This window comes from Pongo abelii, chromosome 13 (genome assembly GCF_028885655.2).
Source record: "Pongo abelii isolate AG06213 chromosome 13, NHGRI_mPonAbe1-v2.0_pri, whole genome shotgun sequence".
NCBI lineage: Eukaryota > Metazoa > Chordata > Mammalia > Primates > Hominidae > Pongo > Pongo abelii.
The window spans coordinates 68,675,612-68,747,700 of NC_071998.2; the positions used below are offsets into that span (position 1 = coordinate 68,675,612).

At 38.9% G+C, this 72,089-nt stretch overlaps 1 protein-coding gene and 1 pseudogene across 8 annotated transcripts; both read left to right on the top strand.

Annotated features, from left to right (window-relative positions):
- Positions 1–3,593: 3,593 nt before the first annotated feature.
- LOC100936694 (cyclin-dependent kinases regulatory subunit 2-like) lies at positions 3,594–7,310 on the top strand (annotated as a pseudogene).
- Positions 7,311–23,080: 15,770 nt separating this feature from the next.
- On the top strand, positions 23,081–59,180 carry CEP78 (centrosomal protein 78). 8 transcript variants are annotated; one of them, XM_024252672.3, is made up of 18 exons: positions 23,081–24,253; positions 27,676–27,848; positions 27,944–28,016; positions 29,364–29,467; positions 31,127–31,301; positions 34,340–34,453; positions 35,962–36,026; positions 36,428–36,539; positions 37,921–37,938; positions 39,531–39,666; positions 40,851–40,896; positions 42,450–42,578; positions 50,383–50,460; positions 51,660–51,826; positions 52,868–53,036; positions 53,349–53,396; positions 53,935–54,196; positions 58,329–59,180. In XM_024252672.3, the coding sequence occupies exons 1-18, from the start codon at positions 24,001–24,003 to the stop codon at positions 58,337–58,339; spliced, it is 2,133 nt and encodes a 710-aa protein (XP_024108440.1). In that variant the 5' UTR covers positions 23,081–24,000; the 3' UTR covers positions 58,340–59,180. The 8 variants fall into 8 exon arrangements, with proteins under 8 accessions (XP_024108440.1, XP_024108443.1, XP_024108439.1 ...); XM_024252675.3 differs by lacking the exon at positions 37,921–37,938; XM_024252671.3 differs by lacking the exon at positions 58,329–59,180 and having other exon boundaries at positions 53,935–54,542.
- Positions 59,181–72,089: the final 12,909 nt, after the last annotated feature.

The window sequence follows — 72,089 nt, forward strand, 5'->3', positions numbered from 1 at the left end:
GGTATCATGGGTGCCTTATCTCTGAACACAACCTATGCCTTCTAATACACTTTCTCAGCACCACAGCTGCTCCGTGAGTGTGGGACTTCACTGCAACTTCTACACCTCCCACCCAAAGCTAGTGTGTAGTGGGCAACGGCCCTGCTGCAGGGTCAGCACACCAAGGCCTTCAGAGTCTCACGCTGGGACTCCTTCTTCTCAAGGCATCTGCAAGACTGGTTCTCACAGAGATAAGGTGACAACCTCTGCTTAATAACCATCTTTAAGTGTATGAGCCTGCTATTTTATTTTAACTTCAGTATTACTTCCCTGCCTTACACAGGTGTAAAATTTCAATCTCCTGGCTACCCTTTTATGGCTTGATGGGCATTTAAGATGACCTCTCTGTGGTTCAGCTTGGCCCACAATTGTTTACCTGCATCATTGATGAAGATGAATTTTGTTTACAGCCTCTAGGCTTCATTCAGGCAGACCCTATTTCCAAACAATCCTTTTACAGAGCTAACTGGGAGGCACTAAAGAAAAAGCATGTCACTTAAGTAGGGAACTCATACTGTTGCAGGGGATCATTTCTTTTGGAAAGTAAAAAAAAAAAAAAAAAAAAGTGCTCTCCTTGTGCTGAGAAGTGTTGGGAAGGACAAAGAGTAGGCCAAGTGGGAGGGCTCAAAATGAGCCTGTTCTCCTCTCACTTCTGTGGAAGAGCCAAGCTTTTCAGTAAACCACATGGGATTACTAAGGCTAGTGCTTAACTTGGGGTTCATGAGGTTTGTAGGCTCTAGCCAATTCTGAATTTCAGTTCTTTCACTGAAGTTGTGTGAAAGTATTGAGTTTATATGAGTATTTTCTGGGAAAAGACTTGATTCTCAAGGAGATTCATGATCCCACAGCTTCAGACTCTTGCTATTTGAAAGTGTGATCTGAGAATTATCTGTACGGAAAACACCGTATTTGTTAAAATGTAGGTACCAGGCCCACTCATTCAGAACTTTTTTTGATAAATAACAAATACTTTTTTTAGTATCAGTAGTTGCAAATTATTGCAAGGATCATACTTATACTAAAAAGTGTATTCATTGTTTATCTGCAATTCAAATTTAACTAGCTGTCCTGTATTTTGATTTACTAAATCTGGTAACCCTAACTGATAATCGGATGGAAGAAACTCCTTTTTTTAAAAAGAACCTCAATGAAAGGGCTGTTTTTTCATAAATAAAATTAATACTATACCACTGATCATTGGACAAGTGAGATTATATCACTTGTTCACTAAGACCTGGAATACACTTCTAGTCCCAGCCCAGAGAGGATTTTTACAGTCATTGGAAGCAACCATGTGCTTTAGAGTTTTGCAGTGTACAGTGACCAGGGGAATAAGTTTTCGTTTGTGCACTCCAATCTTGGAATTTCTGACATTACTGATGTCTCTTTGTGGTATTAAACCAAGAAGTCTGGTTAAAAAGTTGCTAAGGATGGGTCAAGAAGGCAGCGTTTTCCTTTCTGTTTTAGAGCGGACGCTAATAACCACCCTTTTGGTAAAGGAACATTGCCACCTAGCAACAGAATCGAGTATTTTCCTCTGGGCTCCAGACAAAGGATTGACTCCAACTGCACATTTTCAAGTGCACACATTTGTGAATTTGGGTTTTGGTTGCCTTCCACTTAGCCTTCAGCATTTGTAAGCTTTCCACAGAATGCAGGGAGAAAAATCCATTTGTCAGTAGAGCCTCAGTTTGTAAGAGGCAAGTGGGAAGGATCTTTTAAAAAGGCCAGCAATATCAATAAGAATGGATTCTCCTTAGTATATACTGGCAAATAGGAGAATAAAACAAGCAAAACTGAGTGGACTTTGTGGAAAGAAACTTCTTTCTGCCAAAAACTGTGTGGATGGAATTGCTATTTATGTTGCAATTTGTAAAATGACTGAGTTTTCCATGCATGCACAAAGCTGAAAAAAATTACTAGTAAATAGTAAATAGAATCTCATATATAAAAATAACATTACTCAGAAGCATTAAATTTGGCCCCCACTTGAGATCCGAGGATCAACTAAGTGCTCCCTAAGTCCAGCTAATTCTGCAGTCTTAAAACCCATACCATGGATTCATGGTCTCACGGTCTCACGTGTGTTTCTATTATAAGGGATAAATCTTGCCATCACAAAAAAGAAACTATTTAGTTAGAAATTCCCAAGTGTTAGATGTAGGGCTTTTTTTTTTTTTTTTTTTTGTCTTCTTTTGCTTAGTAAGGGGGCTATCGCTATTCAAAAAAATTCAACTTACAAATTTAATAGTCACTCTTGGCTTAGTGCCACCTGTTTTAATAAATAGGCCCTTGTGAGCTGTGGCAACAAGGATTATGTTGCTGTTATAAATATTTACTGTCCCTTACTTGATGCTGAAAAATCCAGATTGCAGAGTAGCGTAGTCTTACAGTTGGTTACTAAGTATGGAAGTGTTTTGCAAGTTTACACAACCTCCATCAATGAGGTTATTTTACATATTAAGAGAAAAAAAATTTTGAACATTTTAACTTTCAATTAAAACAGTCACCTATTACTTCTTGAACACTTAAAATAAGCCAGACCTTGAGCTACAAGCTTAGATAAATGAGATGGGTATCATTATGCCCATTTTACGGATGGAAAATAAAGTTTGGAGAATTTGAGGAATTTGGCTCAGATCACACAACTAGTAAGTGTCAGAGTTACACTTCTGTGCCACTGGTTGGTCCTCTAGAGGCCCGGAGAGCTACCTTACCAGCAAAAGAAGTAGTTAAATTCTTTCAGTACTTAGCTACATCTTTTCTTAAGCCAGGCTGAAGCTGGTAACATCTATGTATCTAGCCAAACTGCTTCATACTATGTCCAGAGAGAAGGAAGGTTGAACTCAAAAGAAATCCATAGCAAGATCACCAGGTCGTGATCGCATGACAAAAGGTGACCCTACCACAGGAGATTCCAAATGTCTCAGGTAGGCCTGTGGACGTTGGGTAATGTTCCGGTAATTGAATGTTACATAACAAACCACTCTAAAATTTAGTGGATTAAAAAAGCAACTACATATATTTTGCTCACAAATCTGCATTTTTGGGCAGGGGTGAGTGGGGGTGGTTCCTCCCTGCTCTACTGAGCTTCAGCTGGCACAGCTCAAAGGCTGGGGTTGGAATCATCTGAAGGCCCGTTCCCTTAAATGTCTAGCTGTGGGCTGGGGCCTTTGCTGGGGCTGTCAGTTGGATCTTTTATATGTGGCCTCTTTATGTGTTCTAGGCTTCCCCACAAAATAGTAGCTGGGTTCCAATGGTGATCATCTATTGGGAGAGAGATTCAGGCAGAAGAGGGATTTTCTTTTATGACCTAACCTTAGAAATCTCACCCCTGGAACCTGTGTAGGTGACCTTATTTGGAAATCACATTTTTGCAGATATAATCAAGTTAAAATGAGGTCATACTGCATTAGAATGGGCCTTAATCCAATGACTGGTTTCCTTATAAGAAGAGGAAAATTGAGACACAGGATATACATGGGGGATAATGTCATGTGGCAGTAGAGGCAGAGATTGGAATGATGATCTACAAGCCAAGGAATGCCAAGGATTACTGGCAACCAGCAGAAGCGAGGAAAGAGGCATGGAAAAGATTCTCCTTTGGAGCCTCCAGGGAAAGCTGGGAACCAGCTCTGTGGACACCTTGATTTCTGACTACTGGCCTCTTGAACTCTGAGAAAATAAATTTCCGTTGTTCTAAGCAGCTTCAGAAGGAACCAACCCTGCTGACACCTTGATTTCAGATGTCTAACCTCAGAAACTGTAAGAGAATCCATTTCTGTTTTTTTTTTTTTAAGCTACCGAATCTATGGCACTTTGTTGCAGGAGCTCTAGGAAATGAAGGCACTCATGTCTGCTGCATTCTATTCACCGAGACAGCAATGGATTCCACCTGACTCTAAAGGAAAGGTAATATGTCTTCAACATTTGGTGGAGGGTAGCAAAGTTCTGGAAGACAATGAGGGACTGGAAACAGTGCTATGGTTATTTTTAGAAAATACAAGCTATATCCTGGGACTTAAAACATGATTGTGTGCATGTATACATGCTTAACAATGGGGATCGGATCTAAGAAATGCATCATTAAGTGAGTTCATCATTGTTTGAACATCACAGAGTGCACTTACACCAACCTAGATGGTAAAACCTACTATACACCTAGGCTATCTGGTACAGCAGATTGCTCCTAGGCCACAAACCTATACAGCATGTGACAGTACTGAATCCTATAGGCAGTTGTAACACAATGGTATTTGTGTATCTAACATAGAAGAGTGACAGTAAAAATATGGCATAAAAGATTAAAAATGGTACACCTGTATAGGGCACTGACTGTGAATGGAGCTTGCAGGACTACAAGTTGCTCTGGGTGAGTCAGTGAGTGAGTGGTGAGTGAATGAGAAGGCCTAGGACATTATTGTACACTATTGTCGACTTTAGAAACACCGTACACATAGGCTACACTAAATTTGTTAATTTTTAAAATGCCTTCAATAATAAATTAACCTTAGCTTACTTTAACTTTTTTACTTTATAAACTTTTAATTTTTTTTTAACTTTTTGTATTTTTTGCTTAAAACACAAAGGACTGGCTGGGTGCGGTGGCTCACGCCTGTAATCCCAGCACTTTGGGAGGCCGAGGTGGGCGGATCATGAGGTCAGGAGATCGAGACCATCCTGGCTAACACGGTGAAACCCCGTCTCTACTAAAAATACAAAAAAAAAAAAAAAAATTGGCCGGGCATGGTGGTGGGCGCCTGTAGTCCCAGCTACTCCGGAGGCTGAGGCAGGAGAATGGCGTGAACCCGGAAGGCAGAGCTTGCAGTGAGCTGAGATCACACCACTGCACTCCAGTGTGGGCAACAGAGCAAGACTGTCTCAAAAAAAAAAAACCACACAAAAGGCTGGGCACGGTGGCTCACACCTGTATTCCCAGCATTTTGGGAGGCCAAGGCAGGCAGGCCACCCGAGGTTAGGAGTTCGAGACCAGCCTGGCCAACATGGCAAAACCCCATCTCTACTAAAAATACAAAAATTAGCGGGGCGTGGTGGCACACACCTGTAATCCCAGCTACTTGGGAGGCTGAGGCAGGGAGAATTGCTTGAACCCGGGAGATGGAAGTTGCAGTGAGCCGAGATTAAGCCACTGTTCTCCAGCCTGGGTGACAGTATGAGACTGTCTCAAAAACAAAAAAACAAACACCACAAATACTTTGAATATTTTCTTTCTTTATATCTTTATTCTACAAACTTCTTCTATTACTTTTTTTTAAATTTTTTAAAAAATTTTTGTTAAAAACAAATACATGAAAACACACATTAGCCCAGGTCTACACAGGGTCAGGATCATCAATATTACTGTCTTCTACCCCCACATCTTGTCCTAATGGAAGGTCTTCAGGGTCAATAACATGCATGGAGCTGTCATCTCCTATGATAACAATGTCTTCTTCTGGATACTCTCTGAAGGACCTGCCTGAGGCTGTTTTACAGTTAACTTAAAAGAATAGGAGTATACTATAAAATAACAATAAAAAGCATATAGTATAGTTAATACATGAACTAGTAACATGTCATTTACTATCATTGTCAAGTATTATATACTATATGTAATTGTATGTGTTATACATTCATAGCTAGAACAGTAGGGTTTTTTTTTATATCAGCATTACCACAGACATGTGAGGTGTATGTATAGTGTTTATAAAGTCTATAGTAGTATACAGTAATGTCATGGACACAATCATAAAACATGATTGTGTACTTTTTCAGTTCCATTATAATCATCATATTTGCCATCCATTTTTGGCTGAAAAGTCATAATGCAGCATATGACTGTCTAAGTTTTAGTATATTCTTAACTGCATGTTGAAAGGTATTGGAGTTAGAATTCCTTTCTGCCCAGGCTAAGTGCTAAGGTTAGTTTCATAGGAAGGGGTTTATTCTGGGAATGCATATATCCAAAGGCAACAAGAGCTGCAAATGTTTTTCATGTGTGTTTGCTGCTACAAAGAGAGCTTTGAATGGACTTCAGTGATATGGTTTGACATAAAACTAGTGACAGTCTAGAACAATCATCCACTTGCCTATGCTATGTTAAATAAATCTGTGGTCCATGAAGCTGGGCTGTGAGGAAGCTGGGCTATGAGGATGCTGAGGGCTCTTTCCTCCCAAGGTGCCTGCCAACTCACGCACTGGTTGCCCTGACATTAGTGTGAAATGTGAGGTTTGGTGGTATAGAACTCCAGGGAGTCCCATTCCTGTGTGTTCAATGTCAGTGACACCTGCTGAGGTGCAACTTTTGCGCTTTCTGTACAACCCTGGCAAACTGAATGATAGCGCCTGGGTTAATACCTCTGTGAGCCCTGGGTTTGTGCACAAAGCACTAACAAGTTTCCCTAGTAAAAAGATCGTCCCCCACCATTATTCAGCTGGTTAGCTTTTCTGCCTTTACATTTTCCCATGTGGACAGGCATTGGGGAAGGGGAGGGAGCACAGCGCTGAAACACCTCTCCTGGACACGTGCCCATCTCCACTGGGGACAGGTCTCATATTAGCTCCCTGAGCATAAAAAATCCTGTCTGATTGCTTCATCTGCTATGTGTCTGTGGGGATCTGCAAAGATACGGTATCCAGTTAGTCTCTGGCGAGTCGTTGCCTTGGCCGGATGGGGACATGTTGCCTGCTGTGCCCCCTCTTAGCGCTCTCTCATTTCATTTCCTGCAGTGTGCCAGCAGGATGGCCCAGAAGCAGATCTATTACTCGGACAAGTACTTTGATGAGCACTACAAGTACCAGCATGTTATGTTACCCAGAGAACTTTCCAAACAAGTACCTAAAACTCATCTGATGTCTGAAGAGGAGTGGAGGAGACTTGCGTCCAACGGCGTCTAGGCCGGGTTCATTACATGATTCATGAGCCAGAACCACATATTCTTCTCTTCAGAGGACCTCTTCCAAAAGATCAACAAAAATGAAGTTTATCTGGGGATCGTCAAATCTTTTTCAAATTTAATGTATATGTGTATATAAGGTAGTATTCAGTGAATACTTGAGAAACGTACAAATCTTTCATCCATACCTGTGCATGAGCTGTATTTTTCACAGCAACAGAGCTCAGTTAAATGCAACTGCAAGTAGGTTACTGTAAAATGTTTAAGATAAAAGCTCTTCCCGTCAGTTTTTCTCTTAAGTGCCTGTTTGACTTTACCTGTTACTTTGGTTCAATAAAATTTGTATGTTGCATTAAAGAAAAAAAAAGATATGGGATACAGAAATGACTGTCTATGTCACCAAAGGGCATTCCCTGAGCTCTTTCAAGCCACAAACTCTCCTTTGGTGAGAAGTCCTTGAGCCTCAGGTACATGAAAAAAAACCACAGTCTGGGAGTCTCATCTCTTGAGGTCTCTAGTCCTGGCTTTTCTTCTAATGGGTGACTGAGTACTTTAAATTTCAATTTGGAAAAATCAAATTCAATGATGGGTATTCAGTTTTATTAAATAGGTCATTAAGCCAGAAATTAATCTCCCTACACTCTAGTCTTTGTTTGCTCTCCAAGCCTGCCCCACTCAGTGGAAGCTAAAGGTGCCTTTTCTACGACTATCATGCAGTAGTGAGGTCAGGTAGACAGGCTGGGGGCAGACAGGAGGGGCCACACTGCCCTAACTCTTTCACCCCTCTAGGAGGAAAGGGCAGCATTAGAACAAAAGGTGGCTCCTGTGGCTTCTTTCATTGCACATTTATGGAGGCCCCCACACCACCTTTGCTTTGTTCTTTGGTAGCCTCACCCTCTTTGAAATCTTTGAGAGATATTGCTCCACTCAGCCCTTTAAACCTTTGTCCCAGACAACGCAGCTGTGAATGAGGATGAGGAAGCACTGGGATGCGTTTGGACACTCTGGCATCTGCTGAGTAGGGTTCCCAGGCTAGTCCAGGACCACCAAGCCCTCAGCATGGTTCATATCGGCTACAGGAGTCCTGGGGGCTATTTATTGTGACTCCTCCAAGTTCACGAAGACCACACGATGGTGACTCAACCCAGATGAGTGAACAGTTTGCATCCAGGACAAGATCTGACATACTGTCATTTAGCATGGCTAGAAAAAGCCACAAAGATACCTTGTCCAAACAGGTCAGTGCTTGGTCTGACAATATCCGTGCATTCAGATGTTATGGTTGCATTCACATATAAAGCCATTCACACCCCTGTCGGGATAGCACCCAAGTGATGTACACTGATTTGGTCAGGCACAAAGTCGTGTGGTCTGGATCAAGTTTGGTGGGCAGGGGAAGACACAATGGGAGACATGTTAAATGTGATGGGAACATTCTAATACCTTCTCTCTCTTGCCTCATTCTTTCTCTTTTTCACCCCTTTTCCTTTCCCACTCAATCCATCAATCTTTCCCTTACTCTCTCATTTTCCTGCAGGTTCCGTGTGGCTGCTCTGAGAATTCTCCCACCATAGAGAGATGGGTGATCCCTTTGTTCTGCATGAAGTCACCAATCCAGGCACCATGGAAGGACTCTGTGAGGAGGACCTCCCCTCTGAGAAGATGCCTAGCCAGCAGGGACCTCATGCTTCAGTTCAGATGGGTTGCCAGACAGATGAACACTCCGGACATGACAGCTCCTCCTCTGAGGCTTTGCCTGGGCTCTTCCAGCCACACCAGAACAGCACCCCACCCGCAACACACACCCTCACCCAAGGCCCACCAGATCACTGCACATCGGCTATGTTTGCCAGAATACAAAAATAGAGACAGTTTTCAGAAAGATATTCTTTATTGTCGTAGTTGCCATGGGTGGATGGTCAAGTGAGCTGGCAGAGGCTAGGAGGAAATTTTTGTGTCCCTGGCTGGAGAGTGATCTGGGTGTCACTGTAAAGACTTCTTGCCCAAGAATGAAAATGGAGCGTCCTATTTCCCTTCCAGCTCTGCCAAGACTTTCATCTGCCTCCCACATCCTCTGCTGCTGTTTTATTGACTACATACTATTCCATAAAATGGAGATGGCATAATTTGTTTAACCTTTTCCCTATTGATTAAACACTGATTTCTAAAAGAAAATACTGGAGGAGAAAATGAAGCAAAAAACTTCCTTAGGTATTAGTGTGAGTATATTCTCTGAGGCAAATCAAAAGAAGGTTATTTTAGGATGAAGATGTGTGGAGATAAGTAGAGCAGTCTGCCCAATGTTAAACCTAAGAGAATGTTTCAGGAACATTCTGTCTGGGTGTGGATGAACAAAGGTCTGGGAGTCAGGCGAAAATGAGCATGAAGGTTGAACAGATGTTGCAATTACAAATCAGTACAAATCTTTGGGGGAACTTCAGGTTATTTTACAATACGTGTATATTGTATGGTTTCCAGCTGTTAGTTTGCAATGCTGTCCTCTGATCACACCAAGAATACGGATGAAGAAAATGAAAACTAAGGCCACACAATCAGTAGGTGGTAAAACCAGGATTTGAACCGGGGTCTGACTCCTTGTATTTGTCTGTTTTCACACTGCTGATAAGGACATACCTGAGACTGGGCAATTTACAAAAGAAAGAGGTTTAATGGACTTACAGTTTCCAGTGGCTGGGGAAGCCTCACCATCATGGTGGAAGGCAAAGAGAAGCAAGTCACGTCTTACATGGATGGCAGCAGGCAAAGAGAGAGCTTGAGCAGGGAAACTCTGCCTTATAAAGCCATCAGATCTCATGAGACTTATTCACTATCACAAGAACAGCATGGAAAAGACCTGCCCCCATGATTCAATTACCTCTCGCAGGGTTCCTCTCACAACATGTGGAAATTCAAGATGAGATTTGGGTGGGGCACAGCCAAAACATATCACTCCTCAGCCCATATTTTTTCCAAACATAAACAGTGCTGCCTGCACTTTTGCTAAATTTATTAGATTTTTAAGAGGCAGAGTACAAATTGGGATTGGATTTTACTGCCTGGCCCAGAAGAGGGGAAGTGACTAGTGAACAGGAGCAATGAAAGTTGCTTATCAGCAGGATGGGCCTCTGCAAGAGAACATTAACTGTTTTTTAAATTTAAAAATACAAAACTTAGCCAAAGCCTCCTGAGTAGCTGGGATTACAGGCGTGTGCCACCATGCCTGGCTAATTTTTGTATTTTTAGTAGAGACGGGGTTTTGCCGTGTTGGCCAGGCTGGTCTCGAACTCCTGGTCTCAAGTGATCTACCTGCCTCAACCTCCCAAAGTGAACTCTTTATTTTTTAAGTAAATTTTTGTTTTTATTTATTTTATTTTATTTTTTGAGACAGGGTCTTGCTCTGTCACCCAGGCTTGAGAAGAGTGGCACAATCTTACCTTACTGTAGCCTTAAACTCCTGGGCTTAAGTGATCCTTCCACCTTAGCCTCTCCAGTAGTTAGGACTACAGGTGTGTACTACCATGCCCAGCTAATTCTTTACTTTTTTGTTGTTTTGTTTTTTCTTGTAGAGAAGCGGTCTCATTATATTGTCCAGGCTGGTCTTGAACTCCTGGCCTTAAGCAGTCCTCCCACCTCAGTTTCCCAAAGTGCTGCAATTATAGGCATGAGCCACCATAACAGCCTATGTTTAAGTAAGCTTTTAAATAGAAATTTAGCATTCCTACAGAAAAATACAAAAATTAGAAGTAATTTAAATCAGTGAATTTTTATAAAGTATACTAGTGTGACTGGACCTTAGCACTCCAAACTCAGAACATTACCAGCAACCCTGAGCCCCACCAAGATTCACTATAATCCCAACTTCTATCAGTATAGATTTATTTTACCTATTTCTGGACTTCAAAAATAAAATCATGTCATGTAGTAGGCAGGTTCTAAATGAGTCCCGATGATGGCTACCTCCTAGTACTAATGTCCTTGTATAATCCTCTCCTCTTGGTATGGGCTGGAACTAGTGATTTACTTCTACAAAAGAGAATGTGGCAAAAGTGACAAGGTGTCACTTCCAAGATTGGGTTATAAAAACCCCTTTCTTGTTCTCTTGCTTGCTGCTCTAATGGAAGACAGCTGCCATGTCATCAGCTGTCCTATAGGGAAACCCATGGGGCAAGGAACTGAGGGAGGTCACCAGCCAACAGCCAGTGAGGAAATGAAGCCCTCAGTCCAACAGCCTGGGAGAAACTGAATCCTGCCAGCAACCACAGGAGTGCACTTACAAGCAGATCCTCCCTCGTTTGAGTCTTTAAATGAGACCTCAGCTCTGGCCACCATTTTGATTACAGCCTTGAGAGAAATCTTGAGGCTGAAACACTCAGCTACCCTACACCTGCATTTCTGACCCACAGAAACTGAGTTAATCAAAGTTTATTGTTTTAAGATGGTAAGTTATGTGGTAATTTGTTGTGGAGCAATAGATAGCTAATTTATAATATGCACTCACTTGTGTCTGGCTTCTTTTATTCAACATTAAATTTGAGATTCAGTCATATTTTTGCATATAGAAAGAGTTCATTCACTTTCATTATATTCCATTTTATGAATTTGTCACAATTTATTTATTTATTCTCTTCTTGACAGACATTTGAATTTTTTCTAGTTTGAGGTTGCACAGCTAGTGCTACTTTACACATTTTTCCTTGCACCTTTTGGAATGCATATGTTCACACATATCCTGATCATATACTAGAAGTATGATTGCCAGATCGTAGGCTATGCACACTGCTGGAAGTTTCTAAAGTGCTGACACCAATTTACTCTCCTAGCAGAAGTTCATGAGAGTTCCAGTTGCTCCACATCCTCATTAGCTCTGGCATTTGCATTTTAACCATTTTGGTGGGGATGTAGTGGTGTGACATTATGGTTTTAATCTTCATTTCCCTGATTAATAAATTAATTTTCATTTAAAACTTTGATTAATTACATTAATTAATTTGCATTTCCTTCATTAGGGAAATACAAATTAGCACCTTTTCATGTCTTTTATTTTGGATATTCTCTTTTACAAAGTGCTTGTTCAAGCTTTGCCCATGTTTGCTGTTGAGTTGACTGTCTTTTTTTCCCTAATGGATTCTTACATAAGCTGGAATCAATTTCTTGTCACAAATAGGTTTTGAAAAGACTTCCTGTCATTCTTTGGCTTGCCTTTTGACTCTTTAGTGGTGCTTAATATTTCTTCTTCTTTTTTGTTTTTTGAGACAGAATCTTGCTCTCTCTCCCAGGCTGGAGTGCATTGGCATGATCTTGGCTCACTGCAGCCTTGACCTTCTGGGCTCAAACAATCCTCCCACCTTATCCTCCCAAGTAGCTGGGACTACAGATGCATGCCACCATGCCTGGCTAATTTTTTTTTTTTTTTGTATTTTTTGTAGAGATGGGTTTTCACCATGTTGTCCAGGCTGGTCTGGAACCCCTGGACTCAGGTGATCTGCCTACCTAAGCATTCCAAAGTGCTGGGACTATTACAGGCATGAGCCATTGTGCCTGGCCAGTATTTCTTCTTTTAAATGCACTGCAATGTATGTAGATTTTCCATTATAGTTAAGATTTATTTTCTGCTTGAGAAATATTTGCCTACCCCTAGATTATTAAAATGTCTCATAAGTGTGCTTCTAGAAGCTTTATTATTTTACCTTTCATGTTTAGATCAACAACCTATCTGGAATTGATTTTTGTGTACAGGGTAATAGAAGAATCAGAATTAATTTTTTCCATGAGAACATCGACATCACGTTTATTGAAAAAGCTATCCTTTCTCCACGGTAGTGTCAGCTTTTTCATAAATGAAGTGGCTATATATGTGTGGGTCAGTGTCTGAACCTATTCTGTCTCATTGCTCTGTTTCTATTCTTGTGCCAATATCACATTGTTTAAATTATTATAGCTTTGATGAATTTTGCCGTTTGATGGACTTCCTCCATATTTGTTCTACTTTTTCACAATGTCTTAATATTCTCTCAAAATTTTAGTATGCATTTTAGATTTAGCTTGTCAATTCACACACACACACACACACACACACACACGAGCTAAAGAAATTTTGATTGCTCTTTCATTGAATTAATAGAAGTTTGGAGATTATTGACTTACAATATTGAATTATTCAATCAATGACCATGATGTATCTGTCCATTTAATTAAGTCTGATTTGATTTCTCTCAAAAAACTTTTTTAGTTTTATGTGTAAAATTTTTGTAAACAATTTTTTTGTTTTCATTGTTATATTTATTCCTAGATGTGTTTTTCTTTCTTTCTTCCTTCCTTCCTTTTTTTTTTTTTTTTTTTGAGATGGGGTTTCACTCTGTCACTCAGGCTGGAGTGCAGTGGCATGATCATAGCTCACTGGACCCTCGAACTCCTGGGCTCAAGTAATCCTCCTGCCTCAGCCTCCCAAGTAGTTAGGACTACAGGTGCTTGCCAGCATGCCCAGCTAATTTTTTTGTAGGAACAGAGTCTTGTTATATTGCCCAGGTTGGTCTTAAACTTCTAACCTCAAGCAATCCTCCTGCTTTGGCCTCCTAAATCACTGGGATTACAGGTGTGAGCCACCATGCTGGGCCACATTTAAAAAAACATCTTATTGTAAAATAAGACACAGATTCAGAAAACACAAAAGACAAATTTGTAGCTTAACAGTATTGTAAGACAAACACCCTTGTCATTTCCACAAAAGTTAAGAAATAAAACTTTGCCTGAAGTCCCTCCATGTGTCCCGAACCAATCATAACCCAATCTCTCCTCCAAGAGGCATGACTCTTCCTGACTTTTGTAATTAACTGTTCCTTAAATTTCTATATAAATGCACCACCTGAGTTTGACTCCCTAGACAGTATGTTTTAGTTTTGCCCAGTTTTAATAATGACGTGCAAGTTCCTTTTAATCTATAGCTCAGCCTTCATCCCTTTATTACCCTTAAATTTGTCAGGTCATTTGGCCTGTAGTTTTCCAAATCCAGGCCATTTGACCTGTAGAGTTTCCCACCACAGGGATTTTGCTGAATACATATGCATGATGCAGTTCAGCATGTTCCTCTGTCCTCTGTATTTCCTGTAAAGTCACAACTGGATCCAGAGGCTTGATTAATCCTTAAGAAAGACTATAGACACTGGCATATTATTTCATCAGGAAGCATTTAGGATGGGTACTGTGGCTCATCCCTGTAATCCTAGCACTTTGGAAGGTGGAGGCGGGAGGATTGCTTGAGCCCAGGAGTTTGAGACCAGCCAGAGGAACATAGTAAGATTGTCTTTACAAAAACGAAACAAAACAAACAAGCAAACAAATTAACCTAGTGGCACGCACTGTAGTCCCAGCTACTCACGAGATTGAGGAGGGATAGTTGCTTGATCCCAGAAGATCAAGGCTTCAGTGAGCTGTGATCAGCCAGTGCACTTCAACCTGGGCAACAGAGTGAGACCCTATCTGAAAAAAAAAATCCGCACACACACACACGAACAGTTTTTTGAACAGACACAGGATTGTTAGATACTCTTTTTTTTCCTTGGGTCAGTTTTGTTATGCTGCTTTTTTTTTTGAGCCAGGGTCTCACTCAGATGCCCAGGCTGGAGTGCAGTGATGTGATCATGGCTCACAGCAGCCTTGGCCTCCTGGCCTCAGGTGATTCTCCCACCTCAGCCTCCCAAGTTGCTGGGACTACAGGTGCCCACCACCACTCCTAGCTAGGTTGCATTCTTTTAAGAATTTGTAATTTTGGATGAATTTTCCAATTGAAAAGCATAAAATTTGTAATTTTAACAGTTTTATTGAATTATAATTCACATACCTTAATTTTATTTATTTCATATATACAATTCAATGGTTTTTACTATACCCACAAAGCTGTGCAACCATTACCATAATCCAATTTTAGAAGATTTTTATCCTCCTCCCAAAGAAAAACATTACACTCATTCCCCATTCTCTGCAACCTTCTCAGCCCTGGACAACCACTCATCTACTTTTTGTCTCTAGAAATTTGCTTATTCTGGGCATTTCATATACACGGAATCATATAGCATGTTCTTCAGTGAGTGGCTTCTTTTACTTTGCATAATGCTTTCATGAGTCATCCATGCTGTCACTTATATCAATAGTTTATTTTCTTTTTATGGCTGAATAATATTTCATTGACAGATTTTGTTTATTCATCAGTAGATTGACATTTGGGTTATTTCCACTTTTTGGTATTATAAATACACTTCCATGAACATCTTTGTACATGTTTTTGTGTGGACACAGGTTTTTATTTTTCTTGAGTATAAATCTAGCTGTTGAAATGATGGGTCAGGGTAAGTCTATGTTTAACATTTTGAGGGACCCTCAAACTGTCCTGCAAAATGGCTGCACCATTTTACATTTCCACCAGCAATGTATGAGGGTTTCAATATCTCTTTTTAAGACCTAGCATATGATCTATTCTGGAGAAAGTTTTATATGCACTTGAGAAGAATATTTTGCTATTGTTGGGTTGAGCATTCTATAAATGTTTGCTAGGTCTAGTTAATTTATTATGTTGTTCGAGTCTTTTATAACCTTGTTAATCTTCTGCCTACTTGATCTATCATCTATTTACAGCAGGGTATTTTTAATTTTTATTTTATTTATTTATTTAGAGACAGGGTCACATTCTGTCACTCCGGCTGGTGTGTAGTGGCAGCCTTGAACTCCTGGGCTCAAGTGATCTTCCTGCCTCAGCCTTCCTAGTAGCTAGGACTACAGGTACACACCACCACACCTGGCTTTTTTTGTTTGTTTGTTTTTAGAGATGAGATCACACTATATTGCCCAGGTTGGTCTCCAAATCCTGACCTCAAGCAACCCTCCCATCTCGGCCTTTCACATCTCTGGGATTACAGGTGTGAGCTACCATGCCTAGCCCTAACGGTAGTGTATTGATATCCTCAACTAATATTGAATTATCTATTTCATCCTTCTATTCTGTTAGTGGCCTTCATGTATTTTGGTACTATCTTATTATGTGTATATATGTTTACAATTTTTGTGTCTTCCTGATGGAGTGATCTTCTTTAATTATAAAATGTTCCTCTTTATAGCTAATAATATTTTTCATTTTAAAATCTATGTTTTTCTGGTATTAGTATAGCAATTCCAGCATTCTTATTTTGGCCATTTGCCTGATATATATTTTTTCACTCTTTTACTTAGAATATATTTGCATCTTTGAATGTAATGTGTGTCTTCTACAGATAACATATATTTTGATCTTTTAAAAAATCCAGTTTTACAATATCTGCCTTTTGATTCAATTGTTTATGCATTCACATTTAATTTTGCTATTGATATGGTAGGATTTATGTCTGTCATTTACCTTTTGTTTTCTACAGGTTTCTTTGTTGTTGTTCCTGTATTCTTCCTTTCCTGTTTCCTTTTATATTGAGTGGATATTTTCTAGTGTAACATGTAATTGTGTTAATAATCTCTAATTGTATTTCTTTAGTTAATAGTTGCCCGAAAGCTTATGGTATTCATCTTATCAGAATCTACTTTAGATTTATACTAACTTCATTCCAGTGAAATATAGAAACTGTATTCTATATGGCTCCATTCCCTCCCACCATTTTTTTTTTAAAGACAAGATCTCACTCTGTCACCCAGGTTGGAGTGCAGTGGCACAATCATGGCTCACTGCAGCCTCAACCTCCTGGGCTCAAGCAATCCTCCCACCTCCCAAGTAGCTGAGACTATAGGTGTATGCCACCATGTTGGGCTAATTTTTGTATTTTTGGAAAGACAGGGTCTCCCCATGTTGCTTAGGCTGGTCTTGAACTCCTGGGCTCAAGTGTTCTGCCTGCCTCTGCCTCCCAAAGTTCTGAGATTACAGGCATGGGCCATGATGCCTGATGCCCTCCCACCATTTTTGCCATTATTACATTTATATATCTTACATATCCAACAGTACATTGTTATTATTATTACTTTATATCATCTTACATCTTTTAAAGAAGCTGAGAAAAGAAAGGGGAAAAAATAAATATTTATGGAGTTCATTGGGTTAATCCATTTATTGTCATTTCTGGCTCCTTCATTTCTTCCTGTAGATTCAAGTTACAAACTGGTGTCAGTGAATTTCCCAACACTGTGATAGCAATAGTTGAATTCCCTAGTATATTTCTCTCTTTCCCCATAGAAATTCTTCCACAAGTTCAAAAAGTTTTCAAAAGTGAAAAAGCTTATACCAAGTTTGTCAAGTTTGCAAATATGTTTGAAAAGGTTATGGTAACATTGTCCAAGACACAATATTCTTCTGTGAGTTCACGCCACTTGAAATATCCATGCATACTGTAAATACAAATTATATCTGTGACAGGTTTTGGCCCATGGAGTGTGAGCAGATGTAATGCCAGCAAAGGCTTTAAATGGGCTTGCATGTTTGGGCTCACCTCTTGTGTTTAATGAGTATGGTTCAGCCACTGCATGCCCTGGGAGTTGTTGCCCCATAGTTAGACCCTGGAGTGAGATGTGTGAACAGAACTAAGACAGACCCAAAGCATGGAGCAAAACCCAGCTATCTGGGGGTCTCAAGCAGAGTCACTACAGCTAACCCACAGATTCAAGAAAAACAAATTCTTACTGTTTATATGTCATTGCATTTTGGAGTGGTTTGTTCCACAGCATTATTGCAACAAGGACTAACTAATACATCTTCCAAATCATTATTACATAGGTTGTCACCACCATGCCTATATGTGAAGCAACTGTGTATTTAGAAATTTTGAGAATTCTTAAACTTTTGAGAATTCTTAAACTCTTGGCACCTCCTCAACATTTCATATGCTAAAGGTTTCTCCAAATAAATTTGGTAATGTGCCATAAAAACATCTTCATAAATTCTTGTTAAATATAATAATAACTTATTTCTATTCAGTTTCTCCTTGTATAAAATGTTTTTTTAAAAAATAAATCTAAAAGGATAAAAAATTTTATAGGAATATCTTTGTAGATAGAAGTTATACATGGGGAAAATTATAATTATAATTATAAATTAAAATTATAATTAAAATGGGCATTTACTGAGTGTATAGCCTTGGTGCACCCGGTGCCTCTAAATGCCAAGTGAACAAAGGCACTTAAAAAATTCGGATCTTGCTAAAAAAAAAATACTGGATCTTGCTCTCTCGACTTGAGAGGGAAAATAAGCTGTTCTAACGTGGCGAGGGAATGCTCTTAGCTGTTTGCAACTGTCTGTGAGTTTGGGCATTGTGTTGCTATGAAGCAGCACACTGTCCACACATAGCCCTGACTACAGAAACTGCAATGTAAAAAATATAGAGAAAGAGCCAGAGAATACCTTCTCACAGAGATTCATTCATTCATTCATGAAATACTTACTAATCAGGCTGACTATGTATATAATACCATACTGAGGACTGCACAGAACACATAGATCAAACCTCTCAGAGAGTTGAGAGTCCAGAGAGGGAAATAAGACAGAGATGCCTCGTGGCAGTTTCAGATGTGTTCCACTCACTCATTTGCAAGTCCAGAAGACAGAAGGTAACCACATCTTGCTTGGATACACAGTAAAATTTTTTCAGAGAATGAGATATAAGGGTAGCAACCAGAAGAATGTATAGTATTATAGAAAGCTGGAAGGGAACAAAGATGTAGATATAATTAGACCCATGAGATACAAAAGCCTGGAAAGTTCAATGAAAGTCAGATTATGGAGGGTCTTGGATGTCAATCTTAAGAATCTGGGCTACATTCTGTTGGCAGTGCATGTCATGGAAGGTTTTGGAACAGAGGAATGGCATAAGCAAAGAACCATGGGAGGTGTAATAAGGGATATAGGGAGAGCCTGAATGTAGGAAGACATGCTATTCTCTGAAGCAATAATTTTAATTCATGTGTAAAATAATAAATGGTAAAACTGAATAATGGCAATGCAAATAGAAGGAAGGGAAGAAGAGTATGAGAGATGCTACAAAGGATAAACTGTGAAGTCTTGGTCATTGGTTGGATACATTCATTTATTCATTTAACAAATATTGTCAGGAATTGGGCTAGCTACTGGGGATGCAAGAATAAGTGGTGGGGTGTGGTGGCTCAGGCCAGGCACGGTGGCTTACACCTGTAATCCCAGCACTTTGCAAGGCTGAGGTGGGCAGATCACGAGGCCAGGAGTTTGAGACCAGCCTGGCCAACATGGTGAAACCCCATCTCTACTAAAAATACAAAAATCAGCCGAGCGTGGTGGCTCGCACCTGTAATCCCAGCTACTCGGGAGGCTGAGACAGGAGAATTGCTTGAACCCAGGAGGCAGAGGTTGCAGTGAGCCGAGATCGCCCCACTGCACTCCAGCCTGGGTGACAGAGCAAGACTCTGTCTCGGAAAAAACAAAAACAAAACAAAAACAACAGAATAAACAAAACAGACACGATTCCTTCCTCAAGGACCATATGGTAAACATTTATTTCAAAATGAATGAGAGATAGATTGAAGGCTATCAACAAGAGTTACGTGGTATTATGAGAACTTATGATAGGGGATGTGATAAGTCAGGGAGGGAGGAAATGCTTCCTCAACAAAGTGACACATGAGCTGAGATGAGAAGATGAGGAGGCACTAATTAGGTGCAGAATGAAGGGAAGGACATCTCACGCAGAGGGGACAGCATGGACAGTGGTTTATTGTAAGTATGCAGGCCTGAAAGGAGACTACTATAGGCTGGACTGCTGAGAATGAAAGAGACTAGGATACAAGACAAAGCTGCAGAGATCATACTCCATCATACCCTGAGGATGCAGCACCCTGGAGACTAGTGCTACTCAAAGTGTCACTGGACTATGAGATAAGGAGCTTGTTCTAGAATGTAATGCAATATACTGCTCTTTTCATGAAGAAAGTCTAAGCAGTATGTGTAGTGCATGTGTGATTTACATTCTGAATTGAGCACCTCGTCTTATAAGAACAGTAACAGTTCTAAAATCAATAGCTAGTCTGTGGACTCCACATTGAGTGGAGCACTATTTGAGACCATCGTGAAGTTTGTCTTTATCCCAAGAGCAAAGGGAAGTCATAGAAGGATTTGCAGAGGAGGTGGTGGTGGCTGTAGTGTGGAGCATGGATTGGAAGGCAGCTGAAGTCAGAAGAAAGAAGACAAGTTTACATTTGGAACTGTTTTCCCTGGTGAAGTAAGAGGTGTCCTGTTCAGGGATGTAGAATGAAGTGTCATGGTGTATTAGTCTGTTCTCATGCTGCTAATAAAGACATACCTGAGACTGGATAATTTATAAAGGAAAGAGGTTTAATGGACTCACAGTTCCACATGGCTGGCGAGGCCTCACAATCATGGCAGAAGGCAAAGGAGAAGCAAAGGCACATCTTACATGTGGCAGGCAAGAGAGCTTGTGCAGGGGAACTCCAATTTATAAACCCATCAGGTCTCGTGAGACTTATTCACTATCACAAGAACAGTATGGGGGGAACCACCCCCATGATTCAATTATTTCCACCTGGCTCTGCCCTTGACATGTGGGGATTATTACAATTCTAGGTAAATTTGTGTGGGCACACAGCCAAACCATATCAAGGGGCAACATGAAAAGAATGAAGGAGAAGGAATTGGAACAACCACTGTGAGTAGCCATAAGGAAGGTAATGGGAAAAAGAAATGGGGACCACAGCTTATGTTGTTGGCCAGGTTGACATTGCTCTGTGCCTGGATCCATCAAACCTCACTGCTCTGGAAGCAAGTACAGAGAGGATGAATGTTAGAGATGAGCAGATGATATTAGCATTGTGGTTCTATGGAAAGGTAAGTGGGCCAGGAAGTCGGGGTATCACATTGTCTAGATTGACTGGGAGTAGAGTACAGCGAATAAGTGCTTAAATGATATCATTTACCTGTATTCTACTCAAACACTCACTCACCAGATCCCCTGAAGGAGGAGAGCTCATCTCTTATACCACCCAGTAGAACGTCCCTCCCAAGTCATGCACCTGCAATGAAGCCAAGGCATTTTGTCTTGGGCCAGGTGTGAGCCTGGTTTGTCAGAGGATCCCAGAGGCGCCACAGAGAGACAGTTTTCATTCAGTGTTCAGGGAAGTGTGTGGGTGAACCCACCAGATGCTGAAAGGAGAACTGGAGCCATTTTTTTTTTGAAGCAACTATTAAGTCATAATTTAACTGAAGCAGAGAAGAGATTATCAGGCAAGCCTTGAAAGAAATCTTGCCACACTAAAAATAAGTAAGCACAGGAAACATAAATTTTAAATGAATATGTTAAATGATTATTAATATGAGGAAGACTTCTCTGGGCTGCATTCATAGGCAGTGGCCACAGGGTGCTGGCAATAGCTTGTGGGGATAATAGGGAAGAATGTTCCTACAATTAGTCATTAGTCAGCACTTTCTCTGTGCTAACACTGTGCTAGGCATAGGGAATATAAGCATGAATGAGATATGGTTCTTGCCTTCAAAGGGCTTTCAGACTCTGGAAGAAAAACCATCTAAAAAGATGTTTATCATTGGATGTTCTAAGTGTTATGCTACAGGGATGTCAGGGAGCACAGCAGTGAGGTACTAAACAAGCAAGGGAGGAGAGATGAGGGTTAGAGAAACAGGCTTTCTAGGGAAGGTGCCCCAAACCAAGGCTGGGAAAAGAGTGGAAGTTAGCCGACTAAATAAAGGAGCAACCTATGAAAAGACCCAGACAGCAACAATAGGACATCAGAAAGTTCAAGCAGTTCTGTTATCTAGAGAAGACATGCCAGGAAGAATGTAGCAAGGAGAGAGACAACAGAGATAGTCAAATTATGAAGGAGCTTGTATGTCAAGCTACGTGACATAGATCTGATACTGAGGGCAATGAGAAATCTTGGCTTTCTAGGGGGCAATTTAATGGATAAAGAGAACTATCTGTGTTAGAGTAATCCGCCTAAAGTGGGGAAGTTAAGGCTGAGCAGAAGACAAGAACACCCAGAGAAACTGTAAAATGTCAGAAGGGGTGAAAGCTGAGGGTAGAAACCTGACGAACAGCAACATTTAGAGTGGGTATGCAAGAGAAGCCGAAGAATGAGACTGAGAAGAAGAAATTCGAGAGGTAAGGAAAAAGAAATCAGGTGGCTTCATGTGAAACAGGGAGGAGTGAGCTTTAAAAAGGTAATGGACACTACATTAATTGATGCTGGAGACTAGAAAGAAAATGGATAGAGCAACAAAGAAATCGTAAAGTTGGAAACAATTTAAATTACCATCAACAGAAAAACAGACACATTACTGTATGTTTCTACATGGAACTCCCATATAACAACAGGGAAAATAAATGAATATCTCTATATGTCGACACGGATGGACCTAGTAAAGGTAACGATAAGTAAAGTAGGAAAAGAAAATATAGAATGTTATATACTGCTTACTTACATATGTAGCAGAAATATAAAGACATACATTGCAATGATGAATACCAAGTTCAGAAGAGCAGTTATCTCAGACTCAGAGAGTAGTCGTGATTGTGAGGGTGGTTACACAAGGCTCTTCAACAGGAATGGTAATGTTTCATCTATTAAGCTGGTTTATGAATATACAAGCGTTTACTATATTAAGATTTGAGCATGTCGCACATAAAAATAATTGGTGACCATATCTCCGGAATTTTAGAGGCGCCTGCATGTGTGTGTTGGAAGTAAGCTGGAGTATCCGGAATGCAGTGGGTGGAAGAGGAATGCAATAAACACAATGTCTAAGGCTCTACCGGAGGACTATCATTGCTCTAGCAATTGGATACAAATAGGAGAGGTCAATTATCTGGATTCTTCCACTTAGCTTCCACCTAACTTCCCCGTTCCTCAGTTTCCCCTTTTGTAAAGTAGAATATAATAATATATTCCTTGAGGAGATGTTAGGAGAATGAAATGATTTCATACTTAAACAGTGCTTAAAATAATCCCGAGGACATTATTTCAAATAAGTACTAGTTACAAGGGAGTTAGCCAACATCATCGTCAGTACAAAACAAACTGATTCACAGCAAACACAATAAAGCCCTGAATTCATGAAACACTCGTCAATTTGCCAGGAACCGTGTGAGATATGCAGAAACTACAGAAATTAAGGCTTATTTGTAGACATTAACACAGACATAAACGATTTAATGACCGCAGTTTACGTTCAATCAGCCATTCCTACATCCCTTGAGTGCAGTCTCTGTGCTGGCTGGACACTGCAAGCAAAGACACATTCCTCAGATGTTTAGACTATTTTTTTAAAGTGCGTTATTACATCCACATTTCACTTTTTCTTTTCTTTTTTTCTTTTTTTGAGACGGAATTTCGCTCTTGTCGCCCAGGCTGGAGTGCAACGGCAAGATCTCGGCTCACTGCAGCCTCCGCCTCCCGGGTTCTAGCGATTTTCCTTCCTCAGCCTCCCGAGTAGCTAGGATTACAGGCGCCCGCCACCATGCCCGGCTAATGTTTGTATTTTTAATTGAGACGGGGTTTCGCCATGTTGGCCAGGCTGGTCTCGAACTCCTGACCTCAGATGATCCGCTCGCCTCCGCCTCACAGAGTGCTGGGATTACAGGCGTGGGCCACCGCGCCCGACCACACATTTCACTTTTATTCGGATCGATCAGTAAACTCGCAAACCCTCAAACTCTCCTGATCACCATCTCAGGTAGCAGCGAACTCCCCCGTCCTCAGGAGGCGGGACCTGCGTGCGGACGCATAGCGAGCACGTTGACGTCATGGCGCACTGTCCGCGGCACCGCCCACCGGCTTGAATCCCGGCGCCTCAGAGGACTGTGAGGCGGGCCCTAACTGCTTGGGCCGCGGGGCGGGAGGCAGCGCGGGAGCGGGGCGTTGAAGGGCCGGCCTAGCTTAGGGTTCTGGCCTTGCGTCTTCCGACCGAATTGCCGCTCCTGAGCCCGGTGCGGGGCTGCCGCCATCGCCTGGCCGTGGGTGCCGGAGCGGCCGGGCTGCTACTCAGGGTTCTTGGGTGGGCGCGGGCGGCGTCTCCGCGGCGTGCATCCCCCGAGGTCACCCTCGGGCCATGATCGACTCCGTGAAGCTGCGCCGCGACAGCGCGGCGGACTTCTTCTCCCACTACGAGTACCTGTGCGCCCTGCAGGACTCGGTGCCGCTGCCCGCCGTGCGCGCCTGTCTCCGGGAGGGCGTGCTGGATTTCAACGCCGACCGCCTCCGCGGGGTGGACTGGGCGCCTCTGCTGAGCACCCTCAAGATCAATAAAGACCTGCCCTTGATCTCCATCAAGAGCTTCTTCCAGCCCTGGCTGGGGGACACAGGTTTGTAGTTCCCGCCTCCAGGGCCCCTCAGTCGGTGCGGCGAAGTGGGTTTTTAGGTGAGTGGTGTCCATTGCCGGGGTATGTGTGCAATAGACGGGGTGTGCGGCCTGGACACTCACGAGCTAGGTGAGTGGCTTACGGTCTCTAGGGCTTCAGTGTGCTCATCCGTAACATGGGCTTAATAACGAGACCCAGGTTATGTGCGCCTTCGCAAGGATTCCCTGCGCTGCTGATGCCTGCAGAGCTCTTAGCACAGTTTGGGACGTCATTAAACATTTGACAGATGTTACCTATTTTATTGAATGACTTTGATTGCCTGATAGAGAACTAAGGAGGTAGGAAATTAATACATGTCAGCCTTTGTCTTTTTTTTTTTTTTTTTTTTTTTGAGACACTATTTCACTCTGTCGTCCAGGCTGGAATGCAGTGGCGAGATCTCGGCTCACTGCAACCTCCGCCTCCCGGGTTCAAGTGATTCTCCTGCCTCAACCTCCCGAGTAGCTGGGATTACAGGCGCGCGCCACCATGCCCGGCTAATTTTTGTATTTTTAGTAGAGATGTGGTTTTGCCATGTTAGCCAGGCTGGTCTCGAACTGCAGACCTCAGGTGATCCGCCCGCCTCGGCCTCCCAAAGTGCTGGGATTACAGGCGTGAGCCACCGCGCCCGGCCTGTCTTCATTTTTTAAGGTGTATATGAGAAGTTTGTAAAGTGCTTTACAAATATAAGCCATTTGTAAATGTACAGTGGTATAATTAGGGATCCAGACTCTGATTATTCGGAAAATATGTTAGGTCAACCATGATACATAACAAAATGCTGTTATTCCTTTGAGCACTTAGCATTTTGTACATAATGGAGGCAGCTTCCTATAGAAGCTATCTAGGTAACAGGAGGGAACAGTTTGTGCAAAAGTTTTGGAAATAGGAGAGAGTATGCAAGCTGAGTTACAGGACTGGAATTTAGGGTTTGAGAAAGAGCAGAGTTGAGGCTGGAAACCTTGTGGGGGCCAAACAGGGAGGGTCCTCGTTTGTCCTGTCGTAGAGTTGGATGTTTATCCTGAAGGTTTTGGGAAACCGCTGTAGGATGATGAGATGGAATTTCCATAGGAGCTCAGTCTAGTCTCCATATGGAAGGCAAATTAAAATTGGAAGGATGGTGAATTGTAATCTGATGGCCCAAACTAAGGTATAGAAAAGAAGGGCTGGGGCCGGGCACCGTGGTTCACGCCTGTAATCCCAGCCCTTTGGGAGGCCAAGGGTGGGGGGGGGGGGTGGATCACCTGAGGTCAGGAGTTCGAGACCAGCCTCACCAACATGGTGAAACCCCATCTGTACTAAAAATACAAAAAAAAAAAAAAAAAATTAGCCGGGCGTGGTGGCGGGCGCCTGTAATCCCAGCTACTCGGGAGGCTGAGGCACAAGAATCGCTTGAACCCAGAAGGTGGAGGTTGCAGTGAGCTGAGATTGCACCGTTGCACTCCAGCCTGGGCAACAAGAGCAAAACTCTGTCTCAAAAAAAAAAAAAAAAGAAAAGAAAAGAAGGGTAGGATTTCAGATATCTAAGAGAATGGATGGGGCCTGGTGACCAGTTAGAAGAGGAGGGCAGCAAGTATGGGTGACAGTTTACAGCAGCGTCTGTAAGTGAAACACAGCAGCGTCTTTCCATGACACACAGCCGAGTTAACTCGAATGAGATTGGGGGTGGGAAGAGGATCTCAGTTTGTCTTTAATGTTTTAAGAGGGGCCTGTGGGGCATCCAAACGTGTCTGCTAGGCAGATCTGGGCCCAAGATTTAGGCTTTGTGGGAGGACAGATATTTGAAGGCATGGGAGGGACCTAGATTACCCACAAAGAAGATCCAGATAATTGTAGGTCTGAAAGGTGTTTTTTAAGTGGATATGGACGTGAATATGTTTATAAGCTGAGAGAAAGAGGGAGGGTGTGCAATCTGGGAGAGGAAATGATTGTTGATGTATTTAAAAACAACCTGACCACTTGTCGTGTGCCCGGCCCTTTTCTAGGCTCTGGGGTTAACACCATCTCTTCTGCAAGGACAGTTCAACACATCTGCTTCTGAAAAAAAGTCAGATTATTCTCTACATCTCATTCAGGTGCAGGAACTGTTCTGTACCTCTGAATGGACTTTACTTAACCAAAATAATAATAGGAACCAGGCCAGGTGCGGTGGCTCACACGGGTAATCCTAACACTTTGGGAGGCCAGGAGTTTGTGACTGGCCTGGGCAACATAGTGAGACTCCTGTCTCTACAAAAAGTAAAAAATATTATCTGGGCTGGTGGATCTCTTGAGTCCGGGAGGTTGAGGCTGCAGTGAGCCATGATTTTGCCACTGTACTCCAGCCTGGGTGACAGAGCAAGACCCTGTCTATGACCCTCCTCCCACAAAAAATAAAAAAACCAGGAACCAAAATAAATTAAAGATGGGAGGGACCTCAGAGTCAAGGCTAGCCTACTAGATCTTGCCTAATATTTTGCACTGAATGTAAGAAAAATGTATTACAGACCATTCTCATCAGATATTCTTCACTGAACCTTCTTTATCTCTTACATCCAGTGGGTCTAGGTTGTAGATTTTAACCTCCTACATATTGCTTGTCCATCCTTAATTACATTTTGCCTGGACTATTGCAGACGCTCCTAGCTAGTTTTGCTGCCCCTGAGCTTGGTTTTTCTCAGTTCATCTGCCTGCTTTGGTTCAAGTGATCTTTCGAAAAGGAAAAGACATGCTTAAAGTGGCATGCCCACGCAGGACCAGTGTGTATTGGTTGCTTGCGTTCTGCACAGAGGCGCTGAAATCCCAGCTGTGTTCTTTTAAGCCTCCTGGGGTTAGTTGGTCTTGAGGAAGGGGAGCTTTTTCTCATTTCCTTTATCTCTTTGATACTCCAACAGTGAGGTACATTTTTCTAACCTGCTAGGGGTATCCTTAATGTGTCAGTGGTAGCCCTGGTCCTCATCACCTGTGAGGTAAAAGTCAACTCTCCCAGGCTTGCTTCTCCCTGCCTCTTTGTAAATTTCTGACTCTTCCCACTACAGCTCTGGGCTTTAGTCAGATCCACCTGCAGTTTTCCAGTGCCTGGCAGGTGTCAGGCTTAGATGCTTTTGCTCTTGCTGCTCCTTCTGGTTAATGCATCACCCACTCTCACCCCATGTTGTCATTCTCATCTTTCTAGATTCAGCTTCAGGATTATCTTGAAGCCATCCTTTCGGTGCAACTTCTTTGCTTCCATAAGAACCTCTATGTATGTAGTTTGGTATATCTCATGTGGCTTGAGTTTACATGTGTCTGTGCTTAAGAGGACTTTAAAGGACATGGCTCATTTCTGTGTCTTAGCACAGAGCAGATGTTTTTGAATGATACATTGCATGATTGAAGTCGCTAACTTTCTTTTATCTTTGTTTTAGGTTCTGACATAAATAAATTTTGCAGAAGTCGTGTTCCTGCGATAAGATACAAAGATGTGACCTTCCAGTTGTGTAAAGCTCTTAAAGGCTGTTTAAGTATATCAAGTGTGCTAAAGAACCTGGAGCTAAATGGACTAATTCTGAGAGAGAGGGATTTAACTCTTCTAGCAAAGGTAAGCTTTGTCTCATTTGGCCTGTAGACATTTGATAGTTGCTTTTAGAGGAAAAAAACCTCAATAACATTTTTAACTTTTCCCCCTCATTAAAGGGATTGAATAAATCGGCTTCTTTGGTGCACCTGTCTCTTGCAAATTGTCCAATTGGAGATGGAGGTTTAGAAAGTGAGTTTAAATCTCATTTAACTCTTGTCCTATCAGGCTGGTTTCATGTTTCCCTACATGCCATGTTAATTCCTGTCTGTACCTTTTTCTTACTACTGCCTCATGTGCTTGTTCAAACCTTGGTCCAGTCTCAAGTCTACCATGAAAGCTTGGCATGCTGAATATAATCTGAACTAACTTTACTTAAGTTTGTGTTAAACCACAGACCACACAAATATGTACCATCTGGTATTCTCTGTTTTTTGTGTTTGTTCATCTTTCAGAGTTTTTCTTCAAGAAATATTTATGGGAAGGAAATAGCAAGATGTAAAGAGGCTGGGCGCAGTGGCTCATGCCTGTAATCCCAGCAATTTGGGAGGCCGATGTGGGCAGATCATGAGGTCAGGAGATTGAGACTGTCCTGGCTAACATGGTGAAACCCGTCTCTACTAAAAAAATACAAAAAAATTCACCAGGCGTGGTGGCGGGTGCCTGTAGTCTCAGCCACTCGGGAGGCTGAGGCAGGAGAATGGTGTGAACCTGGCAGGCAGAGGTTGCAGTGAGCCAAGATCACACCACTGCACTCCAGCCTGGGCGATAGAGCAAGACTCCGTCTCAAAAAAAAAAAGATGTAAAGAGAAAAATCATCATTACTTTAAATAGTTAAAATATATATACAATCAATTTTAATGCACTGTGGTATGTTCCAAAATAGGAAATATAAGCAAAGTGCTGTATAGGAGCATATAAAAGGCTGACAGACTTGGGGGGAAGGGGTTGGGATCATGGAAATAATCACAGAAGGTGACTGTTGGTTGAGATCCTGAAGTCTTGACTTGTGTTCGTTGTGTGGAATAGTGGTCTGGAGGGGTAAGGAAACCTGCATTTCAATTTGAGGGAGCAGAGAGTTAAAAGGCCTCTGTCTTCTATTGTTCTAGTACATTAGGTGCTCTAGTATAACACCTAATAAAATTCTGGGTTTATAGTTGACACTGAATTGTTGGTTGATAACAGATTGAGGTCTGCTCTTGGAAATGAAAATAGGAAGAGTTTTATGTTTTTTATGTTTTTCTTTCAGATGTCTCAAAAAGTATATAGAACTGTACTGTGGTCGGGAGTAAGGTTGCAATGTTCAGTCTATTCAATTTTGGCATCTAAATAGAATTGAACTATTGCAATAAACTGGAGTAACTCTTTGTTACTGACATATTTTAGAATGTACCAATCAGTTGCTTAGGTAGATTGTAAATAGTGATTTTAAGAATACAACTATAAAATAGAAAAGATATAAGAAGAGCAAATAAATCAAGATTGACTAGGTTGTATACACTCTTCATCTTACTGTATGTGGTTTTTTTTCCATTTTAGTTATTTGTCAAGGTATAAAGAGCTCTATCACTCTTAAGACAGTCAACTTCACAGGATGTAATCTGACATGGCAGGGAGCAGATCACATGGCCAAGATCTTAAAGGTAACTTTATGTTCCAACTTTCATGAAAATGTGTTATATGATTGCCACACATTAATATTTTGATACAAGACAGCAGTTATTTTTGTCTTTTGATACATACGGGCATTGCAGTTTTCGTTTTGTTTAAAGAATGTGACCAATTTTCAGCCTGGGGTTCTACCATTTAGTAAAGGTAGTATGCTTAATCTTAGAAATAGGAGACCTAAAATATAATAATTAGGTTTTTCTGTAAATATGGTTTGTAAAACAGTAATTTTAAAGGTGCCTTAACAACTTTATAGTGGTTATTACTACTGTATTTAGGATAAAATTACATAATAATGTGACATGAAGCCTTTTTAGTAATTTGATGGTATAGATCGGGGTAGTCAAACTATGGCCTGTGGACCAAATCTAGCCTATCACCTATTTTTGTAAATAAAGTTTTGAAACATAGTCATGCCCATTTGTTTACATATTAACTATTGCTACACCCTACACTAGGAGAGTTGAGTAGTTGCAAAAGAAACTATATGACCCACAAAGCTGAAAATGTTTATTTTGCGGTCTTTACAGCACAAGTCCACTCTCCGTGGGATAGATAATGGTTACGCATGTGGATTCTGAAGCCAAATGGCCTAGGCTAAAACCCGAGCTCTCTCCCATTTAATAACTTGTGACCATGGGCAAATTAGTTAACTGCTCTGTTCCTTAGTTTTCTCATCCATAAAATGTGTATAATAAGAAAACCTACTGTGTCTGTCATTCTTAGGATTTAATGAACTAATGTGTATAAAATAGTGCCTGGCTATCTAAGTGTTTGCTGTTATTTCCTCTTATTGCTTTTATACTGTTATTATGAATAGCAAATGACACCGACAATTTTCATTTGACAGAGTCATAGGAGCTTTGAATCTTTTGTTTCAGAATGTAATAAGATTTTTTTCTCTTAAAATCAGTGTTCGCTGTTACCAAAATTTACTTTATGGATATAGAGAAGTGATTATGTCTGTAAGATAATACCTGTGGTTAAAACTCAAACCACCAATTTCCAAAGGCATATCAACCTTGCTTTGTATGTTCTAGGCCTCTAAATTTGGTGTGCATACCCTAAGAAATATGTGAGATCCCTTGGGTTAGGAGAAGAAAATATTAACCTCTGTATTTTTATATCATTTAAAAAATATCTATTGTTTCTGTTTGATTTGTAATATACATAAAATATGTATATAGAACTTCCTGTATATAGTTTATTAATAAATAACTTACATGTTAAATGTTTACTTGTGGGATGTCCAGTCAAGCGTTTAGAGACCACTGGAGGACAGAATGATATGATTTAGAGGCTCAACAATGATAGAATTTAGAACCAGTACCTTCACTTGGCATATAAAGAAAATAAAATTCTTAGAAGTTAACTAAGTTGTCAGTTTACATAAGCAATCAGTAACAGGTCATTAGTGGTTAGGGTCACACAGCTAGTCAGTGACAGACCAGGATCTGGGTCACTGGACTCCTTACTCAAAATCTACTATTTAATCAATCTCTCAGATTAACCCACCTGGCATATGTACCTGGTGTGTGTGTAAAGCTCTGATGTAATCAGCTGTACTTAGTTCCTTTTAGTGTTCCTATCTCTTTATCCAAGTGTATTAATTTCATCTTATTAAATCTTTGAAGTATCAGACCATGAGAAGGCATGAAGAAACCTGGGCTGAGAGTCTTCGCTATAGGAGACCTGATCTTGACTGTATGGCTGGCTTAAGACGTATCACACTGAATTGCAACACACTCATTGGTGACCTAGGTGCAAGTGCTTTTGCAGACTCTCTCAGTGAGGATTTATGGCTGAGAGGTAAGTTAAATGAACTTGTAAGATGGAAAATATTGAATTTTTTGATATTAAATATGCTTAACTCTTGGCACAGTAATGTTGTTCTAAGGTTTTTTAAAAAGCCTCTTTTTTCTAATAGGTTTTATTTTGTTTTTAAACCTTTATAAAAGTTACATATATTCTTTATAGAAAATACCAAGTAACAAAAAACAATAGTACATATCATCTCAATGCCTAGAGATAAACTTCATTTTGGTGTATACACTTTCAGTATTGTTTTTTCCTGCAGATACATTTGTGTGCTTAGAGTTACAAGAACAGAACTATAGTGCACTTACCATTTTGTATCCCTGCTTTTTTTATTTAATGATGTATCATGTAGTACTCTATTACATTGAGGCATAATAGTTTAATTCCCTACTATTTGATATTTAGGCAGTTTGTGCTTTTCCCCTGTTATAAACAACTCTGTAGTAAACTCCTTATGTATACATCTCTGTGTCCATTGAAGGTACTTTTTTTTTTTTTTTTTTTGAGACAGGGTCTTTCTCTGTTGCCCAGGCTGGAGTGCAATGGCGTAATCATACCGCACTGTAGCCTTAAACTCCTGGCTCAAGTATCCTCCCACTTTACCCCCCGAGTAGCTGGGACTACAGGTGCACACCACCACGCCAGGCTAATTTTTGTGGAGACAGGGTCTTGCTGTGTTGCCCAGGCTGGTTTCAAACTCCTGGGCCCAAACAGTTCTCTTGCCTTGGCCTCCCAAAGTGCTGGGATTCCAGGCATGAGCCACTGTGCCCAGCCTGAAGTTACTCCTGTAGGATAAATTACTAAAGTTGAGTAACTCAGTATAATATATTTCTTAAAGACTTTTGATACATGTCACCAAATTGCCTTCCAGAAATGCTGTGCCATATTATAGTCTCATAAATGCTGGATGTGTCTATTTTAAAACCTTAAACTTTACAAAAATGAGAGCTCCCCTGCTTTTTCTTTTTTAATGCAAGTGGGGTTGGTCTCTGAATTTTATAACTTTTTCACTCAGTCTAGCATATCTTAAATCAATAAGTTTACATTTACCATATCATTTTTAGTGACTCTTCAGGGTTCCATTATGTTAATATGCAATAGTACACTTGGCTTATCCATTCCTATTAGATATATAAGCTATTTCCAGTTTTTCATTGTTATAAACAGTACTTTGATACGTGTTGTTGCCTGTGTCTCTTATAATTTCCTTCTGGTAAATTCTTAGAAGGAGAGTTGCTGTGCTAACAGAGTCTGCACATTTTAAAGGTTTTTTTAAAATGTGACCTTCATCAATCTGATAGAAGCATAATCACGTTTAATTGTTTTAGTTTATATTCATTTGATTTACTAGTAAGATTTACTGGCTATTTTTATTAATTTGGCTAGTTGGATAATTACATCCTATGCTCATTCTTCTGCAGCAAGAGTTTGTAAAGGTTTTACCATATTCTATCAGATCCATATATCTGACTTATTTCTGTGTGTCTTGTGGTGTCTTAGTCAATTAGGGCTTCATAGAATACTCTATATTATATATAGTATATATTATATAACTCCGTTATAGTAGCATATAACAGAATTATATTCTGGGTGGCTTAAAGAGACGACATTCATTTCTCACAGTTCTGGAGTCCGAGAAGCCCAAGATCCAGATGCCAGTAGATAGGTGTCAGGTGAGGGCATTCTCCCTAGCTTATGGAAGGCTTTTATATCCTTGAATGGTGGCGAGAGAGAACTCTAGTCTCTTTTTTTTCTTGTAAGGGCACTAATCCCATGATGGCTCCACTCTCAAGACCTCAACTAAACCTACTTACCTCTCAAAGGCCCCACTTCCTAATACTACTACCCTGTTGGGGATTAGGGTTTCAATATACATTTTTGGGGAATACAGACATGTAGTCGATAAAATGAGGTTCTGAAAGACTTCAGTTATTTTAATGTAATGGTATACACGTGCTTTTGCTCTGATGTAATCTTTTTTTATACCTGTATTTTTGTGATAATCCTTTTGAGTTTAAATGAGTAGACTGTTCAGCCTCAGTATTACTAGTATTCATGAGCATTTGTTTAGTTCTTTGACCTTTTACTTGAGGGAGAGTTCTTGACCATTATTTTTTCATGATAGGTTTTTAGTATATAATCTCTATCATCTCTATTCACACATTCTTTGGATTCATTATTTCTATCTCCTTAGAGTTCTTTCTTTGTCATTTTTATTCTAAAACTAACAGTTCTTACATTTTTGTATTTTCTTTTCCCTTTTTTAATGTAATTTTTTGAGAGTCACTTTGAGTTTGAATTTGAATTTGATGATGAATGTAGTGCAATTTCTGAGCTCCACCCAGTTTTTGCCTATGAGGTTTGCACTGCCACTGGCATCCTTGTTAATTATGAACAAATATTCGTTCTGTGATGTTTTATGTAGAGTTATTTTTCAACTCTGTAATTGTAAAATATGTTGGGTAATTTATTGGTACTAAAGAGAGGGTAATCATGACACATCTATGAAGAGGGTTTCTTTTTTGTATTATGTGTGTGCATATGGTTTTCTATTTTTATTTTTCCAATACCCAAGATTAAAAACTGGCCATGAGTAGTCTTGGGCAGGAGTCTTCCAGGCATGAATAAGTGGGAGTTGTCTGTATGTTAAATCTGTATAGAATTGGCCGGGCGAGGTGGCTCACGCCTGTAATCCAAGCACTTTGGGAGGCCGAGGCAGGCGGGTCACAAGGTCAGGAGATCGAGACCATCCTGGCTAACATGGTGAAACCCTGTCTCTACTGAAAATACAAAAAAATTAGCCATGTGTAGTGGCGGGCACCTGTAGTCCCAGCTACTCAGGAGGCTGAGGCAGGAGAATGGCGTGAACCCGGGAGGCGGAGCTTGCAGTGAGCAGAGAGATAGTGCCGCTGCACTCCAGCCTGGGTGATAGAGTGAGACTCTGTCTCAAAAAAAAAAAAACAAAAAAACAACAAAAAAAAAACCATCTGTATAGAATTAGCAAGTGACCCTTTGTCTTTCATCGAAAGCTCTTGACCTGCAACAGTGTGGCCTCACCAATGAAGGAGCAAAGGCTTTGCTAGAGGCCCTTGAAACCAATACAACTCTGGTCGTTCTGGATATAAGAAAAAATCCACTCATTGGTATGTCGCTACAATATTTTTTATTGACTAACAAATAGCAAAAGAAAAAGAATTTCTCATGTATTGACAGTTTCGAAAACTTAATGTGTTTCCTTCCCTAATCTTACACTTTTGTAACCTTGCACTTTCTTATGTTTTTAGTAGATAATTTACTGATGAAAAGAGTTATACTTAAATTGCTCTTGGCTGCTACTCTGAATAGGAGTGAACCTAGATAATAAATCTGCTTCCACCAAGTACATTATTTTCTTCTTGTGGAACTTCTGAATTCTTGGAAATAGTATTTCATTCATTTGTTGATTTGACAAGTAATTTTTGAATACTTCTATCTGCTAGATACTGGTTTAGGCACTAAACATATAGCAGTAAACCAGCTAGACAAATTCTTGGTCTCATAGAGCTTACATTCTAGTTGGGGAGTTATAGGTAATGTAATTTAGATAGTAGGAAGTGCAAAAATACCTTAAGGTAAGAAGACAGATGGGGGCAGGTGGGACTATATTAGATAGGTTTGTTAGGGGACAGCTTCACTAAAAAAGTGACATTTGAGCAGAGACCTGATTAGGAGAGGAACAAGCCGTGGAAGATGCAGATAAAGTACCTTCCAGGATGAGGAAGCAATGAATATGTAGGTACATAGGTGGCAGGGTGGATGGAGTATTTAAGGAAAAGCAAGAAGGCCAACATGGTTGGCGCACTGAGTGATGAAGAGCCTGGTATGCTACAAAGTCAGACAACTAGCCAGGGGCCTGATCTTGTAAGGTTTGAAGGTCACAGTAAGGACTTAGATAATTCTAAATGAGCTGAAAACCATGGGAGGATTTTGAGCTGGTAAGGATTATATTCCAAGTAGTAATTCAATCAGACGACTTGGTGTGGAGAATACACTTGTAGGGGGCTATAAAAGGGAAAGAGGGAGGCCAGTTAGGAGACTCACACTGGTCCAAGTTAGAGATGGCTATGGCTTCGCTTAGGGTGGAAGGTTGGAGGTGGTAAAAAGTAGTTGAAGCAAGGTGTAGCTAATAAGACTTGTGGGTTATAAAGGAAATAGTAATTTTTTTAAAAAGTCCTAGGTGATTTTGCATACAACTGGGTGGTACTGTTTATAGAGAAAAGGAGGCTGTGGAGAAGAGCAGCTTTGGGAGCACATCATGACTTTGATTTGGGTATATTAGGTGCCTTTTAAGCATCTAAGTATCTGGACAGTGTTTAGGCTTTTGATTTCCTATTTAGAGGTATCTAAAGCTACTTTAGTTCCAAAGTGTTTACATTTGATCTTTGCTGCTGCCAAAATGGTAGCCATTAGGGACAATATGCGTGTAGGAATACTTTGTTTTTGAGGAAGAAGTTAGAACACTCAAAGGGGGAAAAGGTATATAATTACATTATATGGAATTCATATTTAATTTCATGGGAAAAAGCAATAATTGGTTGGCTTTTGTTTTTAAATGGGAATAGCCACTCATTGGGAAATAATTACTATAATTTCAATTTTTATTTTACTTTAGATCATTCTATGATGAAAGCAGTTATCAAAAAAGTTCTCCAAAATGGAAGGAGTGCCAAATCAGAGGTATATCATGTTTTATTTCTCCAGAAAGAATTCTTATTTAATTGCTTTTCTTCTGGGATCTCACTGTACTGCCCAGCCTGGCCTCAAACTTCTGAGCTCCAGTGATCTTCCCCCTTCCCAGCTTCCTAGGTAGCTAGGACTGTAGGTATATATCATTGTGCCCAGCTTTTCGTCTGTTTTTAACAAAATGAAACTGTTAAGGTACTTTTCTGCCATCTTAAATTTACAGTCAAATCAAATGTCTTTTCTGTTTTTGTAAATACCGTATGATTCTTTAATTTTGGGTCCCAGAACTGCTGATTGCAAAGCTTTTATTAGAGTATCTTAACAATTTCCATTTAAGATGTAGCCCTCATAAATGATCTGTAACTGAAATGTAGTGTTTATTCTCTCTCTTTTAGTACCAATGGATAACTTCTCCATCAGTGAAGGAACCGTCCAAAACTGCTAAACAGAAAAAGAGAACTATAATTCTAGGAAGTGGTCACAAAGGAAAAGCTACTATTAGAATTGGTAACCTTTTCTGTCTTGGCTTTTTAGTGCTACTAGTGTTCTAGTGTGTTAAAATTAAAATCTCTTCTCATTTATGATATTGACAGTAACAACCAATATTGACTCCGTGCATATTATGAGGACTGTAATTGTTCTGATAAGATTATGAGAATTTATGGAATGTAGAAATAGTAAATGAATCATTAGGAAAGGGATGCTAGTGCTTCCATTTAAAAAATTACCCTTATTTGTTTTTCATACAATATTCATCATTTTGGATATGTTTTCTGATTCATGATTACTTTTGATACTTTGCAATTGAAATTTGGGATGCACTTTGATGACAGTTTTAGCAGTGCTTTTGTATGATTTTGTTGTCGTTGTTGTTAATGAAGAATTATCCTTTCTTACTATAGAAAACAAAATTTCTTCCCAGTTCCATTTTTTTCCCCTTGTTTCCTCCTCCTTCCTTGCAAATTCTTACCCAAAGTTGTTGAATCTGGTAGCACCTTGCTTCTTTCAATGATGAAATAACCTTAAAATGTATGTAATCCTTATAAAACAATACTGCAGGTAAGTTTGTTACCCAGAGATGGAACATTTTAGACAAACATTCCCTAAATGTTTGCTATTTATGGTTTATTTAATCTGCCAAATAATAGTCTAGAATTTTGAAATTGTCTATAATTTTGTGACCAAGAATAATGAAAAAAAAGACTTTATAAACTGTTTATCAGCTAATGGCATAAATTTCACATTCTGAATACATAAATTTGGTATAATCTAGTTCTACTGATATTTTTATATTTTTTTTTAAAGAGTCTTTAACTTTTGTAGAACACATTATCTTAAGTCATAAGTGGCCTTTTTTTACTTATAAGAATGAGTGACAGTGGAATAAGTTAAGCCAAATCTAATATGAAAGTGACCTTTTCTTGTAAGTAACTTTGAATTTTGAAACAGTAAAACCATGAAGACTACTACAGAGAAAAAAATTAATGTTTTTATGTTTATAATCTGCCAGTTTCCCAGAAAAAGGTTTGTGGTGACTTTAGTTACATACCCTGTACATTAAGATCACCAAACAATTAACACCAGATAATCTTTTATTTGGATGCTACTTTAAATTTTTTAAAGATATCACTTGACTTAATATCACTGAACTGTACACTTAAAAATGGCTAGGATATAAAGCAATTTAACATAAAATATAAAATATTAGAAATGCTATAATTTTAGTAGCTAGTGGTATATAATTGGACATCATTGAATGAGAATAAAAAACAAAAATCTTTTTTCTTAGCATGATTAAAGAAATTGGAAATGTGACTGAAGTTTACAAGCTCACTGAGCTATTTTAAGAGTAACTTTATTTCTCGGGCTTTTTTTGTATTTGCCTCAGTGATTTGGAGACACAGAGGTAAGCCAAATCAGTGTCTGGCTGTATATTTAATAGTTAGGTGTCAGTGAGTATAGGGGTTATATAATTTATGTAAATTATGTCACATTCATATTGCAATTACGTGTGCAGACAGAAGATAGGAAACTTTATAATTTTTTTCATCTGACAAGTAAATTAGTTTGGTTTTAATTAAAATTTATATTTGTGGCTGGGCACGGTGGCTCAGGCCTGTAATCCCAGCACTTTGGGAGGCCGAGGCGGGTGGATTGCCTGAGCTCAGGAGTTGGAGACCAGCCTGGGCAACACAGTAAAACCCTGTCTCTACTAAAATACAAAAAATTAGCCGGGCATGGTGGCGTGCACCTGTAATCCAAGCTCCTCAGAAGGCTAAGGCAGAAGAATTGCTTGAACCTGGGAGGCGGAGGTTGTAGTGAGCCAAGATTGTGCCACTGCACTCCAGCCTGGGCAACAGAGCGAGACTCTGTCTCCAAAGAAAAAAAAAATTTATATTTGCATTACTTTCTACACATACCACAAACAATACACAGTAACTTTTTTTTAGGATAATTATATTAAAAACAGCATACAATGAACTGAGCTCCTGTATATTTATAAGAGGCATGTAAATTTGTCCAGAGAAATTGCACAGCACAATGTGGTGATTATCAATAAGTTACACTATGAGAAATATTTGTCTCGTATTACCACATACACGTTCTTGTAGATGCTGTCCTAAAGCTGCTAAAGTAGATCTTACATAGTAAAATAGATTGGAAAGATAAATATAACCATTTTAATAAACTTATATTATTTGTTCTCAGCGATATCAGAAACAATTATATATTTAAATGTGAATTTTATTAATATTAATAGGTAGGTCTAGCTTTTGCTACCAAATATTTCATTAAAAAAACTTGACTCTTTAAACTGAAATGTAGGATAAGACTTTACACTTCGTTCTGTTATCCAGTAGGTTTCATTTGTTTCCTTTGTGTTCTATAAAAGCAAATGAACACTGAAGGTGGACAGACTTACAGGCGGCAACATTGGCTCACCTACTACCCAGCTACCTTCAGTCTTACAACTTGGATAGTTTTTACATGATAAAATTAATCTCAAATTGAAATTTTTTTCCAATTCAGAAGGTTCTGTTTGGTAGGAGTCATCGGTGTATCTATGTTCTGTCCTTGAGACTCAGGAATGCCAAAAATATTCTGAGATTTAATAACTTAAAATTTCTGCATAATGCATAATGAAATGTATCACATATAATCTTTCATTCTTTGGGTTACATGTTTTATTTACCTTTGCGTGCTCTGCATATCTCATATATTCAACTTATATTTTAGTTAAAGTGATAACTTGTTACTCTAGATAATTTATATTTTTATATATTTATTACTTATATTTAAATATATTAAAAAATATATTTATTCTTATATTTATTACTGGCCTATGTAAAAAGGTATTTACAAATTGATCCTGATTTAATGGACTTGGTGTCATTGTCAGGTGCCCATTTGTATTATTTTAAGAGTATGCACATGTGCCTATTCATCTGTAGACCTTTGGTGCATCTTGATTCTTTCTTTTTAACACTTGTCAAGTAGGATTGGCCACAAAGAAACCTGTAAGTAGTGGCAGAAAACACTCCCTTGGTAAAGAATATTATGCGCCCGCACCTCTACCACCTGGTGTGTCTGGTTTCTTGCCATGGCGTACTGCAGAACGTGCAAAAAGACACAGGTAGGGTATTTTTATTTCCTATCTTTTAGGATAAAAATGAGATTCAAAATTCTTTATTTTGGAGCTTCTATTATGTGAGAGTTCTCTGCTTATGTCTATAGGGTAAAAATGACTCATGTGGCTTCTGCCTCATGAATCCTTTAAGGAAGAAAAACAAAAAATAATCCTAAGTAGGGTTTCAAGTTATTAAGTGTCACAGCAAACTGTATCCCTGTGGGAGTCCAAAGGAAACTGAAATTATCTCCAATTGTGCAGGTGAGAAAAGGTTTCGTTTAAAGTATGTGCAGTTAAACCAAGTCCTGTAGGGCAGAAATAGGAATTTGGATATTTAAGATTGGGGAAAGGGCATTGTAAAGCATAGGAAATTGTTCAATGCAAAATGATAGGAAGTGTTGATTAGACTTAATCTAACTCAGCCAACGGGCCTAACTCATTTTAGTGAGTCAAACCAGATATAACTAGTTGTAGCCAGTTACCTTGGGGGTAGCTATTCATAGTAATTTTTGTCAGAAAAGTCTTTTAAAAATGTTGTACTATAATTTTATGCTTAATAAATGAATTAGATTACTATAAATTATTTTCAAATGACTTTTAGTATTCAAGAAATTGGAGATTAACAATTGCTTAAGAAAACAAAGAGAATTGATTTTAAATAGGACTGGAAATAGATGCTACATAAAATATCTGTTCATTTGCTCAGATTAAATTGAATATGTATAATCTTTATTAGGCAACTGACGACTATACTTATTTCACAACTGGTAATGTGAATTATTATTGCATAAACTGTAGTACTGAGGCCCCAGTCTTTACACTTTCATTTAATAACTTCGCAGTTTCATATCTTCTTGAGATACTTACTAATTTCAAGTCCCATCTTGGTCACAAGGAGTTGTGAATTAGAGAACAATTAATATCACCAGTTAAAGAAGTTAGATTGGAAATCTGAACCATCCTAAACATAAGAACTACCTGCATCTTCAGAGTCTTATCCCAAAGCCGTTCTGCTAAATTGTTCAATTTTCTCCATAGCAGAGCTTTCCAGGCCCTTATTTGGAGGTGATTTATTTTTATGCACAGTTATGTATGGATAGTATACATAATACTAGCAAGTGTTATTACCTAGTGTTAACTGGTGGTGTATTTACATCAAAATATAACTTAATTTATCGATATCTTTTTAGGGGTTTCCCATTAATCAAAACACGTGATATATGTAATCAGTTGCAGGTACGTAGTTACCATGTTTATAGTATGTAGGGGATTGGAATGGGAAGGGTGGAAGATCATTCTCTGTGCTCTTTAAACTGAATAGAGTCTTAAAAAACATTTCCCTCCCTGAAGTAAATTCATTTAAAATTTTCTGGGTTCTCCCAGTGCCACAGTATAGTTGTGTGGATATGTCACACAATGGGGGCCTTGTGGTTTCATCTGTGTAGACAGGAAGTCATTTCTCTGTTGCCACCAGCAAAACAAATTTGACCACCATTTCTCACCCGACACATGGAGCTATCATAGTCAAGAATGTCCTTAAGTTTAAAAGAAATCTTCTTGGGGAATACATATTTTTTATATATATATATGTATATATATATTCCAGATTCTAAAGCTAAAACAAAGCAACCAGTCCTAAAGCCTCTGCTTTCTCAGAGCTTTTCTTTCTCCCTTGTCAGGATCAAGCACATTCCCTGTCATTCTGCATCATGGTATTAGAGCAAGTGAATTCTGTCAGAGTATCAGATTTTCCTTTTCAGTTGTTTTTAGAGACCGTAATTTCTCTGTAAAAGATAGCACTGCTGAGATGAAGGAGCACCTGTGTGTCCGTACTGCCCCTTGCATAGCCAAAAGTAGGGGCGTGCATCTCATTCTACCGTCTAGGATTTTCAGGTACTGCAGGATTTATGCTTGTAGTAGATACTGCATTCTCGTGACTTCTCTTCTGTACAGTTATGTATCCCGGCACTTTTCTTTTTGATCTGTGGACTTTTTATGGGATTGTGACACAGTCAATTTTGAAATATTTGGAAACATTGAACAACATTCTAGTGGCACTGAAACTTGACAGGAGAATTGCATTGTTATTACAGTAGTTTTGGCTTAAGAATGAGGAAAAGATGAGGTTTTTGATGTCTCAGTTTTAGTTGTGTGCATGTATTTGGTTAATTTTTTTTTAATTCTAGTTTTTATTTTATTTTGTAGAGACAGGGTCTTGCTATGTTGCCCAGGCTGGTCTCAAACTCCTGACCTTAAGCAGTCCTCCTGCCTTGGCCTCCCATAGTGCTGGGATTACAGGCCATTCTAGTGTTTATTATTCACAGTTTAAATTATTCTTCCAATTCTTTGTGAGGCCTCCACTGATGGATTTTTTTCTCCTAAAAATCATCCTGTCTTTAAGACTCTGTGTGTGATGGTAGAGAATAAATTTCTCATCTGCAGTTGATCTGAGAAAAAATGTTTACCCTGCCTCCTTGCTTGCTTTATGTGAAAAAAGTGTAATAAAATAATATGGGTTATTTTCGGAAAGATTTTATGTAAAAAAGAAAAAAATAATATGGGCGATTCCAGTATTAATTATAAACCTTGTATGAGAGAATTATTTCAGTGACATAGAAAGAATAAGTTAGTGTCTTTTTACTTTGTTATTGATTGTGTTAGACTAAGGAGTAGTGATAGACATTTATAGAGAATGACTTAACACTTCAGAAAGATCACTTTGATTAGATGTCCTTTAGTATTTGGTATTTGGTTTATATTATTATACAATCTTGTCCTCTTTTTTTAAGCAACCAGGTTTTCCTGTGACTGTGACAGTAGAGAGTCCTTCATCCTCTGAAATTGAAGAGGTTGATGATTCTTCAGAGAGTGTTCATGAAGTGCCTGAGAAAACTAGTATAAAACAAGAAGCATTACAGGTACAAAGCTACCACTTTAAAGATATGGGGAAGATCATTTCAAACTCTAGTTAGTTTTTGGTGAAAGCTTGATTATGCACTGGACAGCTTGCATGGGAATTCTGTTTTCCCTTTCCTTCTATCTCATATCCGTTGAATGGTTCTTTATCATAGAACAAGGTAAAAGGGAGGACGTCTGCACTCTAAGAAATAAAAATTGAAACGTCATCAGTAATATATTTTCCTTTCCTTAGAATCATAGAATATTAGATTTAGGGAAGGCCTTAATAATCATAAGATAAACTCAAAGAAATTAAGCACTGAATGAATGTAACCAGCTGATTCAGGGCTCTTTGGGAGGCCTTATCTTTTTGTGTGTGCTAGGAAGTCCACAATTAATTTTTGAAAATTAATATAATTTTCTTTTATATGAAACTTACAAATATAGAAGTAATTATCCCTTTTTTATATACTTACATGTAGCTTATAAACAACAGGAATGTATGTCTCACAGTTCTGGAGGCAGGAGAGTCTAAGATCAAGGCTCAGGTAGATTTGGTGTCTGGCGAGGGCCTGCTTTCTGGTTCATAGATGGCTTTTCACCATATCCTCACATGGTGGAAGGGCAGTTATCTTATTTTTATGTGACTATGGAAATCACTTTTTGATTTTCAAAAAATGAAGCCAGATTTTCATTTTTTAAATTAAAATTAGTGATATTTATATAGAGAAATTTTAAGATAATTATAAAAATGATAGAATATTAGAGGGGAAAATGTATAGATAATGTAGAATTGTCCCTATTATAAATGAGCACCTATTGTTTGTAGCACCTAAGTGGTTTATTACTAAGTTCCAGAGGAAAAACAAAATCCTAGAATGTCTAATTCATGTTCATTATTGTTTTAAATGTGTTGTATTTATTTTCTTCACCAGGGAATTAGGAAATTTTATTCTAAAAGTGATTATAGCCATTGGGGAGACCAAGAAGGTTAGGAAATATAACTTGGGAATTTCTGATTCAAGATGCACTGAGAATTCTCTCAGCTCTTTTCTGTTTTAAGAACTCCATAAAATGATGTTATCAAAATTTCTAACATACGTAAGCCTACAATAATCAAGAGAATTGAAGAGATTTCAACATATTTTTGAAATAGAGATGACAGATGGAAATGAGTATGAAACCGAAGCAGTAGAACAGAGGAAAACCATCGCCTAGAATATACACAGGGGAAGCCTACAGCTCAAAGGGAATCTAATCTAACTCCAGAAACAGCTCCATACACAGATATGCATATAGGAAAAAGGAAGGGAGCTAGAAATGTGACTAACATAGAGGGAGCTCCTTGACAGTTTGTATATGGAAGAGTTGACTCCTAGCCTTACCTTCGCTCTCCTGAAATGAGATCATTTGACTTTGAAAAACAGTAAAGTAACTGGGGAGAACTAGGGTAGATAGTGTGGATTTTGCACCTTAGAAAAGGGTAGCTGAGGATATCCTGCCATACTGGCTACCCACTTCTTCATGCATAAGAGAAGCTAGTCATCAGCTCCCAGTGATCCTCTGCTCCCTTATTCTTAAATAGGAAATAACCGTGGTTCACCTGATAGTTGAGTAAAACTCACAACATGACAGGGAAAATAAAAGATGAAAAATATGTCCTGATAGGACCAGAGCTGATTAAAAGAACAAAAATACTTTAAGAAAAAAACTCTGCTTAACATCCTTAGGTTTGTTAAGCACAAGTACAAAAGGTACAGTGCCTGTAAAAAAGAAATAGGGTGTTGTTTAAAAAGGAATAGCAGAAAGCAAGGGTGGTCTCTTGGAAATTATAATGGTTGAAATAAATTCAGTAGGAATTAAGGAAATTTCTCAGTAGATAGAACAGAAAGGCAGGAATGGAAAATACAACAGAAATCATATGGTAGTGAGGTTGCATCTAGGAGGCCTAACATGTTGCTGTAAGAAATCTCAGAGGACAGAAAAAAATGGATGGAAGGAAATTACAAAAAAAAATTATAAGAAAGTTTGCCTTAGATAGACACATATAAGTAGACAGTCTTCACTGTAAAATTTCAAGATACTGAGGAAAGAAATCCCGAGAGAAAAATACCAGTCACTTAAAAAACAATAAAAACCAGACTTTATTATACTTCTCATCAGCTACCATGGATCCTGGAATTAGAAAGATACTTCCAAAGTTTTAAAATAATTGACAACCTGGAGTTTCCCATCTAGTCAAACTGTCAATCTAAGTTGGGGCTGAATAGGACGTTTTGGACCTCCTGCGCTGTACTTTTTCTTGTTATTTGAAAACATAGTCCCACAAAATGAGGGTATAAACCAAGAAGGAAGATAATAGGATATCAGGGATCAGTGGTTTCAGTGTGGAGAGCAGCGTGTCTGGATTTGAGAGGCTTCCATTGGTTGTGTGACTGAGAGCTTAAAAAATCCTTGAAGCATATTACTATGTATTAGGCACTGTTAGAATGAGGGAGGGGGAAAGAGAGAGAAGAAAAGAGGGAAGGAGAGAATCAAACTCCAGAGGAGAAAGTTCTGTTGGCACGAACATAAAACAAATTAAACTATGGCAGATTTTTGAGCTACCACTGATGTACAAAAGGGAAAAAGTCCACTTGAGCTTGTCCGCCTTTTTCAGTGGCACAGCAGTCGGTGACCACCTATCTAATTTGTTGCACAAACCAGAACACTTTTTAATAGTGTAAGCAGGTGCTGTTAACACTAACATCAAGACAAGGATTGTAAACTGAAACAGTCCAGGGCAACTTAAGATAGGCGGTTACTCTATACAAGGGCTGTGGCACTGAAACTGTATAGAAGGCGGTGTAACCTGTATATACACAGAGTTACAATATAACTCTGCAGTAGGCAGTATTAATTTAATCGTACTAATGGAAATACTGCCATGGTCTGCAGCTTTGATTATCAATTTGCATGTAATAGCAATAATAACTAACTTGTATCAGATTTAGCACGTATTGGACACTGTTCTAAGTGTTTTGCTTATATTAAGTCATTTGATCCTCAGAATAACCTGTGGGAGGTGTTACTATTAGTCCTACTTTTCAGAAAAGAAGCTAAATTTAAGTAAGCCCAAGCTGTACTTAAATTTAGAGTTGGATCAAGGATTTGAGCTTAAGCTTTCTGCCTGTTCTCTTAAACACTGATCTATCTGTCTCTCAAAAAACAAACAGCTCTGCATATAGAACAGAATATAAATATTAACTTTAACAGTGTAAAAGCTAAGTTTGGAAGGTGGACACAGGTGGAAAGAAGGGACAAAAGTATATATGTCCTTATTTTACAAAGCAGGACATTGAGAGAATTTAGAGTTGATAAACAATTTAAATTTTTAAGTGATGTATATCACTAGAAGTTGAAGAGATCATGACCAATGGAAAAACTAATGGTGATACAACTTTATTGAGAGGAGTGGCTATAAGTAAGTAAATAAGTGAGAATGAACCAAACTCTTACTTAGTAAAGCAGAAAGTTAGTAAATAATGTCTAAAATTCGGTCATGTAGTAGTTACATAATATGTTATTTAGAACTAGAGAAGGATTAAAAAGAAGAATGGTTGACTTAAACCTCACACACAAAAAAATCCAAGTAGCCCGTAAGTATGGAAAAGTGTTCAGCCATATAGGTAATCAGAGAAAAATGAACTGAAATCAGTATGAGATGCAACTACACTCCTATCAGATTGGCAAAAAATAAAATTTTATAGTGGCAGGTATTATAGACCTGGAGTGTAATAAGAATCTTCCACCCTGTTTATGCCGGAAGTATAAGTGAGCACACCTACTTTGGAAAGCGTTTAGCATTGTCTTTCAATTGAAAGTATATGAATACCTTGGGACCCAACAAGTCATCCGAGGGTATATGCACCAGAAAAACAGGTGCAAAAGTGTCCACGTGCGTTATTTGTAATAGTTCAACCTGAAAACAACCTGATGTCCATTAAGAATTAAAAATTAGATTGCATTTGTACACTGAGAAAACTATAAAAGTAATAAAATTTAATGAACAAGAGCTACAGGCAACAACAGATGAATTGTAAGAACAATGTTGAAAGAAAGACAGAAGATGCAGAAGTCTGCATTCACTATGATTCCCTTTGCATAAAGTTAGAAGTAGGCAAAACTAGATTGTTAGGGATGCATGCATATAAAGGAAATGATCATTAGGAAAATGAGGATGGTGTTTAATTCTGGGAGAAGGAGAGGGGCTTGTGATGAGTAGAAGATATGGGGGATTTCAGAGATGCTAGCTGGTTGTACTTGCAAACTTGGGTATATGGCTACATGAGTATTCCCTAATAGTGTGTTTTATGCACTTTTCAGTATGTATAGCATATTTTGTGATTAAAAAAACCTGCTGAAAGAAATGGTTGCCTCTGGGAAGCTGGATGTGTGAGTGAGGAGGAGAAGATTAACTTTCATTTTAAGCTCGTCTCTACTAATTCTATTCGTATGTTTATTCATTTTGCGTTGATCATATTCTGTACACCAGGCACTCCTCTCAGTTTTATATGTGTGTTAATTTACTCCTTTCAAGAGCCCTATGATACATGAATTTATCTCCATTTTATAGATGAGGAAATTAAGACCTAGAGTTATTGAACTTGCCCAAGGTTATACAGCTGATGGGTAGGGCCAGAACTTTGCCTCAGAAAATCTGAATTTCCAAAAAATAACCTAAAAGAGAAATTTAAGTACTAATTAGTAAGCAAAGAAATGCACATTTAAGGAAGACAGTGCACATTTAAGGAAGACAGTAACCTTTTATCTGTTAGAGAAAAACACACATTCTGTCTTTAACACACACATAAATCTTATATTGGCAGGGATTTTCTTTATTCAGCAATTATTTATTGGTTATCTGCTTTGTGGTACACATAAATGCTGGGGATAAACACTTAATAAAATATACTTCCTTCTCTTGAATATCTTGTACTTTAAGTGGGAAGGTAAGCCAACAGTTAGAGTAGAGGTGATATATCCAAGTGATAGACTGTTTCATTGCCAGTAGCAGTATAAAATCTTAGAAATCTTTTGGAAAGCAATTTGGATGTAAGTATTGCAGAGCCTTAAAAATGTTTATTTGCTTTGACCTAAAATTCCTTTTTTATTTATTGCAAGAAAATTATTCTAAATATGGGAGAACAAAACCTTCATGCTTAAAAGTGGTTATTTTATCTTATAATGTTGAAAAGTTGGAAACAGTCTTGTTAGCCATAAAGGAATGATTACATGAACCAGTAAGCTGGCTCAGTGGAATATTTTATTTAGCCCACTAAAAAAGTCAAAGTTGGCCAGGCGCGGTGGCTCACACCTGTAATCCCAGCACTTTGGGAGTCCAAGGCAGGCAGATCACGAGTTCAGGAGATCGAGACCATCCTGGCTAACATGGTGAAACCCTGTCTCTACTAAAAATACAAAAAATTAGCCGGGCGTGGTGGTGGACTCCTGTAGTCCCAGCTACTAGGGAGGCTGAAGCAGGAGAATGGTGTGAACCTGGGAGGCGGAGCTTGCAGTGAACAGAGATCAGGCCACTGTACTCCAGCCTAGGCGACAGAGCGAGACTCCGTCTCAAAAAAAAAAAAAAAGTCAGAGTTATGAGTTCTCTGATTCAGTGTTAAATCTTAAATGGAAGAATGCCTAACATAAAATTGGATATACAGTCTTCCCTCAGCATACTCGGGTTATTCCATGACCCCATCCTCCAGCATATACCCAACTCCATGCAGGCATGCTCAGGCCCCACAGTTGGCCTGTGGAACCAGGGTATATAAAAAGTCAGTCCTCCTTATGAGCTTTTGCATTGGAGAATACTTGTTTTTTTGTTTGTTTGTTTGTTTGTTTTGAGATGTAGTCTTGCTCTGTCGCCAGGCTGAAGTGCAGTGGTGCAATCTCAGCTCACTGCAACCTCTGCCCTCCCGGGTTCAAGTGATTCTCCTGCCTCTGCCTCCCGAGTAGCTGGGATTACAGGTGTGCACCACCACACCCAGCTAATTTTTATATTTTTAGTAGAGACGGGATTTCACCATGTTGGCCTCGATTTCCTGACCTTGTGATCCGCCCACCTCCGCCTCTCAAAGTGCTGGGATTACAGGTATGAGCTACCGTGCTCAGCCAGAATACTGTATTTTTGATCTGCATTTGGTTGAAAAAAATCTGCATATAATGGGCCTGCATACTTCAAGCCCTTGATATTCAAGGGTTGTTGTACAGGATAACATCTGATATTTCTGGGGTTGTGTTCCAGAAAAAAAATAAACTTTTCCATGTGTAGAAGGGAGGAAGGGGAGCATCTGTCAGGGAGGAAAATTACTACAACACTTTATCATTAGTCGTTTTTAAGTAGTGGAATGTTAAGTGATTTTACTTTCTAATTGTTTCATTTCATATTCCTTATTTTCTTTAAGGAGCGTGAATTACTCTTTAAAGGAGTAATGAGGAGGGAACTTTCATAAATATGTAACATTATGTTCTCACTTCCTCCACTAGAGGGAGAAACAATTTCATGTAATTGTGATTTGATGTGATTTTTAGAACTAGTTAGGAATGGAGGATTTTATTCTTTCTCCAATTCTGATAAGTTTTTTGCTTATTTGCATGTTTGGTTAGAAGTTCTTTGATAACAGTTCTAAATATTAAAACCATTATATAAATAAGTAGAGGAATTTTGCAATTTATTTTTCCTTTTTCCCATAAAAACTTGGTTGGCTTTAACTGATAATGAAACATTAAAGAATTTGTAGTTATTAGGGCATTTACTGATTTTTCAAACATGTGTTCTGAGTATAAAAATATATGCCCTTTGAGAAAATTTTTGAAAATCGTGAAAAACATTGAGGGAAATAAAAACCACCTCTGCATGGTACACACACCTGGATATTTTGTAATTTGCCCTTTTATCTTAAAAAGATATCAAAATATTTTGTCACATCATTGAATGCTCTTCCACATCAGAGAATCTTACTTAGCTTATGGACCATCTCCCAAGAAAAACGACCATTCATTAACTCTGGTTAAGACCCGTATCATTGTTTTTAGTGGCTCCATAGAGCATTTCATCATAGGGATGTGCTATTTTTTTTTTTTTTAACCAATCACAATTTGGAGGCTTTTAGTTGTAAACAGTCCTGTGACATTATGTTGGTAGATAAATCTTTGTCCACAAGTTTGGTGATTTCCTTAAGGTAAATTCCCAGACATAGAATTGGTAGTATTTACTAAAGATTACTCCAGAAAGTGGCACCAATTTCCTTTCCTAATGTAAGTATATGGTAGAGTTCCTTCCCTCAACACTCTGGAGGGAATTGGAGAATCTCCATCATGTCTAATTCCTTTTGTATTTCAATCTTTACCAGAAAGAGCCCTGTCCCTTTTAATTGGTTACTTGATTTTTAATTTGCTGTTACATAATTCAGGTGTGTTAAGTGTGTTAATAGGGCTTCCAATTATAAGGGATCCACAAATAAGAATAGAATTTCTTTTTCATAGCCTTAATTTTTATTTCTGACTCAATAAATATATGTGTATGCCTTCTATGGTGAGCTGTCATAAATTTATCTTGGAAAGAGTGGAAATAAATCTGTGATGTGCGAATCTGATGTTTTTGGTAATTAATTTCCCTAGCATGGTATGATATTATACAAGCAGTAGGCTATAATCCTGATATCTGAGTTCACTTCTGGCTCTGTCCCTAAATGCTTGGTGAGCTCAACAGCTGGAAGAGTTTTGGGGATCATATTGGGAATTAATTATAATATTTACTTTATTACTACTTAATACTAGGAAAAACTGGAGGAGTGCCTAAAGCAGTTAAAGGAAGAAAGAGTGATAAGGCTTAAGGCTGATAAACGAGTCAGTGAGGTAAATAAAAGTTTTCTTACCTTTTGAGAGTTTTTTGTTTTGGTTTTGGTTTAAGTCATACATACACACACTTTATAAACTTTAAAGTGAGAAAATATAATGTATTGCAAATGGTCACAGTATGTTCATGTTTGCATTTACTTATATTTGGTGATCGTGTGATCTGTATTCCAAAAGCATGTTTTTTAAAAATGTAAAAATTGTAGTTTGTTTTCTTTTCCTCTGCTTTTATATGACTGGAGCTTATTTTCTGTTCATGATGCATCAATTCAAGAATGCATTTATTAGGCTTATACTGTATATACAATTGTGTAAAAGATGGGGATGAGACTATCTACTGAAGGTGAATTAGGAAAATGAATAAATAAGGTAAAAGATAATGGAAAACTGGTAAGAATGCAATGAAAGATAAAAATCTATACCATGAGGACTAAATTAGGAGAATGTGCGTAAGAGCAGGGCATAAGCTAGAAAGTTCTACATAACTATAATTTATTATTACAAAGCAAGTTTAAGGAGGAATTTTTGAAAGTATATGCATTGGTTTGAAAGACAGTTAATCATTCAGTAAAGGTTGAGCACCTGATTGTATAAGGCAAAAGATGTATTGTGAACACAAAGGCCTTTCTGAGACATACTAGAGTTAGACTTACGTGTAGTATTAGATAAATAAATTTGGTGGGCAGGAGAGTACATATTTTCAAAAGCAAAGGGGGAATATTGGTAATTGTACAGTCAGTAAATTGAGTATGATTTAGGACTCTTAAATTTATATATTAAGTATTTTACTGGCAAAAATTTGTCCTTAACAGCCAAATTGTAAAATGCTTACTCTTTATTTCATTGTCTAATTGACTTAAACAATTAAACTCTTTATTTCATTGACTAATTGACTAAAAATTAGTCTTAAACAGCTCATTTTTAAATATAGAATGATCCAGGTATGTATTTAACCTGTTAGAAATGTGATCTTTTTGAAAGATCAGTAATGAAATACTATTTATATTGTTTATGGAGGAGGTTTTGTCAGTTATCTCCAGGTTTTGATTGTTATTTAATATGGTCTGTCTTTACTGGTGGAGAATTAGATTAACTGCAAATTAATTACATTTTTAAAATGTTTTATTTTAGTTTCATAAAAACTGTTTTGGTGATAATGAGAGAAAATCATGTCACACATTTTCAATCTTCTTTTATAGCTGGAACATGAAAATGCCCAGTTAAGAAATATAAATTTCTCTTTGTCTGAAGCCCTTCATGCACAGTCATTGACAAATATGATCCTGGATGATGAAGGTGTTTTGGGCAGCATTGAGAATTCTTTTCAGAAGTTTCATGCTTTCTTGGATCTCCTTAAAGATGCTGGGTTAGTTACATTCTCCCTATGACATTTGTCCCTCCATGACTTTAATGGTGTTTTGCCAAGGAACTTGAACAATTTTTATAGCTTCCTGAAGTCATATTTACTGTGTAATTGTAAATAGTACACTTGATTTTTTAAATGTGGAATTTTAAAAGAAATGCAAAATGACAAACCTGCCTTGGTTGAGGGCCCAACATGAAAGAGTAAACTTATCTGGCTTGGTGGTTTGCACCTGTAATCCCAGCTACTTGGGAGGCTGAGGCAGGAGGATCACTTGAGCCCAGGAATTCAAGGTTAGCCTGAGCAACATAGCAAGAGCCCATCTCTTAAAAAAAAAAAAAAAAAAGTAACTTGTAGATAGAGTAATTGGTAGCTGTAATTCTTGTTAAAGACCAAATTGAAGGTAGTTTTAATTGAAAGTATTCAGGAATGTATAGGAATTTTTCTTTTATTCACTTTGCTTGTTAAATAAGTTTGAATTAAAATTAACTTTGAGATATTAAAATTGTTATTAATCTGCAGGGTAGATATAGATATGGATCAGTGGTCCTCAACCAAGAATGATTTTGCTGAAAGAATATACTGAAAGAAAGAGTTGGAGATAGATAATTGATAGAGTTATGTTTTGTAGGTGAACGGTTTGGTGAGGAAAGGGACAAACATATTCTTGAGGACTGGAGGAAAGGTGGTATAGATGTGTGGGGATGAAGGTGAGAGGCAGTAGGTGTGTGGTAGAAATTGCAGCTTCTACTGAGACAGTATATAAAATACGGAATAAGTAAGGAAATGAAGTCAAGAGGTATCTAATACATTGTTGGGGGAAGAGACAGTGCTTAAAGGATTGGATGATCTGATATGGTTTATCTCAGAGGATAAATGTGGGAAGGTCTGAGAAATTGGGAGGGATGGGGGTGTAGTCTGGAGTAGGATAATGGGTTTTAAGATTTTAGAAGTATTTCATGATTGTAGGTTCGGGGAAATGTAAGCTGTTCTTATGTGCTTCTAGTAATCCTTGCCTTTTCCTCCTTTTCTTCTCTTGACCAGGCTTGGGCAGCTTGCCACAATGGCTGGGATAGATCAGTCAGATTTTCAATTACTAGGTCATCCCCAGATGACTTCTTCTGTTAGTAATCCACCTAAAGAAGAAAAGGCACTTGAAGATGAAAAACCAGAACCAAAGCAGAATGCCCTAGGGCAAGTGCAAAATATCCAGGTAAGTGAATAGAACAGAACTTAGTGATTCTACAAGTGATTGGCAAAAAAGGGAATTACTAAGTCAGAGAGAAAAAAATAATGATCTGTTCACATGCTCAGGGACCAGAAGCATCTTTGGGGTCCTTTCCAAGACCGAGATCAGTAAGTTTGTGCCCATTTCATTATATTGTATTGTAAATAAAAAATAAGAAAGTTCTTTTGAAAATTTATGATTTAAAGTAGACTATCCTCAGTGAAGAAATGAAAGATTAGAGAAACGATTTTAAATTTTAAATTTTATAAATGTCTATTCTATTCATATTTCATCTAGGTTTCTATTTGTATGCAGTCAGCTTACAATGAAGGAACACTAATGAAGGTACAAGTACTGATATAGATAATTTTTCAGAATAAGTAATTCATATATAACAAACAGGCAGTATATTATAGGCATCATCTAGTTATGGGAATGGGAGGGGCAAACCTGTCTGCCACAGGAGTCCCCTGCTGCTTTTCCTCTGGCCTTACTTGGAGCCCCCATCTCCCATCTCAGCCAGTCTCAGACTGGTCTTGGCAACTGACGACTTGAAAACTCAGTCTCCTTACAAATTGGATACTGCTTACATGTGCATAGAGGATAGGAAAGATATTAATTTTCTTATAGAATAAGGTTCTATTTTTTTTAATGAGGGAGAGATAAATTAGTAATAATTACACAAAACACAGAAGTCTGAAAATGTGCTGGACCTACCCCTGGCTATAGCTAAGTTAAGTTGGCAATCACTTGGTAAGATATAATTAGGGGAAAAATGACCTGGAAATCTTCTAAGATCACAGAATAACATTGACGTTTTGAACTCAATTTTTTAATGATGGCTTTGTTTGTCACTAAATTTTTGTTTTGTTTTTCCTTCTAGTTTCAGAAAATTACAGGTGATGCTAGAATTCCTTTGCCTCTCGACTCCTTTCCTGTCCCAGTTTCTACTCCAGAGGCCTTAGGAACTTCCAGCAACAACCTAGGAGTCCCAGCCACTGAGCAGCGGCAGGAGTCTTTTGAAGGATTCATTGCTAGAATGTGTTCTCCTTCACCAGATGCAACTTCTGGAACTGGAAGTCAAAGAAAAGAAGAGGAGTTGTCCAGAAATAGCAGATCTTCTTCAGAGAAAAAGACCAAAACAGGTGAATATACCAAAAAAACACTCTGATAAGCAACACCCTGGAAAGGACCTGCATTCCTGATCTGACTGTCCTGAAAACCAGAAAGGCAAAGGAACTAGGGAAACTAGTTCTTTGGTTAATGAACCAATTAAAAGTAGGTCTTTGAAAAAATACATTTCTGTCAAGAAAGAAAATAGAATAGTGACTGTTTCATCCAAGACAAATAAAAGAACATTCTGAAAGTGATACTCTTGGATCTGATTTTGAATTTCAAGAAAGCATCCATTCTCTGTCATGCCTTTCATATAACTAAATCTTTTGAAACTGTTTTTACCTTTAAATTGTAATAAATTTTCTTATGTTTTTATTATGGCGTATGGTGTCTTAAAATATAGGATTGGAAGCCACTAAAGGAAGATTTCTCTATACTTTTTATTATAATGAAATTTTTGGTCTCTTTTTTCCTTTGATAGTTTACAACATTGATTCAGCAATTGTTTACTGAGGGGCTAGTATGTATAATATCATTCTGGGTGCTATGGCTTTCAGCAGTGAACAAAACAAAGTCTTTAATCTCAAGGAACTAACATTCTGTGGAGGGAGAAAACAGAACAACAAAGCAGAGTATGATGAATAGAAAGGGATGGGAGTGAATAAATGGAATAATTTTACCGTTTGGTTAAATGTGGAAATAAATATATATCACATGGCCAGAAGCCATTGACATATTCTAATATATAACCAGAGCAGCAAACATGTCTAGATGCTTAAGCATGTTCATGGATTATAGCAACCCTATAAGATAGGGAACTATTAATATTATTATGCCCATTTTATAGATGAGGAGTCTGAGGAGACAGATTATGTGAATTGCCCAAAGTTGCATGGCTGTAAATAGGTGGTAGGGCTGGGATCTGAACCAGAACCCATACTTTAATCAGCTATCCTGTTTCACTGTTAAGAGAGGAACCACTTAAGGAAGATTCCGAGAAAAAAGCCAATGAACACTAGAAGTAGAAAAGAATGGGGCTATCAGAAAGCACACCTGGGTTGAATTTTTTAAAGGCAGAGTTAGTAAGAGTATGGATATAAATCTTTGGAATAAATACCCCTCCCTGGTAAAAATATGCATAGATAAGTCCTTTCCTACAACCAGACTATGACTTGAGAGATGAGATGAGAAAAAAGCTGGAGTGTCAGATTTCTTCTGGATGGTCTTGCCTGATTGTTATCAAAAGGGCTGCTACAATACTACTGAGTTCATTAATCATGGATTGACTGTTATGGGAATGAAGCAATGAATAAGATGTAATCTTGGCTTTTTAACAGTTGAGTGAAGGAGAGAGAACACAAGCAGATGTCGTAATACCATATGTTACGTTCTATGGTGGGAATGCTGAGGGAGTTTAGTCAGTGTTTGGGGAAGAAGGAGGAGAGCAGTGGGGCCAAGAAAGGCCAACTAAAGAGACCAAAGGTCATGTTAATTTCTAAGCTAAGTCTTAAAGTAATGAGTTACAGGCTGGTGAATAAGAAGGTGAAGGGGAAGGGTACTCAGGGCAGAGGGAATAGCATAAGCAGAAGTACAGAGCCGTGAGTGTGAGTATGTGTGTTTGAGGAACCACAAACACAAGTATTTGAGAGTTACCGAAATGTCATCAGGCACTGGCAGATGTCGCTGAAGGAGGCAGCTAGGGGAACAAGATCGGGTCGTATAATCTACGTTGCATGGAGCTGGTTCTTTTTCTTCAGTAAATAATGAGCTAGTAAAGAATGGAAATTATATGCTCAGGCTTGCATTTTAGATCATTAGCTTTAGGCTGATACATTAAAGAAATATGGAGATCAGTTTTCCACACTCTTCTGAAGAGCATTTGTCTTTGATTTTTAAATGGGACTTATCCTCCCACTTCCTCTCCTACTGAAATAATTTTTAGACAAACATAAAGGAGAGCCTCGCATAAATAGAATTAAGCAGGTTTCTTTTCTTTTTTCTTTTTTTTTCTTTTTTGAGATGGAGTCTTGCTCTGTCGCCCAGGCTGGAGTGCAGTGGCGCGATCTCGGCTCACTGCAAGCTCCACCTTAGCCTCCCCAGTAGCTGGGACTACAGGCGCCCACCACCATGCCCTGCTAATTTTTTGTATTTTTGGTAGAGACGGGGTTTCACCGTGTTAGCCAGGATGGTCTTGATCTCCTGACCTCATGATCCATCCACCTTGGCCTCCCAAAGTGCTGGGATTACAGGCGTGAGCTACCATGCCCAGCCGCAGGTTTCTTTACAGTAGTACTTCTCAAGGGTACCAGAGGCTAATGTTCATTCTGAGTCTTCAAGACAGGCATATGGTATGCAGCCCTTCTCAAATATACTTGTTTATAGAATCCTTTTTTAATAGGAGTGCCTAACAACTGGTGCCACGAAATGCCAATTTGGTAACTTATGACTTAGCAAGAAGAGAAAGGGATCTAAAATAAGGTATAGATGAAGGGAGGGAATAAGTTTTAATCTTATTTTGGCAATTAAATAAGATTTGGTTATGGGAAGTAAGTAAAAAAGAGGCAGTGGGTGGACTTGTGTTTCTGTGACTAAGGTTGGGTGGTGGCATCATTGAGGCTGAGAATATGGGATAAAGAACTGCTTTGGAAAGAAGAGTTTAGTTTGGAGCAGGTTGAATACATCACCTGCAGATTTCAGGAGGAAATGACTGGTAGATGATTGGATGTGCATGTGAAGACATGGAAATAAAGAATTTGAAAGTCATCAGCACATATAAGCAGTAGTTAAAATCATAAAGTTGATGAGAACACAGAATTGTGGGGACTGTCAAGGTTTAAGTGATAAGCAAAGAAAGGATTCTGAGAGAGACAAGTGATAAGAGTGTCAAGAAGGAAAAAGTAGAATACAGTGTCACACGGCAGAGAATAAGTGTCCATGGGATTTTGACAGTTAGGTCCCAGGTGACCTTAATGAGAGCAATTCACTGAATTGGTTGATGAAAATGCCAGATTGCAGTAAATTGAGGGGCAGGAATGCCCTGAGGCTACAATGAAGACTAGGTATAGGGCTACTCTTTGAAGGAGTTTGGATGATAAGAGGAAATGGAGTTAGCTGAAGAGGAATTTTTTAGAATAAGAAGGACTTAAATGTTTGTAAGGTGAAAGGAAGGAACCAAGTAAAGAAGGAGAGGCTCATTTATGCAGCAGGATCTCAGACAAGCGGGGAGCATGAGATACTTTAATGTTCTTAAGACTAAAAGAAACAGATCTGAACAGATGGGGATGTACATATTTGAATTCTTGATGAACTTGAGATGACTCCCGTACATGTAGTGCAAAATGGTTAGATAAGTAACTTAGAGAATCTGGGAAAGAAATATGGATTAGAAAATAAAATCAGGGATGGGGTCACATTGTAAAATATGTAAAAGTTATTGTAGAGTTGGGGGATCCTGGGAAGTGTGGACAGAGACAAAAATGGGAAGAGTTAGAAGTTAAATGAGTTTATACCTGATAACCCCAGTTTTCTTTAAACATGGATTTTTACAAGACCTACCACACAATCACATAATTATAGTTTTAAAATTCTTCCATATTTTACATATATTTTATCAAACATTTAAAACCATAACATTAAGAGTTATAAATGTGGATATTTTTCTGCTTAATATATACAATTTTAGCCCTGCAAATAATTGTTAAACTTTCAATATACCTGAATTAATATCATTTAATTTTGAAATATGGTATTTTCATTTGGTTTAGAGAAAGGTACAAGTGTGTTCCTTTACTGAGAAATTACTATGCCCCTTTACTGAGTACTTACCATCACGTATACAATCTGTATGCAAACAGGACTCTTTTCAGAAAACTATCAGATGTGATACTGTAGCAAAGAGCTTGTCATCCTGTCTTAAATTCACACATAATTACTAGTGGTCAAAAATCATCACTCTTCCTTGCCCATCCAGTTCTATATCCAATAATGAGTTCGTCCAGTTTCAAATGGGTATTTACAGAATCTCTAATCTCAAGACAGTAACACTTGATTTTCAGAGGATCAGCATGATAGGAGATGATTGGTTTTTTTAAAAATTCTGATTATAAACTACATGCTGGAACATTAACATGGATGACTGAACACATTCTTTTACTCTTCTAGAATCCCATTGAAATGACTGGAGAAATATTAAAATAAAAATAATAGCAGAGTTGGAAAACCAGAAATTTGAACACTGTGAAATTTCTGGAAGATAAGAAGCAGATGATTTAAGTACCAGTTAATTAAAGGGTGGAACAGCTAAGCCATTCCACTCATCTTTGGAGCATCTGATTCTGGAGTTTGCCACCAGGCTAAGAAAGCAGCTATCTGAAGTGAGAGCTCTGACCCAAGAAGTGCTGGGATCGGAGAATAAGGGAATTATCCAAAATGGCTACGAAGAGGAACTGAAGTTAAGCTGCCCACATGATCTCTCTAACTATGATGACCTGCCACTTCCATTTATAATCACCATATAAGTGCCTGTAATCACTTGTGTTCATTAAAAGTGAACCAGAATTCCCATTTGGATGAAAAAACAACACTTCCAACTTTAATCTTAGGCCCTCATTTATAAATGGACAACCAAGAATCATCAAATTTGAAGAAAACCAGTAACGTAAAAGGAGGCATGAAATTAAAATTAACCTGTTCAAGAAGATAGTTACTAGGAGAAACATGAAATTTTTAATGAATCAAAATCTTCAGCAATTCATAAAGATACTGTGTTCATAAAGAATAGGATGCCATAAAAAATATTTAGAGTTTCTGGAAATTAAAAATTTGATTATAAAACTGAAACACTCAGAAGATGGACTACACAGCAGAATGGATTCAGTTGAAGCTTAAATTCATGAAATGGAAGATATTAGTTGGTCTCAGACGTTTCATCAGCAACTTAATTACTTAGAAAAAATCTTTCTCAGAGTAACTAAGCAAAATGAACAATGAATCCATTAAAGTGTGGTTTTGTTTTTTGGGTTTTTTTTTTGAGTCAAGGTCTCACTCATGTCACCCAGGCTGGGGTGTAGTGATGGGATCACAGCTTATTGTAACCATGAACCTTTGGGCTTAAATGATCTTCCCACCTCAGCCTCCCAAGTAGCTGCAATGTACCACCATGCCTATGTTTTAAAAAATTATTGTAGATATGGGTTCTTTCTTTCTTTTCTTTTTTTCTTTTTTTTGAGATGGAGTCTCACTCTGTTGCCCAGGCTGGAGTGCAGTGGTGCGATCTCAGTTCACTGCAACCTCCTCGATCTCAGCTCACTGCAACCGTGAAGTGATCCTCCTGACTCAGCCCCCCTAGTAACTGGGATTACAGGCACATACCACCATGCCCGGCTAATTTTTGTATTTTTAGTAGAGATGGAGTTTCACCATGTTGGCCAGGCTTGTCTCGAACTCCTAACCTCAGGTGATTCACCTGCCTCGGCCTCCCGAAGTGCTGGGATTACAGGCATGAGCCACTGCATCCGGCCAAGATGGGTTCTTTCTTAGGCTGGTCTTGAACTCCTGGCCTCAAATGATCCTCCCACCTTGGCCTCCCAAGGTGCTGAGACTAGAGACCTGAGCCAGTGTGCCCAGCCCCATGAAAGATGTTTAGATCAAATAAACTGATAAAGATAGGAGACAAACTACTTCAGCTTTGTGACCTGCAAATCCCCTTTTATAATCACCAGAGGTGCCTGTAGTCAGAAAAAGACTAAACAAATACTAATGACATATGAAAACAAAGTGCAACTAAAGTTCTAGGTTTCAACATGAATGGAGGCATGGCAGGACACAGAAAGTGAAAGCTTGTCCTAGATATTGTTTTATTCATGGGAAGGATACAGGTAGTGTTTGATTCTAGGTGTTGATTGAAAAAATATATTAAAATATATATAAAGTTAAGGGTATGTTAGTAAGGATAGGTTAGGTAATGTTGCATTAACAGCTCCCAAATTTTAATTACTTTCAACAACATAGGTTTATTTGTGTCCATGCAATTTGCCTTTGGCAGATTGGCTAGAGACCCCTATTCAATATCAACCTCAATCTGGGAGTGAGGCTGGTGGAACGTCACTATTTGGAACATTGCTGGTTGCAGTGTCCAAGGAAAGACAGTATGATGCAGCATATATTGTGACTTAAAGCTTCTGTCTAGATGTGACATATGTCACTTCTGTTCACATTTCTTTGGCCAAAGAAAGTCACATGGTTATGCCTGAGTTCAACAGACCAGGGAAGTGCAGAATTGCCATTTGCCATGAGAAGAGAGGGAAGCAAATGTATGTCAACAACTTTAATAGCTACAAAACTACCTGGAAAGAGGGAATGGAATTTTTAGATCCAACAGGACGGGAAAGAAAAAGAAACAAGCTACATAGAAATAAAAAATCCACAATATAGCAAGATCAAGTTTTGTACTCATAATAAACATGAACAGGTTAAATTCTGGAATCCTTAGGCTTGAGTAAAAATATGAAATCCCACTGTGTGCTCTTTGCAAAATCTAAAACGCTGTCATAGATTATAAAGTGATGAACAAAAATATACCAGGCAGATGCTAAAGAGTAAATGTGGCTGTGTTAGCTGCAGACTAAATGAACCCAAGGTGAAAATTGGTAAAGGGGACAAAAGATTCTTTTGGCTGATAAGTACAGTGTTGCAGAAGATTTTTTTAAAAAATATATCTGCAACTTAAAAACTTCATGTTAGGCTGGGCGCAGTGGCTCACGCCTGTAATCCCAGCACTTTGGGAGGCCAAGGTGGGTGGATCACCTGAGGTCAGGAGTTGAAGACCAGCCTGGCCAACATGGCAAAACTCCGTCTCTACTAAAAATACAAAAAAAAGAAAAAAATTAGCTGGGTGTCATGGCACGTGCCTGTAATCCCAGCTACTCGGGAGGCTGAGGCAGGACAATCGCTTGAACCTGGGAGGCAGAGTTTGCAGTAAGCTGAGATGGCACCGCTGCACTCCAGCCTGGGCCATAGAGGAGACTCCGTCTCAAACAAACAAAAACCTTCACCTTAAAATTATAGGGTAAGAATTTAGAAATACAAGGAAAAATGGACAAACCAGTTATAACGAGAAGCTTTAAGACATCTCTTTTCAGAATCAGTGGATCGACTGCTGCACACACACTAGAATGGCTAACATTTTGAAATGCTGATAAATATGCAGAGCAACTGGAGTTCCTCACAGCTGGTAGGAATGCAAAATGACTCAGTCACTCAAAACAGTTTGGCAGTTTCTTTAAATGCTAACATACACATACCATATGACCCAGCAGTCCCGCTCCTGGGTATTTAGAGAGATGAAAACTTAGTTCACACAAAACCTGTGCATGGATATTTATAGCAGCTCCATTCGTAGTGACCAAGATGTCTTCCAACAGGTGAATGGATAGGGATGCATCCATGTGGTGGCAAACATGCCACAATTTGGATGAATCTCAACATCATATGCTGAGTGAAAAAGCCAGTCTCGGAAGGCTACATTCTGTATGATTCCATTTATACGGCATTCTTGAAAAGACAAAACTATAGTGACAGAACAGATTGGAGATTGCCAGGTGTTGGGGTTGGGAGGATTTGATTACAAAGAGGCTGTACAAGGGAGTTTGTTTGTTTGTTTTGGTGATGAACAGTTCTGTATCCTGATTGCGGTGGTGGTAACATGAGTCTATACATATGTTAAAATTTATAGAACTGCATATTCTCAAAAAAATTAGTTTTACTGTATAATAATATTAGAGCTTAAAAAATTCATCCCTCTTGCCCATCAGTAGATCAGGATATGAAAGATACCATTGAACATAAATATTTTGTATCCATGATGAATACAAAGTATATTCTCCTGGAAAACCAATAGAACATTCATATAAATGATTCCTATGAAGGTAAAAAACTTACAAAATTCAAAGATCATACAGATCATGTGCTCTGTATAATGTAATAATAGTAACAAAAGGCCTGTCCACTTGGAAATTTTTAAATGATCTTCTAAACAACTCATTTAAAGGAGAAATCAAAACAAATTGCAAATTACTTAGAATTAATAAAAACTTCTCTAAAGCTGAGGAATTCTGCCAAATAGGTGTTAGAGGAAATTGTATAGATTTTGATTTACTTTCCAAGAAGAAAGAAGACAAAAGAGATGAATTAAACATTTAAAGCTAAGAAAGAGATAAACCAAAAGAAAGGTGAGGAATTGGTAAAAGCAGAAATGAATAAAATAGCAAATTTTGATCAGTGAAACACAGGTTTTTAAAAATGAAAGACAAACCTTTATAAAATATGATAAAGAAAAAAAAGCAAGAAGTAATTAACAAAAATTGCCAGCATTAGGAATAATTTTAGAAGGATACCTACAACTAGAAGAGATATTTTTAATTATGAGAGTACTTTTATAATTTACTATAAATAATTGTGTAGTGTTAAACCAATAAATTTGAAAGACTAGATGAAATGTGATGACTTTAAAAATATGAATTGTAAAAATTGACAAAAAATAGAAAATGTAAATAAATGAAACATCTTAGGAGAAATTGAAAAAATAGGACAAGAATTTATTTTTAAAAAGAGGCCAGGCGCGGTGGCCCACGCCTGTAATCCCAGCACTTTGGGAGGCCGAGGTGGGCGGATCACCTGAGGTGAGGAGTTCAAGACCAGCCTGGCCAACATGGTGAAACCCCGTCTCTCCTAAAAATACAAAAATTAGCCAGGCGTGGTGGCGGGCACCTGTAATCCCAACTACTCAGGAGGCTGAGGCATGAGTGTTGCTTGAACCTGGGAGGCAGAGGTTGCAGTGAGCTGAGATCACACCGTTGCACTCCAGCCTGGGAGACAAAAGGGAAACTGTCTCCAAAAAAAAAAAAAAAAAAAATACAGTTAGAAAAACTTTAAAGGGGCCAGGTGTGGTGACTCATGCCTGTAATCCCAGCACTTTGGGATGCCAAAGTGGGAAGATTGCTGAGACCAGCAGTTTGAGACCAGCCTAGGCAAGATCTCATCTCTACAGAAATTAAAACACAAAACAAAACAAAAAAACCCAAAACTTAGCCAGGCATGGTGGTGCGTGCATGTAGTCCAGCCACTCAGGAGGCTGAAGTGGGAGGATTGCTTGAGGCCGGGATTCGAGGCTGCAGTGAGCTGTGATCATGCCACCACTGCTTTCTAGCCTGGGCAAGAGTGAGACTCCGACTCAAGAAAAAGAAAAACCTTCCAGGGGCACATTTATTTGTAAACCATTCCAGAGGATAGAAAAGAGATGTAAAGCTCCCTAATTCATTCCATATGGTTAGCATAATCCTTATAGCAAACTGCACAAATAAAACACAAGGAAAACTAAACCAAATTCAATTAATGTAGGTGCAAAAATCCAAAATAAAACTAGCAGTTTGAATTCAGCATTGTAGCAAAAGATATATCATTTTCAAGGAAGATTTATACCAAAACATGCAAGATTGAGTGAAGAGTAACTCACTGTAGCTCACTAAATTAACAGATTAAAGAAGTATAGTCATCTTCACAAGCTGAAAGAGCATGTGATAAATTCAACATCCTCTGGTATTCTTAACAATCTCGAAACAGAAGGAAACTTCCTTAGCTTAGCTTCTTGGCTTCATTAAATATACCTAACAGAAATCTACAGGAAACAAACTTGGTGAAAAGTTTTTGCTAAGACAAAAACAGTACTAAAAAGTACACATTTTGGGAAATGAGACAAGGCTCTCGTTATTTGTAAATATGGGGTCTTTTTTTTTTTTTTTTTTTTTTTTGACAAAAAACTCCCTGTGATGATCTACTGGCATGCTATTACAGCTAATAAAGCTTAGTAAGGAGGCTGTGCACAACACCAACACACCGGTATGAAAAGTGTGTACACCAGCAATAACCAATTAGAAAATGTATGAGGAAATAGACTTGCATCCACAATAGCTGCAAGAAGTAAATATTATCTAGAAATAAGATTAACAAGAGAAATGTAAGGCCTATATAAATAAAATGATAAATCTATGCTAGAGGGTATAAAAGAAACGCAAAAATAGAGGTATGCCATGTATAAGACCCAACATAATAAATATATCAGTTCTACCAAATTAATTTATAAATTCAAAGCAATTTCATATAACCACAGTAAAGCTTTTTAAATGGATGTAATAACCTGATTATAACATTAATCTGGAAGACATCAGGCGTAAAGCAATTTTGATTACATCTCAAAACAATCCATGGAGCTAGGGTAAATGTGCTGTTCACACAGGAATAATCACAGGTATAGAACCGAGAAACTAGGAACAGAGCAATGTATATATATATATGTATTTTAAAAATGGCATCACAAGTCAGTAGAGAAGGGTTTGAACTATTCAGTAAATGATGTTGAGGTTATTTACTACTTTTTCTTATTTCATATCATGGATAAAAAAAGATGAATTAAACATGGAAATTAAAAATAACTAGAAGAAAATACTGGAAACAAATTGTAATAAATGTGTAAGAAAGGCATTCCCAACCAAGACACAAAACCCAGTAGCCATGAAAAAAAATGATAGATTTGACTACATTTTTAAAAAGTGAAACCTTTCACTTTTTACAAAACTTTGATAAAATTAGATTTCATAAATAAAAGAGTGGGAAAATACACGTAATAGAACAGAAGATTTAAGATAATATAAAGAGCACCTACAAACAAAACAAAAATTGGACAAAGGCTATAAAAATATTTTATAAATAAGAAATAAAGACTATAAACATAAACATTCAACTTCATAAGCAATCACGAAAATTAAAGTTAAAATGAGATACTATTTTTCAATACATTGAAATGGCAGATTATTAAAGATTGGTGATAGTGCTGGAGATAATGTGAGGAAAGGAGTACTCTCAGTCATTGTAGAAATTGATACAGCTTTTGGATGGACAGTTTGACAGTGTGTATCAACATGTGAAACGTCTCCAGCCTTTGATCTAATGACTAATTTTAGGCATCCAGCCTGAAGAAATATTCACACAAGTGCCCAAAGAGTCAGATACAAGACTGTGTGAAGTGTTTTTTGATATAATAAAAAATTAGAAACAGCATAAATGTACAGAAATGCAGAAATTGTTGAATTAGTACATACCAATTTCTGACATATAACACTCTGCAGCAGATAAAAACAATAGCTCTCTAGTGTGGACATGAAAATATTTCTAAGACATTGACAGGAAGAAGAAGTTGCACAGTAACCACACACTCCCGTTTACATTTGTATAGTTAAAACCTGTTTACCTATACGTAGCATATATGCATGTGTGCACCCTAGAAAAGAGTCTGTGATAATACATATCAAGCTATTGACAGTGGTTTTGTCTGCTGAAGGAGGAAAAAAGGGGGGCTTCTCACATTTTACTCCATTTGATTCTAGGTTGTTTAGTTTAAAAAAAAAGTTTTTATGTACAACAGACAATTTTTAAAATTCCTTTTCATCATAGAAAATGAAAATGTGTACTCTGTTATCCTTTACGCTCTGTCCATTTTTTCTTCAAAAATGTGTCTGACCTATTTCCTTATCAATGTGAATGAAAATGAGCTTTGCTACATAACCTCTTTTCAGAGCTTTGTATTCCTGAAGTGTTGGAGTCGCCTACATGGCATAGTCAAATGTTTTTAACTTAACCACAACCCACAGTAAAAATGAACTTTTCTGCAAAGTTAAAAGTAGTAGTCCTGGCCCCACCTTCCTTGTGTGCACATATAATTAATGGAAAATTGCATCAAACAACTCTGATTGTACTTCTAGTGACTAATTCATGTACTGTTCTATTCCTTGCCTTTAAAGAAAATTATGTTGGCAACCCACGAAGTATGTTTCACAATCCACTAATGGGTCATGTCCTACTGTTTGTAAACACTGGCTAGAGTGTTTCAAACATCTGCTCTGTTTACCCCTGACAAAACTGCTACTCGTGGGACAATGCAAGTCTTTCCCACATTTGTTTTATTTTATGGCTAAAAGTCATTTCTGCATTTGCAAATTACTTCCAAAGCCTACCTTCCTTGAGCTCTTTAACTCTCCATAGTCTTATGGTAATTTTCTTTAGATTTCCCTTTTCAGAACCCTTTTGTGACACTGAAAACCTGAGTTTTGAAACTGATACATCTACCTGAGATTTTTCACATATAAAATTTGGTCAAAAAGTTAAAAAACAAGAAGACTTTGCCCTGTGACTGAGGTGCTCAGAAGGTACGGCTGGCTGCTCACAAAGGCACATAGTGAGTGATAGGGGCTGAAAGGGCTCAGAGAATGCCCGAGTTCTTTCAGTACAGTTTGTACATTTTAAACCACTGTGAACTGAAAAAAAAAAAAAAAAAAAAAAAGGCAACCTTGGTAGTTTAGAAATAGATAAGGACCCACTTATAGAATAAATAATAATTAGCTTGTTCCAGAGAGACTAGTGAAGATTAGTTGGTTTATTTAATGTGTTAGAAAGATGGTCCTCAAAGTCCTTGAAATGTGAAGGTGGCTTTTATCTCTTTAAGAAAACAAGTAAACTCCACAAAATCTTGAAAGCTAGATAATCCTAGCTTAAATGATAAAATTTGAGTAGGGTTTGAAAACACTAAAATCAATTTGCCAAATAACCAGCTCTAATTTCTTTATACCAAAGCCAAACTTCACCTAACCAGATAGGAGACACTTTTGTATATTATTCCAAATATCGCAAACCTACAAGGAGTAAAAGGTATTATTTTAAAGAAGAAGAAATGAGGCCCGAGAGGTATTGATTCACTTGGTTGAGGGCTTCAAGTAGCACAAGGCAGAAGCAGGATTTGTTGACTTCCAAACCTGTTTTCTTCCTTCACCATGTGGCCTTTGCATCTTTCCCACACAAATATTATTCCACAAATATTTATTGTCACCGACTATAACAAAAGAACAGAACCATGTATCAGAGAGGCTGCAGCAGTGAGTTCCACCCAGGTCCACACTGTTGCTCACAGTCAAGTAAACTGCAGGCTGTTTTTGTGATGCCTGGCTGGAATGTCAAGTGAGGCATGGTATTCATTGGCTGGGCGCAGTGGCTCACGCCTGTAATCCCAGCACTTTGGGAGGCCGAGGCGGGTGGATCACGAGGTCCGGAGATTAAGACCATCCTGGCCAACATGGTGAAAACCCGTCTCTACTAAAAATACAAAAAAAATTAGCCGGGTGTGGTGGCGGGCACCTGTAGTCCCAGCTACTCGGGAGGCTGAGGCAGGAGAATGGCGTGAACCCGGGAGGCAGAGCTTGCAGTGAGCCAAGATCACGCCGCTGCACTCCAGCCTGGGTGACAGAACGAGCCTGGGTCTCAAAAAAAAAAAAAAAGAAAAAAAATGGTATTCATTTTCTCTTCTTTAGGGACGCCTAGGCTTATATCACTTTCTACAGTTGCTCTCTTTTCCAATTCCAATTTAGTTGGTATAACAATTACAAGTTTAAATTGGCTAATGCCTCAAAATGTTTTGTTATGGCTTTCTATTCCACTCATTTTTGTTTTTTAAAAATTAAATATTTAAAATATTAAATAACTTTTCACTGAAATTAGTCAGTTTTTTTTTTTTTTTTTTTTTTTTTTTTGAGACAGTTAGTTGCTCTGTGGCCAGGCTGGAGTGCAGTGGCACGATCCTGGCTCACTGCAGCCTCCGCCTCCTGGATTCAAGCGTTTCTCCTGCCTCAGCCTCCCGAGTAGCTGGGACTATAGGTGCACATCACCACACCCTGCTAATTTTTGTATTTTTAGTAGAGATGCGGTTTCGCCATGTTGGCCAGGCTGGTCTCAATCTCTTGACCTTGTGATCTGCCCGCCTCAGCCTCCCAGAGTGCTGGGATTACAGGCGTGAGCCACTGCGGCCAGCCGGAAATCAGTCGTCTTATATGTGAAGTCCATAGTATTTAAGGCCTAGTGGTTGAATATAATAGACAAGCTACAGTGCGGTGTTTTCTCTCACTAATAAAAGTAGATTTGGGCCGGGTGCAGTGGCTCATGCCTGTAATCCCAGCACTTTGGGAGGCCGAGGGGAACAGTTCATGAGGTCAGGAGATCGAGACCATCCTGGCTAACATGGTGAAACCCCATCTCCACTAAAAATAGAAAAAATTAGCCAGCCGTGGTGGCAGGCACCACCATCAATTGCCTGTGATTTTGCCATGCTTTTCAAGTGATTGCTTTCTTAAAGAGGACCATGATGAAACTTTCCACAAATCTGAGTTAAATCATCTTCACAGTTTACAAAGATTATAATCATTTAGGATTTCTCCATGTTTGTCATCAGGAAACTGTGATTTTTCTCTACCATAGCACGATTCTTCCCCATCTGGCTATTCTATCTCACCTGTTCTCTCTAGAAGGAAAGCCTCATGCCTTTGGCCTTAGTTGGAAAGCATTGGCCTTGCTGGTCCTTGGCCTCCTATATCTGTCATAGCTCTGCAGGCTGAAGCACCAGTGAGCCTCCTATCAGGAGAAACTCCCAGGGAAATGAGAAATAATTTCATTTCTCCAAGGACTTCACAGTCCCACGTGGACGAGGCAGGTGCTTGCTAGAGCTGGGAAAGTCTTACCTCAAAAGAGGCAGAGAAGCCTCTTGGGTTTACTTTTAATGGTTTTGAGAAGCAGCAGCTTCAGAGGAGAGCTCCCAGCAGGAACACAGGCCTCAGCCAGCCCTGGACTTCTGCCAGGGTTGGGGAGGGCCCCACAGCAGCAGGACTGACTTCACAAGACTGGATTTCTCCCAGTTAAGTTCATAAGTCATGGACTCAGGACAGCTGCCCAAGATCTTGAGTGGCATTTTGGAGAGCCTGAAGCCAAGGTTCTTCTGCAGGGGACTGCAGCTGTGCAGGAGTCAGAGTCTACCACCATTGCTAAATGAGCTTTCTGGCTGACCCCAAACCAAAAAAAAAAATCGGACAGAGAATAATTTTGGGACTTTTAATTCCTTTAGACCTCAATTTTCAAGAAAAATGACTTTTTTTTTAGACCTTAATACCTCCCTGAGAATTTAATACTGTGAATTATTTCATATAGTTCAAATCAGGGCATTTTAATATTGCTGGCATTTATTATTTGGAGAAGTTTTATGCCTTCATTTGAGTTCACTGCATAATCTCCAGTGAGCTCTATTGAATGTCCTACCTGAGAAAATGTAAAATGAAGTACAGACTACGGAGTGAATTTCCAACCTAGGGCATTTATGACCTTCAGTAAATGCAGCCAATGTTCTGTTCTTACCCATTTCAGAACCTTCAGTGTCCAATCACTGACCTCAGGAGGACTCCTGAAGGAGTCGTGATGATGGTCCGGAGCAGGCTTCCAGGTGAGGGGGAAGGCTCAGGGACACTCAGCACCCTTACCCACGGGGAACAGCTGCATCTGGCTGTGCTGCGCCCTAGGGGTTAAGAGAGCCAAACGAAGCCAGCACACCAACACTCCATGGCTCACACTTGGAATCTCAGCACTTTAGGAGGTTTAGGCATGTGGATTGCTTGTATCTAGGAGTTTGAGACCAGCCTAGGCAACATGGCAAGACCCTATCTCTACAAAAAGTTTAAAAATGTACACGTGTACCTGTGTAACAAACCTGCACATTCTGCACATGTATCCCGGAACTTAAAGTAAATACAAATTTTAAAAATAATAATAAATAAATAAAAATTAGCCAGGCCTGGTGGTCCACGCCTGTAATCCTAGCTACTTGGGAGGCTGAGGTAGGAGGATCACTTGAGCCCGGGAGGTGGAGTTTGCAGTGAACAGTGATAGTACCATTGCACTCCAGCCTGGGCAACAGACCGAGACCCTATCTCCAAAACAAAAACAAAAACTAAGAAAGCCAAACACTGGGGAGGCAAGGGAGAGGGACTTTTCCCTCTCTCTTCAGGTGTCAGCCTAAGTCCATAAAGATGAGTGTTGGCTTCCTCAGATGTTTTGGGGACTAAGCCTTCTTCTTTTCAGACTCCCTGTATCCTCCCAGGATGAAGGAGTGACTCATTCAGGCTGCTGAGATTGCTAAAGGCACATTATGCAGACTGGCCTCCTTCCTCTGGTTCTCTTTTGGATCTTGCCTGTCCCCAAGTAGCATGCAGTTTTCCCTTTGGTCTTGTTCATTTTCTGTAGTTGATTCATGGAGGCCTTCTCTGCCTCTGTTGCAAGGCAGGACATAGCAGGCTTGTCACTGCCTTGTAAGTAAATTCCATTTGCTGGGGGAAGAGGAATGGGAAGACCAACCTGGATTTGGCTTCCAGTCATAGTCTCCAATCCACCTTAGAAAGGACTGAAGCTGCTATTACCATCTTTATTTGAGTCTATTGTGCTGCTGTGAACAAGTTTCAGTTGAATTCAGAACTTTGGAGGGGAGAAAGATTGTATTAATTAGTACCCTAAACACTCAACATGGATCATTTTCCTTCACATGTCAAGAAACATGACAGTGGCTGGGCATGCTGGCTCACTCCTGTAATCCCAGCACTTTGGGAAGCAGAGGCAGGTGGATCACTTGAGCCCAGGAGTGAGACCAGCCTGAGCAACATGGCAAAACCCCGTCTCTACAAAAAACACAAAAATTAGGAAGGTATGATGGCACACGCCTATAGTCCCAGTGTGTCCGGAATTGGTTCCTTCCGGTGGGTTCTTGGTCTCACTGAGTTCAAGAATGAAGCCGCGGACCCTCGCGGTGAGTGTTACAGTTCTTAAAGATGGTGTGTCCGGAGTTTGTTCCTTCAGCTGTTCAGATGTGTCTGGAGTTTCTTCCTTTCAGTGGGTTCATGGTCTCGCTGACTTCAGGAGTCTCACTGACTTCAGGAGTGAAACCACAGAGCTTTGCAGTGAGTGTTACAACTCTTAAAGGTGGCTCATCCAGAGTTGTTTGTTCCTCCCGGTGGGTTCATGGTCTCGCTGACTTCAGGAATGAAGCCGCAGACCCTCGCGGTGAGTGTTACAGTTCTTAAAGATGGTGTGTCCAGAGTTTGTTCCTTCAGCTGTTCAGATGTGTCTGGAGTTTCTTCCTTCCAGTGGGTTCATGGTCTCACTGACTTCAGGAGTCTCGCTGACTTCAGGAGTGAAGCCGCAGAGCTTCACAGTGAGTGTTACAACTCTTAAAGGTGGCTCGTCCAGAGTTGTTTGTTCCTCCCGGTAGGTTTGTGGTCTCACAGACTTCAGGAATGAAGCTGCAGACCCTCGCAGTGAGTGTTACAGCTCATAAAGGTAGTGCGGACCCAAAGAATGAGCAGCAGCAAGATTTATTATGAAGAGCGAAAGAGCAAAACTTCCACAGCGTGGAAGGGGACCCAGGCGGGGTTGCTGCTGCTGGCTCCAGTGGCCAGCTTTTATTCTCTTATTTGGCCCTGCAGACGTCCTGCTGATTGGTCCATTTTACAGAGCACTGATTGGTCCATTTTACAGAGTGCTAACTGGTGCATTTACAAACCTTTAGCTAGACACAGAGTGCTGATTGGTGCGTTTTTACAGAGTGCTGATTGGTGCATTTACAAACCTTTAGCTAGACACAGAGCGCTGATTCGTGTGTTTTTACAGAGTGCTGATTGTTGTGTTTACAAACCTTTAGCTAGACACAGAGCGTTGATTGGTGTGTTTACAATCCTTTAGCTAGACAGAAAAGTTCTCCAAGTCCCCACCCGACCCAGAAGCCCAGCCAGCTTCACCTCTCACCAGCTACTTGGGAGGTTGAGGTGGGAGGATCACCTGAGCCTGGGGAGGTCAATGCTGCAGTGAGCTGTGTGTGATCGCACCACCTTGGGTGACAGAGTGAGATGCTGACTCAAAAAAAGAAAAAAAGAAAAAGAAAAAGAAACATAAAAATTAACTCTAGAGTTCCAACTCCACAGCATACCTTCTGTCATAGGAAAGACTGATTTTCTC

Excerpts from the sequence above, each read along its gene's own strand:
- CEP78 (XM_024252671.3), top strand. The coding sequence starts at position 24,001 with ATGATCGACTCCGTGAAGCTGCGCCGCGACAGCGCGGCGGACTTCTTC. Across the intron at positions 27,849-27,943 it reads ATTTAACTCTTCTAGCAAAG|GGATTGAATAAATCGGCTTC; the intron begins GTAAGCTTTGTC and ends CCCTCATTAAAG. Across the intron at positions 53,397-53,934 it reads ATGAAGGAACACTAATGAAG|TTTCAGAAAATTACAGGTGA; the intron begins GTACAAGTACTG and ends TTTTCCTTCTAG.